General features: G+C 42.8%; 2 protein-coding genes across 3 annotated transcripts; both read left to right on the top strand.

Annotated features, from left to right (window-relative positions):
* Positions 1–11,333: 11,333 nt before the first annotated feature.
* On the top strand, positions 11,334–24,527 carry POPDC3 (popeye domain containing 3). The gene is made up of 4 exons (XM_035564812.2): positions 11,334–11,450; positions 20,094–20,838; positions 22,648–22,756; positions 23,551–24,527. The coding sequence occupies exons 2-4, from the start codon at positions 20,348–20,350 to the stop codon at positions 23,866–23,868; spliced, it is 918 nt and encodes a 305-aa protein (XP_035420705.1). The 5' UTR covers positions 11,334–11,450; positions 20,094–20,347; the 3' UTR covers positions 23,869–24,527.
* An 11,604-nt stretch (positions 24,528–36,131) lies between these two features.
* BVES (blood vessel epicardial substance) lies at positions 36,132–66,050 on the top strand. 2 transcript variants are annotated; one of them, XM_035564811.2, is made up of 9 exons: positions 36,132–36,269; positions 41,356–41,589; positions 43,666–43,790; positions 50,654–50,841; positions 51,777–51,885; positions 53,849–54,016; positions 57,993–58,134; positions 63,233–63,336; positions 65,825–66,050. In XM_035564811.2, the coding sequence occupies exons 2-8, from the start codon at positions 41,367–41,369 to the stop codon at positions 63,298–63,300; spliced, it is 1,023 nt and encodes a 340-aa protein (XP_035420704.1). In that variant the 5' UTR covers positions 36,132–36,269; positions 41,356–41,366; the 3' UTR covers positions 63,301–63,336; positions 65,825–66,050. The 2 variants fall into 2 exon arrangements, with proteins under 2 accessions (XP_035420704.1, XP_035420703.1); XM_035564810.2 differs by lacking the exon at positions 63,233–63,336.
* The last annotated feature ends 231 nt before the right edge of the window (positions 66,051–66,281 follow it).

Below are 66,281 nucleotides of genomic sequence, written 5' to 3'. Positions count from 1 at the left end.
GACAGGGCACTTCTAAGCTATAGAAGTGATGAATATTCAGAATGGATTTTTTTACAAAAAGCACTGGAGAAATAGCTGGACTTGTAAAGATCAGCATTTCACTTGCTTTGACTGCAAATGAGAATAAAGATTAAGACTAAGTTATCAGTGAAGCTTTTCAGCAATTTATTGATCTTCATTTTAAATGCTGACAGGTACATTATAATATAAACGGAGACCTCAAAAATCTTAATTTAAATGACAAAATATCCTATTTATAAGCCTCATTAAACCTGTAGCACTCTAAGCCCTGTCTAATGTTTATGTCTGGTACATTTCTCATATTGGTTTGTTCCCCTTTCCTTCTCTTCTTTTCCCAGCTATTTGCAGTAGGATGAGATTCTCACACTATTCAAGTTGGATCTTGTGATATTTAATATATTGCAGACTCTCTACTGCACTTCTTAATGATAAACATAAAAGCTGACTGGCAGATTGGGAAATATTTTGGTGCTCTGCAGACATAACACTCTTCTGTTGTTTTCTGTCGCTCTTTTATTATTTATTTATTTTTGGTTCCTTTACTCCTCAGACTATGTGGTAAAAGGTAGTATGTTAAATGATGTTTTCACTTTTTTTTTTTTCTGTGTAATATTTTGTATCCAGTGCAAGTAATAACAAAAGGTAAAATATTAACTCTATATTTTCCATCTTGCTTCTCTAAGGTATCCAGTTATGATTTCCAGTACATCCACATGCCTCTAGGACTGAGCTAGTGCAGACGGTACTGAGTTAGCTTCACACTGACTAGAGCTATGTCCCTGAGGGAACGGCACGGAGCTGGGACAGGGGAGGGTCAGGCTGGGTGTTAGGGAAAGGTTCTGCACCCAGAGGGTGGTCGGGCACTGGGACAGGCTCCCCAGGGCAGTGGTCATAGCACCGAGCCTGCCGGAGTTCAAGAAGCATTTGGACAACGCTCTCAGACACATGGTCTGGTTTTTGCATGGTCCTGTGTGGATTCGATGTTTTTTGTGTGTCCCTTCCAACTCGGGATATTCTATGATTGCGTGAACTCCTGTTATACATCTGTCCACATGTATTTACTTCAGAAAGGTATCTTTCTGAAACAAAACCAAACAAACAAACAAAAGCAAAAGTTATTATTTATTTACTCCACTTTGATTTCTATATGCGGCCCATCACTGTGGTACCTGATTATGTTATCCATGTTCTGACACTCTTGACATAATTTTCTGTGTATATAATTAATGCAAAAGCATTAAATTTCTAGTAGCATCTATTCTTTATTTGTGTGCAGTGCTACATATATGTAATAGCCTATTGGTGTTATGGCAGGTGATTTACCGTAACAGGTAGAATGACCTTCCCAAATTTCTGGTCTTCTAGAGCACAGCTCAGTTATCATTTTCTTAAATACCTCTGTGCAGCTTAATTTCTGAGAGTAATACTAATGTGGGATTTTAGCCTGTCTGCAATTAGATTTCTCTGTGTTATTCTTTTGGCTGAATGTGTTTAGCCAAAACATACACTGCAAATTGTAAAGATCATGCCAGAAAAGACTAAAGAAAAAAATATTCTCAGATGCTATGAATAAGTGCAGGCAAATTTGCCTGAAAACAGATTATGAAAGGAGTAATTGAGATACCTTTCCAAAGTCATTAAGCAAGTAGGAAAGTTAACTCAATTGAAAGACAATATCCTTATTAAGGGACAACAAGATAAAAGAATATGTTATAGTGGATGACACTTTCCAGAATAAGCCATTTCTGAAGTCTCCGAAATGAATTTCGATTGTTACTCATTTACTTTTCTATGCTTGGACACGTGTGCCCTATATGAGCACATGTATTTTGAATGCCACCCCCATTTTATTGATTTTCTCTCCCCCAGTGCTTGTTTGGTAATATATTTTTACAGTAACATGTAGAAAAGGTGCCTCATGTGTATGCAGATCAGTGAGAACAGCATCACATATCCTGTTTGGGGAAAAGAGCCCTGCACGTCCCGAAGTACTAATACTTGCAAGTCTTTCATATTCTGTTGCATTTGCACGCTCCTGCTGACTTCAATGGCATAGAAATATGGTTTCGTACTCACAACGGAGCTCATTAACCCAGTAATTACTTCTTTGCTGGCTGTTGCACTTGGCCGGTCTGGTCCTGAGCCTGGGCAAACATCTGGAGGTGGGGAGGAGGGAGCGACCTGCGCAGAGGGTCCAGAAGCCAGAAGCTCCCTGGTGCTCAGGAAGCCCAGCTCGGAAACTTTGGAGGAAAAGACGGCTGTCCCACTGCCGCACCACACAGCCAGTGCACTTGCTCTTCTTTGCTTAGATCTTTTTCCATCTGCACCTGAATGAATAAGCAAGGCACGAGCGAATTCATGTTTCAATAAGCTGGTCAGAGCTACTACCTCAGGCTTGCGAGCCTGGCTAGCCAGAGGCTTCTTAGCCAGAACAGGGAGAAGTGAATTCTGCAGAAACCGTGTGAGCAGCTCGCACAAGAACTGCTCCTCGCAGGGAGCTGGTACAGGATCAGGGCATCACCTGCAGCTGCCCACCCCTGCCCTGCCTTGCAGTAAAGTGTTCTCTTTGCTGGTCTGTTTTGTTTTTAAAGTGTTTATTTTTGCACATATCATGTTGCACTTTGAAGAAAAAGAGCACTGTCAAATTCAGTCAGCTTTGCTTTGGGCACTCCTTGCCTTTTCTTTGTCATCCAGAACATTTACAAAATATTCAAATTTAAAAACCCTTACTGTCCTCTTCTGTAGGTTACCAAATGTTTTTCTACAGCCTACGTGCAAGGTATCTCTGAGTGTTTCTTTTTACTAAACTTTCCCTTGAATCAAATATTTTTAATACAGAGAGTATATAAAGGATGGATCCTTCATGTCTGGATGATCTTCACAGTCGATGAATCACTTTTTGGTCTTTCTTTTAACTTGCATTGATTTTAGCTAAACCACTCGTTCTGAAGGCATTGCATGTGACAGCCAGGTGTGGTAGTTTCCTACTTACTTTTACTCCTCCTCATTTCCCATCACTGTAAATAGGCTGCTTCCCATTATGCAAGACAAATCATACTAAACTAATTTTCCAGTACCTCTTTCTTTCCATGTAAATGCACTCTGAGTTAGTAGATTAAAGTAATCTGCTTACTGACACCTGAATAGTTGGGTACATGAGCCGACACCATTAACTGTCTTCTCTAACGTGAAGCCCCTTGGTGCCAAGGACAGGTGGCAGTCAAAATTTTCTGTGTGTCTTGTGCTAGGAAACCAAGAAGGAATACCTAAACTCAGGATTTGCTTATTTAAATTCAGTGCAAAAACATTTTTCTCTGCTCATTGCCACTTTCATTAAATCGATCCTAAGCTTTCAACAACGATGTGAATGCCATTATGCAAATAAGCAATGGCTTTTCAGACTTGCAGAAACGATGACACCTAAACAAAGATTTCTGAGGCTATTTAATAGTGACAGTTGCTGAACTTCGTAAATACCGATTTGTAAGTATTGCGTTTAGTGATAATGTTTTGTTGTTTTATTTTTTTTTTTTCCTGTGAAGCTGGCCACTTTTAAAGCCATATCTCAAAGCTGAAAACTAATGAAATGTTTAATATTCTGGAATAATTCACCTCCATGCATCAGAATGTTGTAAAAAGGCTCCCATCTGATGACGCCTGTAGCTGGCACGGTTCGCTCTGCATTTATCACAGTGCTCCAGATAATATTAGTATTTAATGACTGTGCACTGATAAGCTAAAACTGGATGAATAGAACGTCTTCTATCTCATTCTGCTTAAGGTGACATGAACTTTCATTTATGTCATCACCACTTGCAGCTGTTCAGATACACTCTAAAAACGCTGAAAGGAATACTCCATCAATCCACAAATGAATGAATGACCATAAGAATGAGTCTGTTGTCTTACTGTCTTTGGATTGCTTTAATAAAAGCATTTGTATTCCAGGAAGGAGGCAAGAATATAATTAATCATTGACACAACTGAATAGGCACATTGTCTAAGTGATTCATTAGGAAGCAATTTCAAGAATATTTATTTTGATGATATACATTTTATAATTCATTAGCAACATAATAAAGTGAACACTCAAAAGAATCCATTTCCTATTTTTATACCTTTGAATTAAATATAACTACATCCTTGCTATCTGCAGCTCTCTGCAAAGCTTTGTGCCTGAAGCAAAGCACAAGAAGAGCGATTGTGGTGGATATAGATAGTGATACTGGGAACCTGCATTTACAAGACTGAAGTCCTTTTTGCATTGCTAACCCCAACTCAAACCAGAAATATGATATGGATGGTGAAATTCAGCCCCACACCGTAGTATTGCTGATAACAATCTTGGCAGATAAATCTAGAGCTAAAAAAATACAGCTGCATGCAAGGACAGGTATTCGCAGTTATATTTATTTATTTGTTTATTCTGCCCTAGTCCAGGTAAGCTTTAATGGCTGCAGAATGTGGACAGAAGTTGGGAAATGGCAATGCAGTATTCCCCACACCGCTGTGCCACCTTCCCGTGTCTACAGGGAGCTAGAACTATTCTGCAGGATTTTCATATGCTTTGTGATTTTTCCCCCTTTGAAGTTTGGTTTGAAAAATAGGCTTTTTTTATAAAATATTTGAGCAGTATTTTTTAAACTCCATAAAGCTTTATGGTAAGTCTGTCCGCTAGGGCTTACCTTGGTTCTGTACACTGCTAGTGCCTGATGTCATACATTATCCATAGTTTCCAACTGCAATTGATGTAATAAGATGTGGAGGACTTGTTAGTGTTAGGTCAGAGGTTGGACTAGATGATCTGGGAGGTCTCTTCCAACCTAGATGATTCTGTGATACATCTTCTGAACACTGAGAATGAGAGCTACAGTAGGTGAAATGAGTTAAATGATAGCGAGTGTGTGTCAGCTGGAATTGGTGTAGCTTTGATTCAGTCCAGACTTCTTGTAACAACAATATGGACTTCCCCAGCAGGGCAGAATTCTTGCACTGGTGGGTACACTGGTCATCTGGATCTCTCTGAGCAATGATAATAATCTGTTTAAAAGGTCTTTATCTATTCTTAATAACAGTGCTTGTGAAAATAGCTTGATTGGTATGGACTGAGAGAGCAGGATTCTGGGAGGAGATTAAGAGAGCTGGAAGAAGGTGAAAAAGCAAAATGAACAGTGAAAATATATAGGGTTAAAAGTAAGAAGCGTAAGTCTAAGAACTATTAAAAACATTACATAACTACTGAGATATTTGACATGAAAACTTATGCTGGAAATTATGGGTTTCCTTCCTTTTTCTGACAGCATCTAGTAGGAGGCTGATGACAACTCAGAACTGCTGCAAGAGAGAGGATCAGATACTGATAACAGAAACTATCTCCTTGCCTGAAGTCTTTAAACATTTGTGATGGAAAGCATCTGCTTTCTTTGCCTAACTATAATACACCCTTTAAATTTTTCACAGCTGATGTCTATCATGGTTATATAATGTTTTGAAGAGCTTTTGGATTTACACTCCTTCTTTTTAACTTTATATTCTCACTTAAGCAGATGCCTTACTGCAGGGACGGAGCGCCCTACAGCTCTGCAGTGACACAGCCACCAGCCCAGTGAGGCACCCTGTCTGACAGAGCCGTGGGTCAGCCACATCCCTCCCCTCGTACCAGCCTCATGGTGAAAGCACCCATCCAAGAAGCTGGAGGTCACAAACAACTGAAATCAAAATCTCCTTTTGCAATGCAAGCATTTGCCTTGCTGCACTTCCCAGCTTCTGAATACCTGGAGATGCTCAGCACCCACAGGGTGTATCTGAGCAAGGCAGAAACTCTCTGGTGGAGTGGTTATAGCACACGGTCCAGCTTTAGTGCTAACTTCCAGAATCGTTTCTGTGCTTGGCATTAAACTGTATTTAGAGTCAGTGTGGAAACAGTCTTGAGAACAAGATTGAAAATGTAGCTCTTTCATCTCCCATGTGAGTGCCCTAAGCGCTGGGCTTTCAACCTGCATGGTTTTGGCACTCCTCTTCTTGGTCCAAAGACATCTTGTTTCTTGTAGAAACATCTGGTTTCTACATTTACAACAGCTGATATATTTGCAGTGCTCAGACCTCTGACGATGAGTAAGTCAGGCTCTGACCCTGTCCTTGTCTCTGCCACAATCCATAGAGGGGGGTCCCTCTACAAACCTGAAGCCAAGAAAGAACTCACCGAGTGAATTTAAGCACTCACAGCAGTCACAAACTGGGATTTGCATGTCAGTACAGCTAAATACTGTGTTAGATGCTTCTTCCACCTCTTCTGGGTGCTGGTGTCTGAAAAGAGCTCAGGTTGGGAAGAACCAGTTTCCAGAAGGAGAAGTCCCCTTTCTTCTCCATGGTCATCTGTCTTAAGGGTGTGAACTCACTAAATCAGGGAATTATATTCCTCACACTCTCGTTTATGAAAACCTGGATGGGTAAGAAGCTTGCCAACTTAACTGCAGCTGGGGACACTCAATTCTAATTCTATTATCTGAAAGTCTTTAAAAGAGAAAAAGATAAAAACTGAAATGTTCTATTTAGCATGTTATTTGGCTGATGCATTAAAAATAAATAAATAAATAAATAAAAGCCCTTTGCTTAAATTAAAACTATTTTATCTGTACCTGACGGGCAATGCTGTTAATTGAATGACATTTTGAAAAATGTTTCCAATTTGAATTTTGCTCAGTTCTTGCAGGCTGCATAAGATACGAACTACAGGATTATATTGTATTATGACATGACTTGGCTGATGTCTTGCTTGTAAAAGGCGGTAATAAAAACTAGTTTACTACCCAAATGAAATGCTGTTTCACAGAATCACAGAATCACAGAATCGTCTAGGTTGGAAGAGACCTCCAAGATCATCTAGTCCAACCTCTGTCCTAACACTAACAAGACCTCCACTAAACCATATCACTAAGCTCTACATCTAAACGTCTTTTAAAGACCTCCAGGGATGGTGACTCAACCACTTCCCTGGGCAGCCCATTCCAATGCCTAACAACCCTTTCAGTAAAGAAGTTCTTCCTAATATCCAACCTAAACCTCCCCTGGCACAACTTTCGCCCATTCCCCCTCGTCCTGTCACCAGGCACGTGGGAGAATAGACCAACCCCCACCTCGCTACAGCCTCCTTTAAGGTACCTATAGAGAGCGATGAGGTCTCCCCTGAGCCTCCTCTTCTCCAGGCTAAACAACCCCAGCTCCCTCAGCCGCTCCTCGTAAGACTTGTTCTCCAGACCCCTCACCAGCTTGGTCGCCCTTCTCTGGACTCTCTCGAGCACCTCCATGTCCTTCTTGTAGCGAGGGGCCCAAAACTGAACACAGTACTCGAGGTGCGGCCTCACCAGAGCCGAGTACAGGGGGACAATCACTTCCCTAGACCTGCTGGCCGTGCTGCTTCTTATACAAGCCAGGATGCTGTTGGCCTTCTTGGCCACCTGAGCACACTGCTGGCTCATATTCAGCCGACTATCAACCAGTACTCCCAGGTCCTTCTCGGCCAGGCAGCTTTCCAACCACTCATCTCCCAGCCTGTAGCGCTGCTTGGGGTTGTTGCACCCCAGAGGCAGGACCCGGCACTTGGCCTTGTTGAACTTCATACAGTTGACCTCAGCCCATCGGTCCAGCCTATCCAGATCCTCCTGCAGAGCCTTCCTTCCCTCGGGCAGATCGACACACGCACCTAACTTGGTGTCATCTGCAAACTTACTGAGGGTGCACTCAATCCCCTCGTGCAGGTCATTGATAAAGATATTAAAGAGGACCGGCCCCAGCACTGAGCCCTGGGGGACTCCACTAGTAACCGGCCTCCAACTGGATTTGACTCCATTCACCACATCACTGTTTCTTCTTGCTTCAGCTGTACCCACAAAAAAAAAGGGAGCACAGGGGGTCTGTAGAAGAATTCAGCTATATAAAAGTCTGCTAAAACCTTTTCAAAGTACATAACGATTTTAATTCTCATTCCAAAATGGCTAAGAGCTCCTACATATTGCCCTCTTGTGACTACCTGGAAAGTACAATATCACATCCATAGAGAAAAGGTACATCACTTCCTAAAGAGATAATTCATCATGTCACCTGCTACCATATCCCCCTGCTCCATAAGTTATTTTTATTGACCAAGGACAATGCAGGGAAAGAAAAAAAATGCAGTAGAGATTTATTAAGCATTTTAAAAGTCTAAGAAAGTATAAAAAATCTCCCCTTTAAGCATAGTTATTGATAACTTCTCCTTCTAGAGTACAGCATGATGGTAAGAAACGCCGTCACTTTACTTCAGAGATGATGGAGAAGGCAATCGTCTGATGCTGCAAGCAAGTCCCTCCTCAAGCAGTTGCTGAGGAAATAGAAGGGGCTGTTTCCTAGACATTGTGACAATACAGGAGCTTTCTCCTTCCTCTGCCTGGGGGGCAATCACCTGCACACCCAGGGAAGGTCAGCTGCCCGCACTCCTGAGGCACTCCTGGGTCACCCTGCCAGGACGGCAGGGGTAGCTGCGAGCGGCGTTCGGAGAGCGGGCTGTTGAGAAGCAGGCAGCAAAGCAATCTGCAGGTTTTATGGAGCTGTCAGACTTCTTGTGGGATGGATCATGCCCCCAGATAGGTGCATATAAGGTGTCCCCATAAATCTAGCAGTGTGCATAAGAAGGTTATTTACACCCTGCCAGAAGCTCGTGCTGCCCGGTTTTGCGGCTGAGCATTGTGTCAAACCCAGAGATGTTCGGCCAAGACGTGCAGCTTCCTGCCCTGCTCGGCCGGAGCAAACCCTGCACTTGTGCTGCTCATTCACAGCTGGCCATTGCCGGCTGCATGGCCAGGTGCTGTGGCAGAGCACTGGCCCCTTCCCAGGCCCAGGGCCATGAATCCTCCTGCAGCTCTTCAGGTCTGATGCTGATTTCTGAGCCTCTTCGCTGGCTCTTTCATGAGCCCACCTTTAAGTATGGCCTTTATATCTTGTCATGCTGACACAAAGAACAGTGTTGATTAAATTTTTTTCTTGCATCTGTTATGTCATTTGACCTCTTACAAATAGCTGTTTTATATAAATACCACGGATTACTTTAAATATATTGAAGAGTGGTCTGATTGCTCGAGTGGCTGATTCAAAGCCTGCAAGCCAGCACTCGCCTCCCCTCGACATGCAGTGGTTTAGCCATTTTAGTGTTGTCTCACTTCAATCTCTCATCCAGGTCTGATTTTCAAAGAGGAATGCCAATCATTTTTAGAAATGAGACTACACTCTGTGTAGTTGCCATGTGGCAGGCTAAAAATTAAGGCTAATAAAATTGCCTTCAACTTAAGAATCTTTACCTAAGTCATTCCCTACGCTAAGGCTTTTCTAAGGCTTATTAAAAAGGATTTCAAAGGCAGGCTGCTTCACTGGATCTAGGTCTCAGTTTTGACCATTTTGCCTTTTTATGCTATGCTTCAAATATATACTTCTGTAAAGTGCAGCACTAAATACATTCATAATGCAGATTTAGAAGGTCATTTGGAGTCTCAGTCTTACAATGCTAGAGAATATCTGATGTAGAGTTTATTGAATTAAAATTAAAAATATGCTATCAGAACTGTTCCTTGGTGACCCGTATGTCGTGGAGAATTATGATGACTTGACTGTAGCTTGCAACTAATTACAACTCATAAAGTATCTTAGAGATATGCCATCAAAATGTACTCACTTTCTTCCTTCTTTTACGATGAAGATTACGAGGAACCTATTTTAAATGATCTAATATTGATTTATTAGAATCATGCAATCTTGACAGATAAATAGATCAAATACAAAACTTCAGCAATTCTTCTTTTATGTTATTTATATTTCTCTGTCCCAATGCAGAGTAAACATAGTGGGCAAATTTATGCCTAAGGAAACCAGGGATTAATCTGAATAAGAAGCGGTTGGGCACTTTCAGCTCCACCTAAGTACAAAGAGCAAAAAGAGAAAAAATGAGAATCAGCATTGCCTCAGTTTTGCCAGTAAAGACATCTCTCAAAAGATACAGCTAAAATTAGACAAGTTGTAGAATACCATATGCAGAGCACGTCTGAAAGGTAATTATTTGGAGTGTCACTGCAAAAACCTTTACATGTTTAATTAACTACAAGAACCTTCATATATATTTGATCAGATTTATAAAAAGATTTTTCTCTCTAAAGTAATAGATACAAAAATAAGTGCTGCAACCAGACAATGAAGTTTTGAATATATGTAACTCAGGATAGCATTGGGTTAAACTGTTCTGGCTGTTCGTTTTCTCAGGTTTTAGGAGAATTAATTGTCCCAAAAGCTCATGCATCTTCTTCCATGGAAAACACGGATCCAGAAACCTTAAATAAAGAGCTTTCCTGGGAAAGCAAGTACACCAAGGCCTTAACGAGGGCCCCAAGCCTTCTGTCTGGCGCACAACAGGTTGCTCCATCCCTTTAGTCCTGGGGAGGTTCATGTGGGAGCACTGCTCTGCTGCATGATGAGCTACCGGGGACCTCAGAGCTGGCCACCAGCAAGCGCACCGGGTCCTCCAGGCTTCTCAGTTAAAAGATACGCGTTGCTCCAGCTGCAGTTATTGATAAACAGCTTCTGCAACACCAGGAGCCACACAGGTGATAGATACGCTGTGATGTTTTATATATATTAATAACTGGTAAGTCTGTCTCATTCAGCCAATAAACTCTAGCTCCCCTAGACACAAGGTGATCGCCAGAACAAATTTACGGCCAGAGCACTGAGGGGGTTACGTACTGACACCGCACCAACGCGTTTAACCATATTCTCGGCGAGGCATAGGCTTGTTTTTAAGGGAAATAACTGAAGATTGCATACAAATAGATGCACAAGTCAGGTAATGAAGCCAACCCTGGGTGCGCAGATCTCCACGACGCATTCCAGAGAAAAGAGCAGGTGACAGCGAGGCAAACTGCATTTTTATTTGCAAACCGATGGCCCCAGACGCTTTACCCCGAGGCAGCGGTACAGAAGAAGTTGGGGAGATGCCGCCCAGCCGCCGGCTCTGCCCTCCCCGCGGGGACACCGCCACAGCGGCTCCCGCCCGCCCCCCGGAGCCCCTCGGCGGGGACCCCGGGGCCGGAGCCGGGAGCCCCTCAGCGGGGGGACCCCGCAGCCCCCCGGGGCCGCCGGGAGGCGCCTGCGCGCTGCGGCCGCTCGGTGCCGGCCCCGCGCCTGGCGCCGCCCGCAGCCCGCCGGCGGCCGCTGCCTATTTTAGTCACAGCGCCGGGACGGGGCCGCCGCGGGGCCGGGGGACGGGACGGGGCCGGCCGGGACGGCGCCTGCCGCCGGGGGCTGCGGGGAGCGACCCCCCTCTGTCCGTCCCGTCTGGCCCGTCCCGAACCGTCCCGAACCGGCGGGGAGACTTTGCCGAGGGCGCCCGGCAGGGGGCCCGGGGACAGGTAAGGAGCCGGGCACCGGGCACCGGGCGCAGCGGGCGCTGCCCTCGGGCGAGCCGTCGGGGCGGGCGGCAGCCGCGGCGCTGCCGGGGGTCGCGTCCCCGGTCCCTGTCCCCGTCCCCGGTTTCGGAGGAGCGCGGCTCGCCCCAAAACCACCTCCTGCCGGGAGGGCGGTGTGCGAGCGCAGCCGGCCCCCAAGCGCCTGGGTTCGGCCTGGGTAATGAGTCGAAGAGCTTTGCGTCGCCTCCAAAATGCTGCCTTCGGTGGCACGTTGCCTCGCTCGTCCTCTCCCGAGAGGTCTGCCCGAAATAAGGCTCCTCGTCATATGTATATATCGGGTTTGGGGGGTATTTCTTATAAAGCGTGGCTTCTGGTTTCTCTGGGGGTGCGGACGCAGCCTGTTTAGCCAGTGTCCAACTCGGGAACTGTCCGGGCTTCCACAAAATCAGCTCGGGGGCCAGAGACTTCTTCAGCTTACCCTCGGTTTGCCTCATTGACTGCAGTTGCTTGATTCTGCTCGCTCCCCGTCACCAAATGGCAAGAAGAGATGAACCCTGAAATTAAGATCTGTTTTGTATGTGCAGTTGTTTCTTCACAATGAAACATCTACAGAAGATACAAAACACTTTTTTTTTTCCCCCAAGCTATAATATTTTTTTCCAAACATATTTTTCCAAACCGTCATGTTTTACCACAGTTTCTTCAGCTGTTCCGTAAAGCTTTGTGTGCATTTAGGCTGTCAGTCACTTTATGGGCAAACATTTGATGTAGCTGATCTCGTGTAATATTGCATCATGGACCAGCTGGTAGTGTTATAAAGATGTCATTGATGAAATCTGGCTTCCAGAAATCGGGCTGCGTGCCACTCTGTTGATTAATAGCAATATGATTGTGTATGCACAAGTAAAAATGTCTTCACTGACCACAGTGAAGTAAGAAATGGTCTCCATGTCCGCAGAACTGTTGCTGTTCGGGCTTTGCACAAAGTTCTGCACAGTGCCAGTTAATAAACTAGATGAATTCCAAGTGGGTGTTTTTAAGAAAATGTCTTGTTTGCAAAATAGCAAGTATGCTGTAATAAGGAGAATAGATGTTAAAACAGAATGAAGTACGATACTGGTTAATTTTAAAGGCAAATTTTGTTGCAGGAAAACCTTTTGTGATGAAAGTTGAGAACAAAGTTTATTAAGGATTCAAGAAAAGGCTTGTTAGCTGAAACTGCATTTAATCATTGCATTAAGTGTGCAGGCTCTTCAGAGATGAGATTTCATTTTACCACAAAAGCGTGTTACACAGCCCCGCAAAAGCGAACTCGGATCGGTGCCGCTGGGTGATCACGTAGTGCGTGTCATTGGGTACGCCTCTGCTGCTCAAACAAAGCCTGCTATTGTGTGGCGAGCACAGCCTCAGTTTGTGATGAGGTTGCTCTATGAGACTGAGAGTATTCGGACTCGCCTAGGTGGAAGAGTGGTGAAAGTGGAGCTAAGCCAGTGCTCTGGGCACGCTGCTGTTTTGCGGCGCAGTTTTGCATGTAAAGCCATGTGACGCTTGCCCCAGTAAAGCACAAACTGGACTGGTCAGTCATAACCCTGAGCCCTCCTGTAGAGATAAATAATTTCAGCAGCTCTGCTACCTTGGACCATTTCGCTCTGTTTTATATACAGTGTTTCATGACTCAGCGTGCTGTGTATCTGTTCGAATGCGTGGTTGATGGCACTGCTCCGTAATCTGGTTTTACGTCCAGGTGTAGTGTGATGAAGTGAGCCCCTGTGTTTATTTCTTTTCTGGGAAACGAGGTTCGTGTCACGTGGCTGGTTACAGGGGAATGCATTCCCGGCCAAAGGCACTGCTGCACCGCACAAACTCACTCACGCTGAAGTCTGCAGGGTTCAACCGTAGTTCATTAGCACAGTTTTAAAGCGCTTGTGAAATACGTGCTGTGGTTGTTTCCTCTGTTATTAATTTAAAAGTTGAACTGTAGAAAATCTTAAACTCGTGCTTCACTTGGGTGTATTTATTATAAAACGCAATAAAACAGAACCACTGAATTATTACTTGTCCAGTGCTGTTCAGCAGCATACAAGTCTTGCACAAATCTATGCAAGTGCCAGCAATCTATAGTTAAAATGTAAAATTTTTCCAACTGCCCTTCCATATTCATGTTTCCTAGGAGCTGAAGAGCTTAGGAAAAAAAAAAAAGAGAGAGAGAAAGGAGGGGAAATTATTTGTCATGAATACCACATGTACTTACTTTTCATCAGTTCTGATTCAGATTGGAAGAAAATCTGTCATTTCTTCCACGTCAGATACCGTCGAGAGCAAAAAATAGATAGCATCCTCAGTACTGGCTTTGCAGCCACAGAGGATTGCATTGTATATTTTACAGTGATAAACGAGCAATCGTTCAAGTACTGTAATCTGTGTATAGTAGGCTGGTCTTTAAATATTTAAAGACTAAATAATAGCGGCTTCGCTGTATGCAGTGCTCCTAATGAACCTTAAACTACTCTGTGTTGCTGTGGGTTTTCTTTCTCTCCCCCACAGCCCTCCCCCCTCGCCCCCCCAGCTTTTTTCCACTTCTAGAAAGGACTAGTGAGGATTTGTCTGAGCCAAGTGTAAGCAGAAGCAGGCCTTTCCAGCCGCGCAGAACCAGCTGAATGAACCCCGAGCCCCACCGAAGGGCCCCTGTGGGAGCGCTCCGCCTTGCAAATGGCGGCCCTGCGGCCCCGCTCAGCCCCACAGCGGCCAGGCCCAGGTGCCGGGGGCCTGTAGCCACCAGCCTCGAGTGTCCACCTGAGCCCCTGGGTGCCATAGCGAGGTGGCAGCCGACTGATGGTCACTTCTGGTTGACAGCTGTGACCGCGGGAGCCTAAATTCTGCCAGGCTGGAGCAGGGTTTGGGCCCAGAAAAGCCCCACTTGGCGGCACTGAAATGCTTGGAAGTGCCCCAGCTGCTTGTTTGGGTCCAGCAGGCCAGACAGGGATGAGACACAGGATGCCTTCCTCAGCCCAAGGGAGTGCAAATCCATCATCCCTGCTCCCACGGGGAGCCCTGAGGGACGCAGAGCGGCTCACGCGGGTGGGTCGCTCCCTGCCCGTCCTGCTGGAGCTGTGGTGGTGTGCAGAAAAGGGACCGAGACAGGGAGAACCGTGCTGCAGGCGCTCTTCATGCTGTGATGAGGGTGCTCACCTGGAAAGTGGGATCCTGAGGCTTGGATGCCAGGTGCATGTATCATGTTAAAGCGTTTAGTGGTAAAAGGTCCCGTTCTTCGGGAAACATCGCCACAGGGAGGGATTCTGGCTCCACATGGATGAAAGTTTCTGCTAGAAGGTCTGCATGAGGAATAATTTCAGAGACCTACCTGTGTTCGGTGCTTTCTGTTGTGTAAAGTAGTTATGTAGTTGGTATCTAAGGTAGGCTTCTAGATTTCACTAGCAAGACCAGCTACACAGCTTTGCAATCATCATTTGCACATCATTGCAATCATCTAGTCTGACTTTCAGTAGAACAAAAAATGGAATTAGAGTAAATCAGTTCATTTTTTTTTTACTAATAGCATATCCAGATTTATTTTAGGTGTCAGTCAGAATCCTGATTTCTTTAATTTCATAAATTCTTTTCATAAGCAAAGGGAATTTTCAAAGTCATTCCAATGATTAAGTTTTCTACCTATACTTGCATATCCTTGCGATCTGAGTATATCTAGTTTTATAGTGACTGGTTATCTTGGTAGTTTTGTCTTTCGGATCGGGTAGTCCTTTTCTTCCTCATCCTTCTTCCTCCTCATTCTACCTCCTAAATAGATGTTATCAGTTGTGATGAAGTTACTGTAGCCTTCTCTGCATTGCGGAGGCTGCATTTTCTTGGGAAAACAGTGTTTTCCGGTGTTATAGTTACTGCTTTCTCTAGGATAGAGACGCTCGCAAAGTGTAAGGTAAGCTGGGATGTGAGCTTGTGGTGTTAGTAGCTGTCCTGATTGCTGTATGCATGTTTCAGGGGCTGTTTATCACTGAAAGCAGCGTGTTTCTCTGCCCATACTTGCCTGTAGGTGCACAGCCATGCCTGTCTGTAGGTGCCTGGCTCCTCGGCACACTGTTACGAGTTAGAGACTGCATTGCAACCCAGAGTTTGGTCATCTCAGTCCCTTTGGGCATCTAACCCTACGTGAGCAACTGCTGAAGGAAAATAGCTGGGGGAAAGCGTGCTGCTTAAACAACCATCAAGAGAAATGCGTGGCAGTAGCAGAGCAGAGAGTGGTTTCCAGAAACCTAATGGAACTGGAAGAAAGCGATACGTTAATAGACCTGCTGAACAAAGCGCCACTGCATTACGTTGGAGGCAGTACTTGCTAAAATTAAAGAGCAGCTTCTCTTCATATGCCTAAAAGAGGGCCAGACGGGATGAAATGTCCCAGCCTGGGTGGGGTGCTCAGGGCTCAGCCCTCTGGAAGCCGGGGCCATGGGGTGCTCCTCTCCTGGCTCAGGGAGGCCCCAGCTCCTGTCCGTATGGCTGGGGCAGGTGCTGTGACTGCAGATCCAGTCTGCGCCATAGATGGCTAAAATGGTCACGACAAAGCCTGCTAAATGCAGCACAATCTCCCTTTGAACATAGAAATGTATATGCTGGAACATCTTCCCTTCTGGTGGCGAGGCTGTAGCCAGCAATGCGGATCAGCCGGGCTGGTTGCAGGGTCAGCATGTGCGGCTCCACCTCTGGCCAGCTTGTACAGTGCGCATCCTGAGGGCTTCCTGCCCCAGTACGGAGGGTGAGACAGCAAACGAGCAGGGCGTTCCAGCTCTGGACAGCTTCACTTTTGACTAAATTAAAAAGACGAAAGAGAAGACTTGCTTGTGGCCTCAGGTGATTTGGGTCTGCTTGGTTTTTGTTTCAGAAATGATCGTGACCCAAACACAGTAACTAACACTCAGTGCTTCTCAGAATTGACTTTTGAGTCGTCGATGGCAAATACGGGGTGAAGTACGTGGTTCTCAAGTAAATTGCAATTTACGTAATCGGTATTTCTCTGTGGGAATGCTGCAGTGAATAGGGGAAATGCCCATTTCAGGAGATCATACAATGTGCCTGTAAATTCCAACATAAATTCATTCTGCTTTGGCTATTTTAATATTCTGTTCATACGAAAATTTCAGTTGCTGGCTAGCACTTATCTTAGAGAATATACTCGAGCTGCTCCATTTACTGCCTTGAAGCTGCAGCAAACCCCTTAATTTTATCTCTGTCTGAGGACAGCTTAGTCCTTTCAGAAAAGCTGTTGGTTGTTGCAAGTCCTTGCCGCTGAATGTTGCTCCCATCTCCAGTCAGGGCTGATTTTTCTCCACGTTTGAGAAGGAAAGACTTGTGGTGGGGTAAAACACCCAGAAACCTTTCAGCAATCCCACCTGTGCTCACGGGGTATGGCTTCTTTCTGGGCTGGGAGATCTCGTCCGGGCATCTCTGGCTCCAGCAGCCCGCAGCCACCATGTCTGTGTTATTTTCGAGTGTGGTAGCCACATAGCTGGGGCAGCAGCAAGGCTTGGGGACACACGTGTGTGTCAGGTTTTTTTTTTCCCTCTGCAAGGGAAAGAGTAAAAAGTACCAGACGTTTATGTGGGGAAGATGCAGTTCTCCATGTTCTCCCTGCCATGCCCTGCAGTATGTGAACGGATTAATTACAGTGACTGGCCTGAAGCCCTGCAGAGTGTAAATCCTGGACTTACAGGAACTCTAAAAAAGAAAAAAGCAAATGTGAAAGGCCTTATCTAGCATTAAATATCAGTCAGAATTTAAAAATAATTCTTCGCTTAGGTCCATCCATACTATTCTTTCTGCTCAGTTAATACTTCCTAAGAAAAACTGTCAACAATTTTTGGCTTGACAATCTTAAAGTACTTTCTTGATTCAAATAAGTGAATCCTCTCTTTCTGCCTGTAGTTTACCTGCAGTAAGCATGGCTGCTCTTCGCCATAGCCCTGAGAAAGCAGCTGCATCGAGCAGTCGTCTTCTCCGGTGTTTCCAAAGGGTTTGGTTTTTGCCTGCCTGACTCCAGTAGCTCGGGAGAGTGCTGTGTTGGTGAGGCTGTGCTCTGTGCTAATGTTTGCCCTCCTCATGTCTGGATGGAGAGAGGTCCTCTACAGCCTGGGTGATGCTGTAGCACAGTACTTTACCATGAATGTTCCCGTTGTGCACAGCTTCTGAAAGAAAGGGGAATTTTGCATGCAGCGGTTTAGATGGGTATGTCCCGTTCCAAAAATAAACAGTTATAAATACAGGACGTTTTTTCAGGGGCTTTGTTTCTGTGTATGGTGACCCTCTATCTGTGTCCCAGTGGTACGCTGTTCTCTCGGGTGTCTTTTTGACCCATCTTGTCACAAGCAGATGTTTTACAGCAATGCTCTGAGCTGTAGTGCCGGTGGGCTGCGAATGCTGTAAGTGGATTGGAAACTGGACATAAATTTTGTGAAATTATTGCAATGTCATGCAACTTTTCATGAAAAAAGATGTTGGAAATGGAAGGTAGATTGCAGTACATATCCACGTTTATCTTTGTGTCATGCACGCCGTTCCCATGTAACATCTCAGTCGTGATCCCATTCGAAACACTGAATTTTGTGCAGAAAGTAGGATCTTGATGACAACTGGTTGGAGCAAAATGTTGGCAATAGGAAAGTATTAACAGTAACCTGAAATCACTGTTACCAGTGATGGTATTTCAAAAGAACAAAAACTTGTGCAGCTGACTTTGCCAGTGCAGCGGAAAAGCTGAGTGGATTCAGAACTGGAGGCCTGCAAACTGCTTGTCCTGCACTTACTTTACTTTCTTCCCATTCAGAAATCTTACCCCTTGGTCACAGAAGTGCTACCTAAAATTCCCAGCACTCTTACCATGCCTAGGTACCTGCGTTGAGGCCAGTTGCTTCTGAACTCCCATCCTCCAAGGGCTAAATCCTGTACCCAGGGGGAATCCTGTGTCGATTCTGTTGGCAGAGAAGGGTGTTTGGGTAAAGAGACGAGCACCAAAGCTTATAGCTACAAAGTACCTCGTTCCTGGGACGCTGCTTCTTCCACCAAAGTAGGATATAGAGCACCTCAAATTTGGAAAGGTTCCTTTCTCTTTAGCTGTGACATTTTGATGGGTCAGTGAGTTCCCTGGCCTACTCCCAAGGCGGGAGAGGTCTCCTCCTAGCCTTTTCTTCTAAACTGCCTCCTGGTTGTTCAGGATGTTGTGTCTTTACCCAGCATTAATGTTTTTGAATTATGGAGTTAATGTTGAATTTTGAACAAGCTTAAAGGAAGTAAAGCTGTAGCAGCTAGGAAACGGAATATCATAGAATCATAGAATAACCAAGTTGGAAAAGGACCCGCAAGGATCATCGAGTCCGACTCCTGGTACGCCTTTGCTCTATGAATTTCTTAGATCTGTTCACTGTAAAAGAAAAAAGAAAAGCACTGAAAGCCTTGGTGAACAATACTGGGTGCTCCACTGCAGCAGCAGTACTTGTTTTAACTGTTGATGTCTGTGGCTCTTGAAAAAAAAAGAAGTAGCTGCCTTTGATATTCTAGAGAATCCAATAATTTAGATAGCAAGATTATGTTAGCTTCCCTGCGGTTCTTCCAGGAAAAGATACAGACATTGAAGACCTTGGTGGGTTTCAGTTCTGATTACATTACTGAAAGGTTTAGGTTCTGGCTTTGTACTTTCTACTGCTTCTAATCTCACAGTGAAATATTTGTTTTTGCTTTAAAAGAGAGACAAAGAAAGCTGGGCTTGATTTTATTTGTTTGTTTTGCTTTTGTGCTCTTTTTTCATGTTTTTCAGTTGTGTCTTAGGTTTTATTAAACTCTTAAGAATACATTGCAATATGGTAAAAAGTAGACTTTAACATTTTACAGTGTTGAACAATAAAATTGTAGCCCTTAGCATGAAATTATATAAAGTAGAACTTTGGACTGTTGTAAAACAGCTCTATAAATGCCTTTTGAGAAGTATTTTGCAGGATGACTTGCTTCACGTCCTAATAGCACAATCTGTGTAAAGCTGCCTTTAAATTTCATAGTCTTCCTTATACATGACAGCTTTTTGCTGTCCATCCTTGGAGTAGAAAAGAGCATCCCCCATGACGCTCGGGTTTCCCTTATTGGGATGTTTGGGGACGTAGCTTGCCACCTCCAGGGACGGCTTTGCCGAGCTCGTGAACGATAACAGAAGGGCAAAGAGGGGAAGGGAATGGTTTGACAGAAATCCAGAATGACATGGAGGAAGTGAGCAAGGGACAAAAGTTCATCGTCTCTTCTTCCCAGAGGAGGTAGGGCATTAGATGGGGCTCGCAGGCAGCAGGTTCAGGACCAGAAAATGCAACCACTTTCTCAGCAGTTAGGCTGTGGACAGACTTGTCACGGGATGCCCTGGATGCTATGTACAGGTTTACGTGGATTCAGTGGCAATTTGACAGCTCCTGCAGGCTTTGTGTGTACGAAAACATGATCTTCACTAGAGTGATTATTAAGGTTTGATCCTGGAATCGTAGGGTTACAGGGGGAATTGAATGATTGTAATGCAGTCTGCGGTTTTAGACAATAAAAGCTTTGATCAAGTTTAATTGATGAAAATCATTTTATAAGTAATTCGTCTTTTCTTCACTTGTCCAGATCAGATAAAACTACAGATGACACGGCCAAAGTCAAGACAACGCACGAACTGATGAGAAACAACATTGCCTTCTGAGAACATTAGCTTCCTAGTTGCTGGAAATCCTAAGTGCAACTTTACTACCAAAAGAGACCCTGACATTATGTGATCATTGAGCAGAGTTTGCAAGAATGGAAAAGCAAAGGACCCCACTGGCTGTATCACATAAATAACAATTTCAGAGATTCAGCTGAATCGAAAAATTAGTCCAGCCATGGGAGAAAATGCAAGTTTTTGGGAGAGCTTGATATATGCACATCCTACGTGCGCCACCTGGAAGCAAGAGGCAGAGGGATCTATCTACCACCTAGCTAGTATTCTCTTTGTTGTTGGCTTCATGGGTGGAAGTGGATTCTTTGGGCTTCTCTATGTCTTCAGTTTGCTTGGATTGGGCTTTCTCTGCTCTTCTGTTTGGGCTTGGCTGGATGTCTGTGCTGCTGATATATTCTCCTGGAATTTTATACTGTTTGCTATATGCTTCGTACAGTTCATTTATGTTACCTATCAAGTTCGGAGTGTTTCCTTTGACAAAGAATTCCAGGAACTCTACAGTGCTCTCTTCCAGCCTCTAGGAATTTCCTTAACTGTTTATAGGAAGATTGTCTTGTGCTGTGATGCAGAAGTGGTTACCCTGGAGAAGGAGCACTGTTACGCTATGCAAGGCAAAACACCTATTGATAAACTCTCCTTGCTTGTATCAGGCAGGTTGGTATCAGTTTGTTTGGACTTACTTACTGCAAATATCTTCCCACCCCTTCTTGAAAATGAAAGCAAAAATGCCTCATTTGTGTATTGTTTGTTCATTTTCCAGTACAGTAGATTAAATATTAATGCAAGTAATATAAATATTAATGGGCTAAATACACTTGCCTAGGACAGCACTAACATAGAAACGCTAAGCATAAAATCTGTAATAGCTTAAAGAAAGCATCTTAAGTCGTCCTTATTCACAGCCCTGTATCGTAGCACTTAACATGTTAGGCAGATAAAGGGACCAAACGTAGTCTTCAGGCTACATTTTGCTGTCTATCACCTAGCCGATGAACAAAGCATCTTTCTTTGTGTTTTTTTTTTTTCTCTGCTAATATCATCTGAAGCAGGACTAAAATGTAGTTACGAAACTGAATATACTGAGGTAAACACAGTTTAATAGAGTGTATTGACTTTGTTATTAGATTGTACTTGGCTGCTTTCCGGGGGCTGGGAGAAGGGAGGGAATTAAGGAGGGGAGGTCTGATAGCACCCTTCCAGGGCAGTGGGACGTAGCTGGGTCCTATCCAGACTTGCATAGCTGACTCTACAGTTACTGTATGCTGTGACCCTTCATTAGACCCCGAGGCAGTAAATCCGTCTGCTTGTGTCCCTGCTTACCAGAGACCCGCCTAGCAACCTTGCTGATGCTTTCCTGAGGGGAAATACTCGCTGACATACTGCATGCAGAGTGGTTCTGGGCCACCACGAGGGTAGATGGGATACCCAGCACTGATGGCTGTGGTCGGGGCTTGATGGGACACTTTGTAGGTGCGTTTTGGCAGCCTGCTTGCATGGACAGAAGGAACCTGTAAGCAGCTTGAAATTCAGCTGGTTTAGTACTCCTGGCAGTGAACAATGTGGATCGTAAGCAGTTAACGTTGCTGAAACCCGAGTTTGGAGCATTCTTGGGAGCTGTCTAGAAGGCACCATGTGGAGGTTGCTTTTGGTCATGGTCATAGTGAAGGGGAGGTGTCCAGCCTTCTGCATGCCCAGCTGCTCAGTCACCATGCAGGGAATTCCTGTTAGGCTCCTTCATGCAGCGTAGGGCTGCTGCTTGTGCTTTTGCAAGAAATGCTGATCTTGGTGTAGAGCAGATGTAAAAAGGGGACACCTACAGCTTGCTTCGAGGTTCAAACAAACATTTCCTGCTCGTGGCCTTCAAACTTAAATATGGCTTTAGAAAAAAGTTCAAAGTAAATTTTTCTTTGCCATCTGCAGAAGGCCACACAGAGATGCCATATGTCCATCCTGGCTCCAGAGACAGTTGTTATGTGGCAATTTAATTCCTCTTCAACACAGAGCCCTGCAAAACACATGGCATGGGGAACTCCCACACCGCACTCCCTGCCTTTGCCACTTTTTTCCCTCCAAAATGCGTGTTTGCCATACCTGGAAGTACATCCTGTGGCTTTCAAGTGGAGGAGGCAACCGGTGCTATGAGCATTGATCTTTCACCTCGCAAGCGCACGCTAGCCTTTTCATGACCAAGCTTGCTTGTTGCTACGCAGACCTGCCCAGAGAGGATAACATGACCTGAAAAAGTTTGAATTTCAGCTGCACAATTGCCTTGTATTCTCACTCCACGAGTCTGATCCAGCTGGGTTCAAAAAATATAATGAGGGTAGTGTTGGCCAGTGGTTGTTTGTTCATGCTATCAAACCTACGTTTGAACTCCTCACCTAGTAGAAATAACACATTGTTGTTGCAGTCGTTGCTGCTGTACACATAGTACTAACAAATTAACACATCTTATCTCGGTAGGATCAGAGTGACAGTTGATGGGGAGTTTCTGCATTATATTTTTCCTCTTCAATTTCTGGATTCTCCTGAATGGGATTCACTGAGGCCCACAGAAGAGGGAATTTTCCAGGTAAAAGTGGAGGTTTTTTTGGAGTACTAGAAAAAATGCTCAAGTACTAATTGGTTTGTATAACTTCCTTTACTTGCGGGTGTTGTTTGTGAAATCAAACATCTGGCACTCCACTGTTTTGGGGAGGGATGTCCTCTACCCATTGGACTGGTCATGCTGTTTGTATGCTCTTTCTGTTTGCAGCTCGTTGTTATGACAAACGAGCTTTTCCTAAAAGCTAATCCGAGAGGTAGACTCTTGTTGTCTGTGCTAAAATAGGTAAAATACCTGAGCAACCACGCACGTCCACAGGAGATGCTTTACCCACACCCACAGGAGGTGAAATTCAGAGCATGCCGGCAGGGAGCCTAGTGCCTGCAGTACAGTGAGGGGCACGGCGTCCATCCAGGCTGCCACCCCGTAACCCGTGAGCCACTGCACTGCTGTCCCTTGGCAGGCTTCGGGGTGACAAGCTGGCCCCTTCTGGTGCCGGGCCACACCTCACAAAGGCCAGTGGCATTTGTAGAGAGCTTTCTTTAGACCTGCCTCGCCAGCGTCAGCTGCTGAGAGCAGAGTAGGGGCGTGCGGAGCCAAAGCAGGGCATGCCAGCGTCCCGTTCCCCGCTTTGGCTGCTGTGCCTGATCGTCCTCCTCACCACAGCCAGCGAGGCGTGGTCGGGGGCATCCCCTCCCAGTCACCCCTCTCGCTTGCCTTTTGCAACCTCGCACAGCTCTCTAGCTGGATTAAGCCGGCTTTAGCTGCAGGAGATGCAACGAAACATCAGAATTAGCTAATTTTAATTTTCTGTTCTATAGGTAACGCTTACAGCAGAGACAGATTGTCGATATGTGGCCTGGAGGAGAAAGAAGCTGTACTTGCTCTTTGCTAAGCACCGTTTCATCTCACGCCTCTTCTCAATTTTAATCGGGAGCGACATTGCCGAAAAACTGTATGCTCTGAACGACAGGGTGCACGTGGGGAAGGGGTTTAGGTACGACATTCGCTTGCCAAACTTCTACCACGTTTCGCTCCCTGAGACGCCCCCGGTGCCACCTCCGCGCCGCTTGCAGAGGAGGTCCCCCGGGCGGCTGCGGCCGGGGGTCCCAAACTGCAACTCCTCCAGGAAGCAATAGCGGGGAGGAACCTGCTCCCCTGATCATTCCCAAAGCCCCCCAGAGCACAAAGAGGGGACGTGGCGGAGCGGGAGGATGAAGCAGAATGAGACGTAGTGACGCCAAAAGTGACTGAGAAGTGCCATTTACTTTAGCCGAAGTAGCTTGAATTCTCCCTGTAGAGCCAGCTGGTTGGCTTGTGCATTCTGACTACTTGTGCAATATGTTTAGTTTCTGTTGGTTCTTCTGTTAGCCTTCTCACTTTGGGAGGAAAACAAATCACGATAGGCTGAAGTTTTATTGTAATCGTGGTGGCCTCTGTGTTGTGTTAAAAACAAAGCAAAACAAAAAACCCAACACAGTATCTGTGTTTATACTTTCTCAAAATTACTTGCCAGTAATGAAATGCACAGTTCTACCTTAATGCAAACAAGTAAGCTGTCTTCAAAGCACAGCAACCTGCTTGTAACATTCGACTTACGCCATGTGAACCTTGTCTCAATTAACATGAAGAATATTACAGGAAGAGACTAATTGTATTGTTCTTCTTTTTGAAGAAGTGATTTTGAAATGCACAGCAAGATTCTTAAAGCAAACAAACAAGAGAAAACAACAAATCCCGTCCCACGAGTGATTGTTTTCACACAAAAGCAAACGTCAGTGTAATTGCTGGCACTGGAGAAGTAACGCAGTTACTATTGCTGCAAATACATGCTAGGGAAATGATTGTGCAGTGTTTCTAACAGAACGTAATGCTACATAACCTGGACTTCCAAGGTGTAAGTGCCATTCATAACATATACAATAAATATTGTTAATCAATCAACTGCCAAACCATTGGAGTTTGTTTTACAATATCCTTTTTAGCCAGGTTTGTCAGGTAGAAATTAATTAAGAAACAGCTGCAGCTCCAAATACCATCTTTAGCTGAAGCATTCTTGTTTAGCTTCCAGAGTCACTTCTCTGTGCCTATGAAATTATTGATTTAAAATGTATTCTCTCTGAAAATTGGTTTTAATAACGTAAGGGAGCACCAGCTCAAGCTTCAGTGGGAGAAAGCTGATTTTGAACCTTGAGGTCACTGTGCCTTTGGGGGGAAGTGTTTGAATGTCTTTTCTAACTCACCTTCCAGATGCATGCCAGTAATCAGAAAAGAAGAAGCATTACTATTTTATGAGACCATATTGCTGCTTGATAGATCTTGAGATAGGTCACATTTTTAATATTTAAAATCCAAAATTGCTGGACTGTTTGGTAGGACAACTGCTGCATGCTTGTGTATGTGCAGGTGCATATATGAGTTCAGATCTTGAGTGCTGGTGCTGGAGGGCTTAAAACAATGCTAAAACCTCATTCTCGAAAGGTAATCAGGCAGTGGACTTTTAACAATGCTATTACAAGTGATCTGAAACAGCCCTGTTTGAATGGCCTTCGGTGTAGAACAGTGTTGTCTAAGCTTTGCTTTTATCTTCATATCCCTTTCTCAGAGACATTAGTAATCTGCCAGACATTAGTATAGCATGTAAAGCGGTAATCCCTAAATCCTGCTAATAACCCTTCCACATTATGTATTCCGTGTTTGTTACCGACTGTGTGAAGTCCCTGACTTTGTCTTGGTCAAGAGAGAATTGGTAAAATGTGAAAGGAGAAGTCACTGACAGTTATTGAAGACTGGCTCAGGAGATACCTAAGGCACAAAGTACCAGAACCTGGGAGAGGGTGTTAGGGAGCTGTGCACCCCGGTCTGACACTTCTCCTCAGGTGGCACAGAAGAGACAGGCCAGCAGGCTGTGTGACCCTTTGGTGTGGCTCAGGAGCAGTGTTCTCACATCACTTCAGCACTGCAGTTAGTATCGTGGCCTACCTGTCAGCGAAGCTCACCACCTGCAGTGGGTGAGGAGCGCATCCCTGCCCACAGATGTGGCCACCCAAGCTCTGCGCTGCACATCCAACCTCTGCTTCACCCAGCTGAGCTCTTGCTGGTGACCATGCCGCACGCTGAGGAGCTTTTGCGGTCCTTTTAAATAGGTGATTCAAAGATAGACCACCCCCCCCCAGTCTCTCCTTCTGATAAAATGGCAAGAATTTATAAATTTATTTTGCTATAAAACGTGTTGGACCAAGATGAAGTTTATACTTGCCATTTTATGTGTTACCAGTCTACCAGCATAAAAAGGTTATAGTCTAGCAACGTAAAAACTGGTATTCTGGACTAAGGCATAGTATAAAGCACTAACTAATGCTCTTGTCGGTATTCTTGAATATATGGACCTGTCCAGTATGTGTCCATTGGAAAACTTGCCTTAACTTAAATGGGGCCAGTATTTAATAAACTACTATGATCACTGTCACCTTCAAAACAAGACCAAGGAATGATGCCCACCCAATTTCTGTATCAAGTGTATGTATTCCATTTAAGCTATAGCATACTGCATAGAGAGAGACCTGTTCTGCAGTGATGGGCGCTCCATTACATCCTTAGGTAATTTTTTCCTTCCTCATGACTAGCGTGTGCCTTAGTTTCAGCCTTCTTTCCAGCCACAGTTTGCTCTTTGTGATGCTTTTCTCTGGTTGAATCAGTTAGTGTCAGAAATCTCTACAGAAATCTAGGACATGACTGAGTCAGTATCTGAACATACTCTTAAGTAATCTTGTTTAGCTTTTGATACTATGCTTTTTGGGTTTTGAGTCACTTTTTAAAAATCATTTCCAGTTTTTCAGCATCTGTTTGAGTCACGACTGGCAGAACATTTCAGCTGTAGAATTCAGGGCACATATCTACAATAAAATATGTGCACACAAAGGATGGGAAGTGAGATACCAAGCCCTCTCCACCCCTGTTTTTTTTTTTTATTTTGACAGTGCTCCTAAAATGTACTATAGAGAATACACGCTGGTATGTGATTCATAAAACAGTATTTTAGGAGATCTATATAATTTACCTCAGTAAAGAAGTACTCAGAATGATGTCTGTGAAATAATGCAATCTTTTATGATGTCATATAAACCCACTTGTAGGTTTGTAAACATTTGGAGCAAGATGAAGCTTCGACTCGAACATCATCCCAGTTATGTCCATGTTATTACTCAGGAATAGCTGTCAGTGAGGTGATCAGGCTCCCTAATAATCGGTTTAAGTGAAAGGATAATTGCATCAGTGTGGCCTTGCGAACTGAGGACAGTATCATGAATCCTTTTCTGATCAGCAGATCTCCCGGTACTCATATTTTATGTTTTGAACAGTTCCATGTTCTTCTATGGGGTTATGTCTAGATTTGAATGTTTTTATAGGTAAGAGTGTCAGAATCTGCTGCACGTGGTTGTTTACTCATTTGTCTGCATCAGTTCATCCTCCAGAGTTTTTAGGATTGTGAACGTTGTGCTTGAATTGCCCTTCCAGCCTGCAGAAGGGTTCAAATTTCATATTACTGCACAAGCCAAAAAATACATGGCCCAGGACAGTCCGGAGAGCCAAAAAAAGTTATCCAGGAGAGGCTTTTATAAAATTAGGATCATGGCAAATCAATTTATTGGATGCAGCAATATATTGTGAGATCTTCAAAGCGAGTCCTCCCTATCTGGGGGCGCCCCGGTGGCTGGTTGCCTGCAGTCCTTTGGCAGAGCAATGCACGTCTGATAAATGCCTTAAATAAGCATAGGACTGGCCCTGCAGTTCTTTTGTTAGATACTACTTGCTTAACAAGCAGTAGTGTAAGTACAGGTAACAGAATGTACAGGTAACTTAGTGTTTTTACATGCAACTCCGCTCAGAACTACAGAATACCAGAGAGGATGTATCCTTACGTACTGTTATAACTAATAATGCTAGGCAAGGCAAATTGTAAATGCTTAATGAAAAAGGTTATTTGATGTGGTTGCCTGTTCTAATAGAGACTGGACGTGGTGGCTGAGGTGGTCCATCCCAGTCCTACATTTTTAAGAATGAATTGCCCCACAACAAACCAGCAAATGTGGCAGAGGGATCAGAGGGAACTCTGTAACGGAATGGAAATAATTGTGTCAAACTATACGCATACATATGACCTCCTCTAGGATAACACTGGGAAAGCTGGATACATGCTTGGATGATGTATAGTTTCACCACACCTCAAAAAAAGGCAGATGCTTGCAGTAATTAAGTAATATGCTGATGCTAACTTCCAGCAAAAAAAGCACTCTATGGTATTTAAATATTGTAAATGATAAATATAATACGCATTTGGGCTCAATATACATGAAAAATTAAAATACAGTGTTGTACTGCTCACATAAACAGGTCTTGCAAACCATCTGTTAAAAATTAAATGAATCCATAAGCTAGTTAGATAAAACTATTTAAACAGAAGAAATGGAAATAAATATATATTTGCTGAATTTACATTAACAGATTAAATATTTTTCTTCCTCTCTATTCCTCTTAATATTTGAGTGCATATTCTTCTGCCCCGAAGTATTACGGCATTACAGATTTTTTTACAGTAGAACAAAGTAAATACTTTATTAAGCTGATTTGTTAATCTCTCTTGAAAATACTTGTTGTGCTTACATTAATATGCATAAAAATATAATAGGTTCGGGTTTTCCAAGGGAAAGCAGCCATTTCATTTTTTTCACTGTTTGTCCAAATCATATTAACTTTTCTGTCTGGTAGATTTTTGTGGCTCTGCAGTTTCTGCTTAATCTCCTGGGGCAGAGGGCAGAGGCAGTACGAGCTGCAGCGTGCCTTCTGGTGAAGTTGTCGGAATTGGTTAAAAAAGAGAAAGACGGCCGAGTAGCGCTTGAACGCTCTGGTATTAATAATCTGGATTACGGGTTTGAACACATCATGTGTTAAAAGAGTAGAGTGAGCAAATAGTTTGTAATAATCCAGATTATTAATGCCAGAAATTCATACATATAGATGTGCTGAAGGACTGTTTGCTCTCTCACTGCACTATTCCAACGTTTGCAGTCTGCATCGCGTGCTCTGTGTGAGTCAAGGGAGTTAATTGAACTTAGCCTGGAAATGATGCCACCTCCTCGTGGTGAATCAAGCCGTGTAGGTGGAGCTCCGTAAGCACCAGTGTGTAGGAGCAGCATCAGGAGCACATCATGTGAGGCACCTGGCCGCTGCTGGAGGCTCCGCGAGCAGCTGGAACTGCAGGGAACGCTGGCACTGGGACGGATTTGCAGGATTTGGAGCCAGCTCCAAGGCCAGGGCTGGCGAAGCCCTTCTGCTGAGCAGCATTGCAGGTGGTTCTGCCAGCAGAGGGTGTTGACCCAAATCGTCGTTCGGCAAGCCACAAACATTGTTAAACATTGTCATGGACTGGGGAGAAGGTGGGATGTTCCCAAAAGCCTGTCGGAGCAGGATCTTACAGCAGTTGTTCTGCTGCGGATTCCCAGACAGTTTTATTCAGTTGTCTCTTCCACCACACTGTTGGTATATTGTGGGGATAGCACTATTTCCCCACATCAGTGGGGTCTTTGCAGAAAAGAAGACTAAGAATTCACTGGTGTCATATGAATAAACAACTGCAATAAAATAATGGTGGTAAATAACTATTTGTACTGGGTCTGGCTGGGATGGAGTTACCTTTCCCTGCAGGTGCCCATATAGCGCTGTGCACTTGTAGCTGGAGCAGTGTTGTTATCACACCAGTGTTGTGTCTGCTGCTGAGCAGTGCTGGCACAGCATCAGGACTGCCTCCAAACCCCCAGAGCCAGCAGGCTGGGGGTGGGCAAGAGGTGGGGAGGGGACATCACCAGGGCAGCTGGCCTAAAGGGACCAAAGGGATGTCCCATGCCATGTGGTGTCACACTCAGCAATAAAGGTTGGGCAAGGGGCAGGAGGGAGGGGGCTCTCGTCATGAAGATGTCTGTCCTCCCAGACAACCACTATGTGTATCGAGGCCCTGCTTCCCAGGATGTGGCTGAATGTCTCTCGTTGAGCCTTTTTCTTTCCTGTCATACCTTCTCCCTGCACTCTCCCTTTGAGGTGGGTTTGAACTTGTCTAAAGCCAGGGGGATGTGGCAGTTTTCCAGGAGTAAGGTGTAAAGGCCCCTTAGGCTGAGAAGGCCAGAAGTCCCGTTTCATGGCTCAGTGCTCTGACCGCACTCGGCTGTGGAGGAGCAGGCAGCACCACCATCTTCTCCAGCAACCGCGTTTTATACAGGGGCGTTGGAGCAGGCCGCTCTGTGAAGGGGTGTGTGCGGGCACCTACCTTTGGGAAGGGATTTGGGCTTTGTGACCCCAAGTGGACGGAGACCTGCCTGGTGCCTGGGCTCTCAGGGCTGAGATGGACATCACACATGCTGAGCATTTCCCACCTGAGGGTTTTAGTGAACCACAGGATGCACACGGGAACGTCTAGATAACCTGACTGTGGGTTTGGGCTGGTGGGGCCCAGCTGTAGGACATGGCCGTGTGGTGGGGTACTGGCAGGTACATTATGGGGTGGGATGAAAACCCATCAGGTACTCCCCGTATCTGCTCGTGCACGTTCTCGTGCACTGTGGTAAACGGGAAATAACATCCCCTAAAAAAAGTGAGGTGGTCCAGTTCACATCTGCTAGGGTACACGAGTATGGGTATCAGCAGTTAGTGCGACGTAGCTGTTGTGCTGGAAATCTGTACCGTGCTTGGTTTGTTACCTTCATGTTAAAATCTCTACAATTTTTAGTGAATCCAGTTGTAGCAGATGCTCTATTTTACTACAAGATTTAGCTTAGAAAAAAAATATATTTTGAATACTTATTTTGAATATGAAGCAAAACTGTCCTGTTTTCCTTGATAGAAAGGTAGGGCTCTCTCGGATGACTTTTTAAGCAGCTCTCCCAAGTGAAGTGAATGGGGACTCCTTAAACACCAGTCATTCAGCCCCATGCTCTGAATTTTACCAGGTCTACATTTTCTTGTTTGGTTATGGCTTTTCAAAACATGCGGTGTCCTTTAAATATATATGTTCCTGTGTTAAAGAATTAATGAGTAATTATTAGTAGGAAAAAAACACCACAATATATATGGATATTTTAAAGAAATATGGAATATAAAACATTTTTTATATTTTTTGTGTTAAAAATTATTACTACTTTTACCATAGACATTGCAATTTTAGTTCTGAAACTGCTTTATATGGTGATATGCGTATTTAAGCTAATGTTACATGCAAAAGCAATAATCATATATATATATATTATGTTTGTTTATTGCAGTATGTATCCCTGTTTTTAACCCTATATAATAGGGTTTTGTTTGTTGCTTTTTTCTTTACAGAACAAAAAATATAATAAACATTAATCAGAAGACTGGTCTTATTTATTCATTGAAATTAGAGTGCTTTTCTTTTTTAATTCTGTGTTTGCCTTTACTCTCAAGGCTCATTCAAACAGTAGCAAGAAGCAGTTGCAGTGTGATACACCGTGGCACACTTTTTGGTAGTCATTTACAAGATGCAGAACTGAGGTCCAGCATCTGGACCTACAAAGCAGCAGAGCCGAAGAGTTCAGTAAATGCAGACCAGACCCTCCTCAGCAGCTGCTCAATGCTGACTGAAATGGCAGAGGAAGCAGCTAACTCAGTCAAGAAATTGGGTGTTTATTATCTTTTTGAGGTTTATGCTCGAAACAGGATGCATTTCGAAGACTCTTGTTTAGGACTGCTAGTCTGAACAAGTGCATCAAATGCTCCTGCCTGATATTTGAGCTACAGCAACCTGTTTCTGTGCAGTTGGACCAAACCTGTGCATTCCAGGTTTGCTTTGTGCTTTTGATCTTTTGTTCCTAGTATTTATTTTAGCTTACTTTCTTCCCAAGTATCAGTGATTATGCATTTTGTCCCCACTCTTGCTCTCATCTCATCATGTCTTTTCGTAAAGATAAATTTAACCTGAAAAAAACTATCTCATGCCCATTCTCAGTTCTTCTGAGCTAATCTATTTACTTTTTCTTCCCCCTCAGAGCATGGAGTATTTTCACTCTCAAATCCTACATGCTTTCTCTGTCATTTGTTTAAATAAAGCAGTAGACTCATCTTCTGTCTCCCCTCATTTCCTCTTTTTCCTTCTTCCTTGAGTACTTGTTAACTTCTTTAATATTTCTCTTTCCTTTTCCTTTTTACTTTCTTGAGTTCTGTCTATCCTTCTGAACATGTTAAGCACTTCTCATCTAATTTTTTTGTCTCGAAATAAATTTGTAAATACTTACCAATAATGATGATTAAAAAGATCCTAGAAAACTAGTTTTTAATGATGCATAGATATGAAGTCCTGGAAATTCAAGCCTAGCCTTCATTTCTCAAAACCAGCCACTGGCACAGCTAAAAAGGACTAATATTGCAACAAAACATTAATTGCAATTGTGCCAACACCAAAAAGCATGCGCACAGTTATGCCCCACCAACGTTTGCAATTCCTTTGGTTTATCCGGGCAGCCAGGCAGGATAACACATTCCCACACACCTCCGCTGTGATCTGTGGCAAAGACGGATGTACTTGAGGATTTGCACAGACACCTCTGCATTGTCACGTCCCTGAGGACTGGGTGCCCGGCTCAGGCACTGCTGCATTGCTTCATGGATGTCTCATGGTCAATAGCAGCAGCAGCTTGCCTCCCGGACACGCGACGTGCTTGGACCCAGTACTCCCAGTATTCCCAGTATCCCTCTATTTCCAGAACCAGGCAGACCCCTTCGAGACGGACCCCCCGCCCTTCCCCGCTGCCCTTAGCAGTGACAGGTGCACCATGATACATGATAGGTTTTTATAGCGGGTCTCCTTTTATTTTTTTGGTCGTCGTGTGATTCAGGCAGCCAAAGCGTAGCATAGGAGGCTCTGCAATCATCAGGCTGAGAAAATGCACTTCTGAGCAGACCATAGGCTTGTCTATATTCACAGAAATTTTTCCCTGAGCAACTTAAATACAAATTAAACTGTCAGCATCACACATAATTGAGGAACAGGGATAACTGCTAAACGTGACTAAATAAATTGTTTACAGTGCATAGTTTGGATAACCTCAAGAGCAAACAGCTTCACTCTGCCCTTGTACCTCATGACCGTGTACCCTTTGGATAAACATCGACGACAACCTGTGCATCTGCTAAAACTTGGATACTTTGGCAGATTGTTTTAGAAGACACTTGGCTCCCGGCTGATAAGTTTGCAACAACCAATTAACGTACTGTCAGTCAGACACTTGGAAGCCCAAGGCTCACAGAAAGAAAGCCCTTGTTGTGGAAAGAGGAGACACCCTCCCTGCAAACGTGCCATGGGAAACACGGCCAGACTACGCTGGGATGCATCAGAAAGTGACTGGCAGAGGGGATGGGGTAAAGATGCGCCAGAATGCGTATGCTCCTCCTATATATTATATAAGAAGCCCTCCAGAATATTGAAGAGTTGAGAGAGTATTTATCATTCAAAACCCCTTCAATATAAACTTCCCTGTAATAAAATGTAATTCTCAAGGATGCTTTCAGAGAAAACCCAAATCAATAATTTTTCTGTGAAAATGTGTGCAATATTTCAGTCACATGGCACATAATTTCAGCATGTGTAATGGGATTTGTCTCACTGAAATGCGGTAGTTCTGAACTACACATCTAGGCTTCCTCCAGCCACCACACACGGCCAGTGTATTTCAGCCCCCTTCAGACGGTTGTCAAACATACACGTACAAGATTAATTATTTCCTGAGTGAGCCCCCCTGCATGGTCTGTAGAGGGAATTTTTTCCGTGTAAACACCAGGCAGCCCTTCTGTGCTGTGCGGTGATGGAGCACAGGCACAGGTTGCCCACAGAGGCTGGGGGGTTTCCCCCTTGGAGATCCGCAACAGCCACCACATGGTCCTGGGCAAGCAGCTCTGGGTGTCCCTGCTTGAGCAGGGTGGGCTGGACCAGATGGCCTCCAGAGGTCCCTGCCCACCTCAGCCCTTCCGTGACTCTGTGATTTAAAGACTAGTTTAGAGCAGACATCTTTGAGTTTGCAGATGCTGGGGACGCTTCCTGAAACTATAAATGGAAACGTTTCATAGATCTTGCCATTGTCTCAAAATAGCTGTGTCAGCTTGGCACATCTGGGATCCAGAGCTACAGCAGCTAGGTATACAAAGCATTTGTTCTCTTTAGTGAAAAAAACTTTGCCTAAAAAAGGCTGTGGAATCGGAGGCGCTCATTCAGAAGAGGCAGAGCGCTTGCGATCTTAGAAGAAGCTACTCAATCGTCTGCGTAGTAAAAAACCTTGCTGCACTGAGCCGAGGCACAGGAGTGGGAATTTCGTCTCCCACCTCTGCTCCTGGCCTCACGCAGGACCTCTGCTGAGCTGCGCTGCCCTGTGTATAAGTACATTTTGGTCTCCTTACAATGCATAAGAAACAGCCAAGCCCCAAGGTTCACTTACACTGTCGCAGATCACAAAGCAGAGCAATGGAGATAAGGCACAAAAGAGGGTAACTTGCAACCCCCGTGTGACATTGTCTGCTGTGGGCCATTACTGTGGAAGATAACTAAACTGGAGCAAGTACATAAGCTATCAAGACTTTAACAGCAAAAGAGAGAAACACAACAGGAGGAAAGTCTGCATCACTGAACTGCTGTAATGCCAATGTTTAGACCTGTCTCTACTAACACAATGCATCAATCCAACACACATCTAAAAATTGATCTGGCTGTGTGAAGTCAACCCCTCATACATGCGGAGCACATAGTTTTTATGTCTGGCCTCTGTCAGGTTAATTTATATTTGCAGACTTTGATGAAGATGTGATTTATTGACATAGACAGGAGGTTAAAACAACTCTTTATGCCTTCACAGTGGTTTAACAGTTGAACGCTGAAGAGATTTAAACCACATTCTCCTATGGCACGTGAGACCTTGGCTTGAGAATAAACTTGGAAGAACTCATTCTACTCAAAGAATGTTATCTACATTATCTCTATAACCGTACAGACACTTGTATAGAGATCCGCATGTAACTATATAGATACCCATATAGAGATCCACTATATAGATATCCCTGAACAGACACTGTTCATCACTGTTACCCCCCAAAACCCTGTTGGGAAGTGAGAGAAGCCTGAAGACTCTATAAAAGGTATAACCAGCACAGCAAGCTGTGCTTCTCCAACGCGTATCACCCAGTAACGTGACAGAAAATGCTTACACGTCGGTCTAGATTTGTAGGGCAGCTCTCTGACAGGCTGCTCGGGGCTGTTTTGGGAGCTGCTCGGCCACATTCCAGCCAGCGTAGCTGAGTATCATCGGTCTCCAACACGTGCTCGATGCTATCTCTTGTGACCGTTCCTGTGGCCACGCTCTCCCAAGCTGCTCTTCCTGTCCTTTTTCCAGCTCACTTTCTCTGCATATCTCAGGAAACAGCGAATACATCGCTAAGAATGGCCAGTCCCAAGGAAGCACGGTCCCAAAGGAAGTCCTTTGTAACAAACTCGTATTTTGGAAAACCAGGTCTTACACCGGGCAGCAGGCTTCATAAAAACCCTGTTAACATGGCACACCTCAGTGGAAAGATCCAGGTGTGTTGTCCCAGATGGAATAGTTACAAGCACAGCACAGGCAGAGTGTACCGGGCCTCGTGTTGGTGTGTATGTGTGTAGACAGTAACTTTGCCGCTTGCTCATCGGAAGACAGTGAAGACCCTCATTTTGGTCACTTCTTCAGGTCCCCATGGGGACGGGCTGGGATGCCCATGGCCAGCACCCTGAAAACGAAGACCTCGCCCTGCCACAGCGGCGGTGCAGGAGGACAGACACACCGTCTGTCTGTCTGCCTGTCCGTCGACAGAGCGTGCCGTGCCCTGCCTTAGTGCCTGCGACACGCCTCGGTGCCTGGGACACCCGCCGGCGACAAGGCGGCCGCGGCAGGTGCCAAGCTCGCCCCGGGCTCGCCATGTAGGGGAATCGCCGCCGGCCGCGCGTGTCGGGGGGAACCGGGCGCTGCTAATTTTAACCGCCCCACAGCCAGGCGCGCTGCCGGAGCCGCGGGCCGGCCCCACAGCCAGCGGCGGCACCTCGCCGCCTTCCTCCCTGCCACTGCGGGCGGCGGAGCCGGGCGCCGCTCGGTGTCGCCCAGTCCCTCAGCGCCCCCCGCGGGGAGACCCCGGGGCCGGAGCCGGGAGCCCCTCAGCGGGGGGACCCCGCAGCCCCCCGGGGCCGCCGGGAGGCGCCTGCGCGCTGCGGCCGCTCGGTGCCGGCCCCGCGCCTGGCGCCGCCCGCAGCCCGCCGGCGGCCGCTGCCTATTTTAGTCACAGCGCCGGGACGGGGCCGCCGCGGGGCCGGGGGACGGGACGGGGCCGGCCGGGACGGCGCCTGCCGCCGGGGGCTGCGGGGAGCGACCCCCCTCTGTCCGTCCCGTCTGGCCCGTCCCGAACCGTCCCGAACCGGCGGGGAGACTTTGCCGAGGGCGCCCGGCAGGGGGCCCGGGGACAGGTAAGGGGCCGGGCACCGGGATCGGGTCCGGGGTCGGGTTCGGGAGAGGCTCCGCGCCCGCCTGCCCTGGGTACAGCGTGTCCCCCCTCGGGTCGGGTCGCTCGGTGGCTTGTTAGTACTGAAATTGACTTAACACCCCCCCCCCCCCCCCCCCGTAGTGCTTATAAATGAAAAACAAAACAAATATATTTTATATATATATTTTTATATATATTATTCTTCTTCCATCACAGTCCGGTCAGTCCGTGCAGCCCCATTTGGGGCTCACTGAGCGCTGCCGAGCTTCGCTGGTGTGGTGGCATGTTCGCTGGGGCCACCGTCCTGGAGATGTCTCTTTTTGGGGTGAAAGGGACAGGTTGCTTGATTTATTATTATTATTATTATTAATGCTGGTTTGGATGCTGTGGGTTAAAGCAAAGCTTCGTAGGCATGGGTATAGAAAGCAGGGCTGCAGGGCGACAGCTGCGGTTGCACCCCTCGGCGGGGTCTTTGTGCGCGTCCGTGTGCGGTGCAGTCAAAACAGGGTGAGAGCAAACGCAGCCAACACGTTTCCAGCTCCATCGTACGTCCCTGATGTTACTGCCTTGAGCCTACGTAAGAGTGGTTGTCACTGGATGGATATTTTTGTTGACTAAGCAGGACGAAAACACCGCTAAATTTTGTGTAGAGTGAGGCTAACAAATTTTTGTCGTCGCTGACACGTTTAATAGAAATGAACTCGCCCCAAAGAGCGTATTGAAATACATCTTTTCCTATACCATTTTCCCATTCACTCCTACTTCATTATAAAAAGGAAAGTGGTAACTTAAACTGTAATTAAGTTAATTGTGCTAGCAGTAATAGTCTTCAGCTCACAAAGGCAAAGAAATCGTTATTGATTGTTGAGACTCTATGCAGTTTTGTGCTATGAGACCACAGAAAAGTAGTTAAAGAGCTGCAGGTATAAAAAAATTGTTGAGCTTGGCTATTTCTTTAAACTCACGAAGCCCATCTCTGTAAATGAGCTTGCAATGACTGTAAACATGTCCAAACATACTTGCAGAAAGCTCTAAGAAGCTGTCTTGAATAATGCTGAACAGTAAAGCTGTGGGATACAAATATTCTCAAGAAAGTGAGTGACGATGAGAGCTGGATGCTCTATGCTGTCCCACGTCAGCTTGGCAAGCCTGCTCTCATAGTGCAACACAATGCTTAAAACTTTTCTGTTAGGTTTACAATTTGTGAATGTTGTGCACATATCCATAAATCCCCTTTTTCTGAAGGCATCTGTGTCTGATGGTCTAGGGACTAAATACTTTTGAGAATGGCTTTCAAAAGTTTGGTCTCATATAAAGATGTCCTGAGTACAGGAAAATCCTAGAGTAAACTCAATTCAGGTGTTCATTTATGTTCTGAGAATTTGGATTTTTAGACCTAAAAGCGCAATGTCTTACACACCTTACCTGTCTATTGAGTACATACACACAAGAAGTTAATCGGCTTTCTTGCTAACTGTACTAGCTTCTGTGGATTTAATACTACGCTGTCACTGCATGTTTTCAATATTCCTTTTTTTTTTTTTTCTGGACGACCAGATTGCTTGAGTCTTCAGTCAGCTGAATTTTCAAACTCTTACTTTAGTAAATCAAAATCCATATGAAGGAAAATTTACAAGGTATTTAAAATATTCTTGTAATTATTTGTCATATGGTACATAAAGCTTACATTTCACTTGATGCTATTTCCGCTATTCTTCCAAATGATTTGACCGTGTTTGTATTCTTAACTTCAGTATTAATACATTGCCACTTTAAAATCTTACACTGTATTCTTAGCAGAAATAATGCTACATGAAAGTTTTAAAGGTGTGATTCTGTATTTCCAATGTGAGGTTTTGGTACTCTGAGGTTCATCTGTTGAACAGCAGATTTTTTGCTAATACTTCAATATTACTTGACAGCAGTAGAAGTTAAGGCTAAAGAATTGGATCTAAAAGCTACAGAGTTCTTCTGGATATTTGATTTCCTGGTGTTATCTGTGGATAGCATTTTAGGGTAGAGCTTGTAGCTGTGCGTTCCTGATTTTTGTTGATTCTCAAACAAGCTCACTAATTGAAATTCCTCCGTAAGAGCCAGTGTCGCAGTCTGTCCTCGTGTCGTCCTGCAGATAGAATAAGTCTATTTCTTCCAGCTTTAAAATACCATCTCGAAGTTCTGCAGCTTTCCGACATTCTCCAGTGTGGCAGGGGTGCTGCGATGTTGCTGAGTAGTAAGTTAACATCAAATGTAATCATATGAAGACTTCAAGGTGTTAAAGCTTATAAAAATGGATTTGTGCAGATTTAGTGTCCAAGGTTATAATTTATGCATCTAAGCAGGTGGCACAGATTTTGGAAAGTACCAACCATCCTGTTGTTGCAACTATGGATGCTACATTGTCAAAGCTGTTAAATGATAGGTCAATATGTGTTCGAGAAACACCTTTCCTTATGCCAATTCTTGGCCACCAGGATCAGCACCCATGGTTTATGGGGAGTATCGGGTTGGCTGGACTGGGAGAAGAATGATTGCCACGTGCCGTACAGTTGGCAGGCCTGGCTGGGTTTCCAGTCTTCGAATGTGTGACGCTTTACGGCCAAGTCTTAGAAGAGTGAGGTATCCTCTGTTCTCGTGCACGCACTACAAAATTTGGCTGGGAAAAAAGCAAGCAGCTGGAAAGCTTTGTGGATTCGTAATCAGATGCAGCTGAAATTCCTCGCTGCAGCCCATCTTGAGCCAAGTCGATGGAGTTATGGCTAGTTCTGCGTATATGTATGTGAATTTGGTTGTCTTTACTCATTCTGTTACCAAACGAGGGCATATTAGGGGGCACGTTCACTGACAGATTACTGGGCAGCTGAAAGACTGAGTATACGTGGAAGCTCAACTGCTAGCTTTTTGCAGAAGAAGTGGCGATCCTGCTGTAGGGAGGTTATGTTGTTTGAAAATGGGGGCAACGGGAGCACAGCCATGAGATGGGTATAGGATGAGCACAAACGTCGTAGCCCAGAGGCAGCAGTTACCTTCTGCTTATCAGCACGTGAAAATTGCAGTGGTGCGCGCTCCTCCTGGTGCACACTCGCGCTGGTTGAGTGAACGGTTTGAGTACGACAGCGGAGCAGCTCTCGTTGCTAAACTTCATGTGCAGGAGCTGAAGAGGAGTAGGAGCAGGTGTGGATGGTGCGTGTTTAATAACCGGACTGTGAATTTGCTTGGGCATCCAGGGTATGGGTAGCAACTTGGTGTAAAATTTGTTTATGCCTTTGCGAATGACTAATGTAGGAATCAAAGGAGGAAAACGAGCTCTTAAGAAAAGAAATAAGAGAATTAAGTTTTTTTGGTTAAAAAATAGATTATTTTTCTTTGAAAACTTGTTCCAGGGACTGTGTACACTATGTCCTTGCTGGTGTTTGATCCTGCAAAATGTCTCTGCGTACTCTGTAGCGTGCCTTATCTGTGACAGGCTCTGGGCTTCTGAGAGGAGTTGCAAGAGGGTTGAGTTTTTCTCCCTGATTTCTTTCTTCCCACTGCTTTCAAAAGGACTGTTTAATTTCAGAAATTGTCCAGCTTGCATAAGCCCTGTACACAAGTCGGTTGGGGGGAAATAATAAAACGAGTGGATGGAGCTAAGGCAACACAACCACTCTCAAGTGTCAGAAAGATGCTGAGTGTGTTCCAGTCGGCAGGAAGCGTGGGGTGCATTAACCGTGTCCTGGAAGTCTGCTCAACAGCTGAGTTACGTGGCAGTTAGCAAGCACATGAGGTGGGGACAGGCACCGTCTCTCAGAATTTACTTGAATGCAAATCCCACCGCGTTAGATATTACGGAGTCTGTTTGCTCAGTGATACGGGCATGTATTTCGTTAGTGAGAATCAAGCACAGCTCTGTATCATCTCTCCTGCTGCAGCAGCAGGGGATCACACGTACTTTGCTGGAAGCAGGGTTTCCTCTTGCTTCCAGCAGCCTACCTAGAGGTGGTAGTATTATTCCAGCTGGAAACTGGTCTGTGTCCAGAAGACCCCCTGGACTACTTGTAACACCGAGTTCCGTATGGGGACTGGCTTCTAAGATATTAAAGGTAGTGTCTTGAATCCTTCCACTTTCTCTTTGCAGTTTAATAGCGCGTTTTTTGCTTTGTTTGGGGAAGGTGTTTGCCCGCAGAAATCTTATTTTAATTGGTGCAAAAAGAAAATACGCTGTATTTATCCTTGCTATTAAAACAAAGCCTATGTGTTTTCAGATTGGGAATCAGAGTTTTTTAACTGTCTCATTTTCTCCAGGATTTCCACAAACAATCAGAGGTCTTGCAAGCTTGCTTATGCTAGGTAGACCAAGTGCTTTCCCTGAAAGACTCGCAACTTTGTCGAAACTTAGCACTCTGGCTGTCTCCGCTTCTGATTTGGTAGCATCTGATCAACTGGGAGGAGAAACAATAATATTTATTTACCATTTTCAAAAGAGATTTGCTGGGTGGTGGTGGTTTTTTGTTTGTTTCCTTTTTGCTTTTGTGGCTGTTTTTTTTAATCAACCAGACAGCATTGTTCCTCCTTGAGGACCTTCCACTCCTTATTTAGAAGAACAGCTTTGTGTGTCCTAAAGGAGGCTTACGCTACAAAAGCCTTTTTTTTTTTTTTACTTTCAGTTCTTACATAGATTGTTAAATTCTCTTAATTATTTACTTTGCCTAAGACCACGGGCTCATTCAATAAGTGGGAAACCAAAATATGGTTGTTATTTGCGTAGAACTAGGAGGAATACTCTGGATGTTTTACTGAGCAATCAAAGTTGTAGTAGGTAGCATTCAAACGTTGTTGTTTGCTGTTTACATACAGTCCAAATTTTGAAATATAGAATGCTTCAAGCCTAACATTTAGGCGAAAAAGAGATGGTAAAGTATTACTGAACTAGGTCTAGCTTGTCCTCTTAAAGCATTTGAAATTTTTTGCCTGAATGATAATGAAAAATATGTCCTAGAAAGAAAGAAAAAAAACCTTAAAATCCATGCCTGTGTCTAATGCATTTTGGTTTAACTCGTGGTCTTTTTTTTCTTCTCTCTGTCTCTTTGCAGGGGTCTTCAAGATGAACACTACAGCAATTAGCCCACTCACTGTTACTCCACTAGGTTTTATTCCAGACCTAAAAAACGCCACCCTTGTGCCTTTCAATGAGACTGCATGTGAAAACTGGAAAGAGATTCATCATCTTGTTTTCCATGTGGCAAATATTTGTTTTGCGGTTGGACTAGTTATTCCAACTACTCTGAATCTTCATATGATTTTTCTGCGAGGCCTGCTCACCATAGGTAGGTGACTTGTTCGGGAGATTTGCAACCTGCCTGTGGCAGAAACAATGAACATGACAGGGGGATCTCTGGGTCTCTTCAGATCACAGGGAAATTCCAGCATGTATTCACGGTCACTGTGCTTTGCTGAAGGCATTTTTGGTGTAAGTGGGGGTCCATTCTGACCCAGGCAGACGTTTTCTAATAAGGTTATGTGTTAGGCTCTTAAAATCTCCGAGAGATGCAACTTAAAACTTCAAAACTATGTAGATGTTGATTTAAAAACAAGTGGACCCCATTCACGTTAAACCTCACTGGCTGCTTAAAATTCATTGAATTCCAAATCACAGTTAAGTCCTTGGATCCTTAAAAACTTAATTTTAGGTTTCGGGTAAATACTGGGGCCATGCATTGGCTGGTACACTGGGTTAGTACCTCTGTAATAGGTAAGGTTTTCCTTGAAAAGCATGATTTGGGCACACGTGTTCTTTAAATGGGGGTTCTTATACGTGGCATTTGCTGTTGTTGGACTACTGTTATTTTCATTACCAATTTAGAAATGCGAGCTGTAAATATAGGATGAAGTCAGTTCTCTTGAAGTCAGTCTTCTTTCCTCCACCACTGTAGGCATCTTACAGTACCAAAATTTGGCTTCGAAGGAAAAACTGAGTTTGGCATGCTTGAGACTAAACAATTACACTGTAAGAAAGATAAACCCAGGTGTTTCACAACACAGGGCATGCTTAAGTATTTTCTAAATGAGAATGTTTCTGTGTATAATAGCAGGGATCAATTTTATGATAAAACTTTGATGGTTGAGTTTACCCTTTCATTTTGCCTCTTTTATAGCTATTATAGGATAATTTATCAAAACAGACTGCAGTAATGACCAAGGGTCTCAGTATTGTAAAACCTTTTGTCTGTGTAGCTCTCATTTTAAAAGCAATGGGACTATTGCACAATCTGAGCATGCCACTTTGGACTGTAGGTCTTCTTGCGTTTTGAGCAAATAGGGAATCAGAATTCGTCAAACTGAGGTGGAAGCTGGAAGCAAATTTACTCTGTGGGCAGCAGAAGGTCTGGTTCTTACAAATCTCTGTCTTTTGCTTTGATGACCACACAATGTTTACTCCTCTTCAATACCTCCACGTCTAGTGTCCTCCTATTCATCTTAGTCTAATTTAGCAGCAGATCAAGAGTGATCATATGTTGATTTTTCTGATCCATATGTAAGTGCTGCCTCGCCTGTCAGACACAGACAGAATATTGAGTTCATATTCACCATTGTCTTCAGGGAGAAAAGAGGAAAGGGAAACGTATCTGTGACATCTACAGCCACCTTTATCAGACGTGGCTGAATTTGGCCAGTTGGTTCACATTTATCTGAGAGGGACTCACTGATGCATAACCTATCATCTGATAAGTACTGTCTTTGTAGGCTAAAAATAGTATCCCTAATCATACGGCATAATTTATCTTGTAAAGCAGTTGTCACTATTCAAAGTAAAGTAACTAAAAAGAGGAAGCATTTGAAATTTTCTCTTTGAAGAGAATTCTGGTTCCTGCTGTGACGTTGTCAAAATGCAGTCGTGACACGCTTCCTTTAAATTTTCCAAAATATCCATGTATAACTTCAGGAGGTTTTTGTGCAACTACTGCTCACTAGTTAGATATAATTGTCACTGATATGGACAATGAGTATTTGTTTCTATGCTGCTGTTTGTCTAATTAATGCAATACAAGTAATCAAGTTTTGTGAGCTACCATTTCTACAGCATTTTAGTAACAGACCATCATGGGCTGCGCGCCTTCCTGCTTTCCCCAGTCCTGACCTGAATTCTTGTTGCTCCAGTATTGTAGTCCTGTGCAACAGGACTGCAGTCGGCTGTCAGCCTGTTCCCAGTGCCTGTTGGTAGCATCGCAGTGATTAGCTTCTGCTACCTTTGCATGCACTGATCCACAGAGTCTAAGTGTAATAAAGCTTGAAGAATATATTTCTTCTGAGTGTAATTGCACACAGTGGACAAAATCTTGATGGCTTTGTAAGAATGTGTTTATCGGTCAGTGAAAGTTAACTTTCTTTTTTAATTTTTGCAGGATGTGCATTGTTCATCATTTGGGCTACACTCTACCGTTGTGCCTTGGACATAATGATCTGGAATTCTGTGTTTTTGGTTGTCAACCTTTTACATTTCATATACCTAGTGTATAAGAGAAGACCGGTATGTATAACAGCTAAATTGCACGAGCACTCTAGTAAGATGCAAGAAAAAGGACGTTCCAACCATGCTTGCTGGACAAACCTATCAATACATTCCACAGGGGTTATTTGGAACTAAGCCACTACTAAGAACTACTTCAGTAAGGATGCAGACCATGAATATGCTCTTAGTTCAGTTTGATTCAGTACATAAATATTTTCCTGAAATCCATATTCTTGAAAAGTGATTTGACTTTAGAAGTTACTGGTTTTGTCTCTTGTTTTGGTAGTAAGGAAGGGGTTATGTAATTTCTTTGAAGAGAGACCGGATTGGGTTCTGTATGTGTTTCTGTCTTTTTCTCATTTTCCCCACCCTCCCACTCATAAATGCATGTGCATAGTCATTTAAATTTTTCTATCTCAGAGAATAATCTTCACAGTTAAAGAGTAAGTTCCTCTTTTGTTTGTATTTAGAAAACTTTTCATTCCATTAATATGTCATCATCAAGATAGATGATGAAACTGCACTATATTTCTGCTACTTAGCCATCACCGTGCTGTCCAATGCACCACACAAAGTAACACTAACTAAGAGAGAAAGGACTGTAGGTCGTGCCTGTAACTTTGCTCTCCATTTCTGTACACCTTTCCCACTGGCTGTGGAACTAAAACAGAATCAAGGTGCTCAAGACTCAAATAGGCTGTACACCATACAAATGTGGTGCAAGACCACATCTGTTCTTACACAGAATAAACCAGAATTCTTGGCAGAGAACATTGGAGGAAACATAGACAGATAGACTTTTGTGTACATCTTCAAAAATGCTGTGCAAGTTAAGGATTTCAATAAATAGAGCAAGTTGGCAGTGGAAGAAGAATTAAAGAAAATGACAAAAAATGAGAGATGGTAGAAAGGCTGAAATCTTTACCAGTACAGCTAAAAACAACTGCAGAACAAACTCTGACAGTCCACAGGTACTTGCAGACTAAGTCAACCACAGCATTTAAAAAGAAGCTAAAGGTTAAATTATGTTTTGGACAGTGAGAGTTCTTACAGTTGTGTTAACAAGTGACAGATAATAAGTAGTTGAAATCAGCTGTATTTAAAATGGTTTCCTGCATGTATATGCTAACTACACATCGCACCATGATCCAAATGTGGTTTTCCACCAATTCCATGACCAAGGAAAGTGACGTGGTGGAATTTTAAGTTTGCTCTTTCCTGTTTGGACATGTAAAACCTCTCTGGCATGTATATGTATGTATGTCATAGGAAATCATCTAACCCTGACTTCTGTAGATGTGCACACTTGTCTTTCAAAATACTTCTTGTAGTGGTGAAGCTTGCAGCACTTAGTTGAGATAGATGCCTGTACAGTTGCATACTTCATATCTCAACCAGATCTAGGGAACAGAACTGGGGAGCTTGCAGGAACAGTCTTCCCTCTGAAGACTTTCTAGCTGCTCCTTCTGCTGGGACTGGAATTACTATGGGAAGAGCATTCTTAAAACAAATGTCAGTTGTGTTGACTTTAAGAATGAATGATCACATCTTGACATTCTCTATAATCTTGGATAGAGAACAAATTAAAATCTTGAAGCCACCACCACTGATGCCTTTACTAAATCTTTCTTTCCCTCAATCTTATTCAATATTAAACTGCTTTCTAAAGACAGAAAAGTTCAGGCAACAAAAATGTTAAAATGTAGTAGGAATATCAAATACTTTTAACTGGGAAGTGCTCTACGCAGGCATCAGCTGTGTTCTTATGTAGTCTCTGTCACATGCTGATACTGAAATATTACATAGTTCAGGACATAAGCACTTCCAGAAATGAAAGGCCTCTGAGAGGAAGCGTATTACACATGAGTCTAACAGTTAAGAGCACTTTCAAAGAGTACAAATAATTTGTTGTTGTTTCTACTTCTGAGACAATAGGTTTACCTTATGAAAGAGGAATGAAGAACTGGAGTCATCTTGTCTCACTTTGATAGAGTCATAGAATGGCTCAGGTTGGAAGGGGCCTTAAAGATCATCTAATTCCAACCCCCCTGCCATAGGCAGGGATGCCACCCACTAGATCAGGTTGCTCAGGGCCTCATCCAACCTGGCCTTGAACACCTCCAGGGACAGGGCATCCAGAACCTCTCTGGGCAACTTGTTCCAGTGCCTCACCACCCTGTGAGTGAAGAATTTCCTCATAACCTCTAATGTAAATCTCCCCTCTTTTAGTTTAAAACTATTCCCCTTTGTCCTGTCATTGACTGAACAAAAAATTGCTCTCCATCTTTTTTATAAGCCCCCTTCAAGTATTGAAAAGCTGCAATAAGGTCACCCAAGAGTCTTCTCCAGGCTGAACATCCCCAGCTCTCTCAGCCTTTCTTCATAGGAGAGGTGCTCCAGCCCTCTGATCGTCTTTGTTGCCCTCCTCTGGACCCGCTCTAACAGCTCCACATCCTTCTTGTGCTGGGGGCCCCAGACCTGGATGCAGGACTCCAAGTGGGGCCTCAGAAGGGCTGAGCAGAGGGGGACAATCCCCTCCCTCGGCTTGCTGGCCACTCCGTTGATGCAGCCCAGGATGCAGTTGGCCTTCTGGGCTGCAAGCATGCACTGCTGGCTCATGTCAAGCTTTTTGTTCACCACAACCCCCAAGTCTTTCTCTGCAAGACTGCTCTCAGTGAGTTCTTCTCCCATTCTGTGCTCATGTCTGGGATTGCCCCAACCCAGGTGCAGCACCTTGCACTTGGACTTGTTGAACCTCATTAGGTTCACATGGGCCCACTTCTCCAGCTTGGCCAGGTCCCTCTGGATGGCATCCCTTCCTTCTATCGCATCAACCACACCACTCGGCTTGGTGTCATCTGCAAACTTGCTGAGGGTGCACTTGATCCCACTGTCTATGTTGTTGAAAAAGATATTAAACAGTCCCAGTCCCAGGGTTATACATCTAGTTTAAGCTAGTTTGTCCAGTGTAATTCAACCCACCTGCCTAATACCTGTTGAAGATGTGATATTGCCATCCCTCTCCAGTGACTAGAGAACAAGCATGCACAACCATTACTAACTACTAACCTACCTTTATATACTCACAGTTAGGTGAGATGCATTTCATTGCTGCTTTCTAGCAGTATGAGGAAAAAAATCACTTCATGCTAATCTAAATTGTACCACAATGGAGAACTGGAGTCTGTAGTCTGGTTTTCAGAAGATTTGTATTCCTGCCGTTGCAGGTGTGGTCTGGGTCCTCAGCACCTCTGAAAACTGGGCTCTAAATTCTCAGTAAATTGTGCGAATTTGAACAATATTGGAAAGTATATGGAAGCATGGTAGAATCCCAAGCAATATATAAATTGCCTTTTTACAGGCTATGAACAGCAAGATTACTTGAAGAAATGATGCCTGGTAGTCACATATGTCTTTTTAGCTCTCGTACAGATTCTGTTTACTATGAACTTTCAGGCTGTTTTTTTAGTGTTTTTCTATAAAAAGCTAGAGGATGAAAAAAAAAAGTTAGAAACTGATTTTGAATTAGATTTTCTGTCTGCATGTATTATATTGCCCATCTCAAAATCAATTTTATTTAGTCATCCTCGCAAATTACATTTTTAAGGAAATAAAAGAATGGAAGATAATTACAAGTTAGCCATATTACAAAATGAATAATTGATATTTTCGGTTGTTAAATATTTATTTTATTAAACGTGGCATGCAAAATAACAGTGAATTTTTTTTCTGACCAAAAGATTATTTCTGTAGTTTTGACTCCTTAGAGCTTTACAGATTTGGCTTTTCCAGTCTGAGTGGAAGCTGAAAGAGTCTAATCAGTGTCTCTACAGAGCTCTGACTCTGAGCTTTGGCAGGATCCCAAAATATTTCAACCATTGCTGAACAAAACATTACACCTACCCATATGGCTCATTTGGAATATGACCCACAAGCATGACTGGAGAAAGAGTCAACTGTGCTTGCAGAGGGTGAAACAAGGAAGGCTATCCGAAGTGTATCTACAGTGTCCAACCTGATCGGTCTCTAGGAAAGTAGTTACAGCTGTTTTCTTTCCTAAGTATTAAACACACAAGGGAGATCATGAAATCTGAATTGTGTGCTAGTTAAGGGAGTGCATTAGCACTCTAGGGCCAAATTAGCTCCTCATGTCGTTATTGTTTTGAATTCAGGAGTCTTGGGAGCTACCTGTATGTTTATCTGAGAAAGGAATTTCTCTCTCTTTGACTTGCAGTGCTCATGGATAGAAAGAGATACAAATTAAATTGGCGTGGGTCCTAAAAATGAGTGAGTTCCTGGAGAAGCTGTGGGCCAAACAAATTGCCCAACTTCACATGTATATGGAACATATTTTGAAATCAAACAGTTCAGGGCAATCCCCAACACAAGAGACACAGACACACTGGAGGGAGCCCAACAAAGGGCCACGACGATGAAGGTCCTAGAGCATCTCTTCTAGGAGGAGAGGCTGAGAGAACTGGGACTGTTCAGCCTGGAGAAGAGGAAGTTCAAGTGGGATCGTGTCAATGTGTATGAATACCTGAAGGGAGGTTGCAAACACGCAAAGAAGAGCCAAGGGAGGTAGCAAACATGCAAAAAAGATCCAAGCTCTTTTCAGTGGTGCCCAGTGATGGAACAACAAGCAACAGGCACATATTGAAACAGAGGGAGCACTATCTGAACATCAGGAAACGCTTTTTGCTGTGCAGATGATGGAGCACTGGCACAGGTTGCCCAGAGAGGTGGTGGAATCTCCATCCTTGGCAATACTCACAAGCTGTCTGCACAAGGTACTGGGCAACTTTACCTTACGTGGCCCTGCTTGAGCAGAGGCTTGGACAAGATGACCTCCAAAGGCCCCTTCCAAGCTCAACTATTCTGTGATTCCGTGACTTTATTGATCATCTTGTCTGAACATTTGTATTCCAGCCCTTGTCTTCTCAGTCCTGTGGCAGAGATGATATTGTAGGAGAAGGGAGACATGTAACAAAATCTTGCCAAAGTGATGTAATAGAAAGATCCATTTAAATGTTTTGAGGAGACAGTAAGTTACATTTGATTGAAGTATATGTATGGACAGGTCAAAAAAGTAAACAAACAAAACCTAAGAATTTTAATATAGTTGTGGGTGGCAAATGTACACAAAGTTAACGATAAGTTCAGCTGTGTATAAGCAAAAGAAAGTTCTCAGGAGCTCTCAGAAGAATTTTTCGTATTAAGCCCTTGGAAATAGGTATTAGTATCTGTTTTGCAAGGCTACGTAGAAGTCTCAGTAGTTTATAAGCTTGCTTTTGCTTTCCATGTTTTGAGGCTGTTTAGGTGAAAAGTGAAGACTGCAGGTTTGGGATGTTCTTTTGTTGAGCTTTTATGGAAAAATAAAGGCTGCAAAGACCATCCTGAGAAGTCATGAAATGATAACGTCAAGGTCACATAAGCGGCCTTATCTTTTCCTGTGCAGAAATTTAATAAGTAGCTGTATCCTGTTTCTGTGGGATTAACCCACCATCTCTACTTGTCAGTTCCAAAGTGATTCCCCTGGAGTTCAGTGGCCCATATGTGGGATGGATGGCATTCAGTGATTGAGCTTGTGGGTGATATAATTCAAATATGGTTCCATAAATCTGGAAAGTTTCTGCTTAAGCTTAGTTTGTTCTAGATTTAAATAAAAAACATATAAACCTTAATGAATTTCCCAAAAACTTCTGTTATGCTTGGTTCACTATTCAGCACTCATATGTAATTCTATGAAGAACAGCTCAGGGAGGATTATTGGTACGGAATACATATATTTTGTAGGGGTAAAAGACTATTATTTTTGCCCTAAAATAGTCTGCTGGGGAGGAAATAGTATATACTTGACAGTTGGAAGCCCTCATGGGCCTCAGTCAGCCCAGGGCCTCCCATGATCATTTTGGACCCCTTCCACCTCCAACCACAGGGTGCTCAGAAGCTTCTCAGTTGGCGCTGTTGGCTACCATCAGCTGAAAAGTGACTCCTGGACTCCTGTGCTGCTTTACTCTATCTTTCCCTTTTTCTAATATTAAAAAAAAAAAATCTAGAAAAATACATAAACTTGGAATATTCTCATTTGTTGAAGTGGTGACTCATTTTCTTCTTTATCTACCTTTTTTCTTTGTTGCTTTTCCTTTTTTTCTTTTCTATGTATATGGTATCTTTTCGTGATCTGATGCTCATTCTTCTAATTTGTTTGTTCAAGCTGCCTCTGCTTTAGGGGAGGCCAGGACACTGTCTCATTCCCTGCTGCCTTCATTCAGGAAAGATCTCCAGGCTTGGGATTTCAGCCAGCTTCCTTTCCCTCATTGCTGCTGCCTGAGTTTGGGTGGGCTCCTAGATGTGGGATGTTCAGCTGGCATTGCTTTTTTCCTCCCTCATCACATGTGGTTTCAATATGATGGGTTTGTTTTTCAGGACTCATAGTCCTGCTTTTCTACTGCAAGTCAGCCAAGAAGCTAAGGGATGAGAGGTTCCCAGGAGAGTCTGAGAGATGGCCAAAATGTGTTGTGGATATGGTGTGAAAAATGCAGGCAACCTCATTTTTTTTCTGTGTAATTCTCATCCAAGTTCTATTCCCTGTTAGATGAAAAGAAGTCTCAAAAGACTCCTTGTGTCTGATTTACCATGCCACTTGTATAGAACAGCATACTAAATCACCACGCTGCCAGCCTGGCTGGTTTTAGCTAAGGTTTTGGTCACCCTGCCATAGGCAGCATTGTGGATAGATGTCACACATTTACTACTTCTTTTCTTGACTAAACACATGAAAGACAAAGATATTACTCAGATTTAATAGCTAAAGCATGCATGCAGTCTTTTTTAACCAGTCTGTCTCTGTATTGATGTTTTTTGTGTTTGCATTCTAGATCAAGATAGAGAAGGAGCTCAGTAGCCTCTACAAGAGAATGTTTGAACCACTCCATGTGCCTCCAGAGCTGTTCCAGAGATTAACTGGGCAATTTTGCAACATTCAAACTTTAAAGACAGGTCAAGCTTATGCTGCAGAGGATAAAACATCAGTTGATGATAGGCTGAGCATCCTGCTGAAGGGGAAGTAGGTGCTATAAAGCTTGGGAACAGTCTTATGTATTGTGTGGTGGTTGAATTCATTAAAAAGTTGTTTGGTTGCTTGCTAGTTTTGTAAATGTTACTGTTTCTTGCATGCTATGGTCTATAGCCACATAGCCTCTAGCCATAGGCTATTTTCTGACACTATTTTCAAATGACAGCGATGTGTCCTACTGCAAATATATTGTGCCTCCATGTGTGTGTACAGCCATATTGATTTTAATGGAGATTATATTCATAAAATACCAGAGAAAGTGTCTTCCAGAACAAGCAAGAAGTTTGTTCCGGTTTTGGATATCTAAGTCTTATCCTCAGTGCATTCCCTGGGTTTAACATTAAAAAATATTGTTCGTGAGGGAGGGGAAGAGTAACCCTCCAGTTGACTGTAAACCAAGAGGCCTATTGAAATTGGGTCATTGCACATGTACAGAAAGGGGCAAGTGCACTGACCAGACCTGGCTGACAGACCCAGATGAGAAAGGGTAAAATAAATCCCCATGGCCAGGCTGTAATCTTGAAGTTCTTGCTAAGTTCTGGCCAATATTTTAACCAGTCTTTGTAGGTGGCAACAGTGACATCAGGTTTCATGGTTTTCTTTGACGTCATTGGCTGCTCATCACTGTGAAGCTAGTTATCTAAAGGAAGCCTGATTCTGCTGTGGCTGTAGGGTCATTACCCTTCAGACCTTTTCCTTTTGAATAGCAGAGTTTTGAGGCTACACACCACATCAGGCAACCAGAATTGGAATCAGTGGAGGTTCAGGCAGAAAACAGGTTGGTTCTTTGGCTGAAACTCCAGAAGAAATAGATATTTTAGCCTGTTACTTTATGCATTACCATTGTCAATAATCATATTCAAATTATATCAAATAAATCAACCTCCATGATTTTAAAGTGATGTTTCATACATTTTTATTTCCAGAATGAAGGTCTCTTATCGGGGGCATTTTCTGCATAATATTTACCCCTGTGCCTTTATAGATTCACCTGAATTTCGATCAACTCAGATGAACCGGGGTGAGAAATTCCAGGTACACTTTGGTTTAAGTCATACGCTGCCTTTCTAGTACTGGTGTTTAGTGGTGGCCCATATCAAGAAAAACTCTTTAAAATGAAATGCTGCAAAACAGTATTATGATGGTGTTTACTGAATAGTCTGTCCTTTGATTTTCTGTTCTCTCTTTTTACTGTTCGCAAGTTTATTTTGTATTAAAACACTATTCAGGAGAAATTATTTAAGAGAGAGCTTTAGTGGAGAAAAAGATGATGCAAGCAGTCTCTTCACTAGTTCAAAAGAACAGAAAAGGAAAATTAATTACGGTAAAGTTTGGTGTTACAAAATGAAAGATTTTTAAAATGCAGGAACTAATAGTTTAAAATTGGTATTTATCTAAAGGTTTTAAATGCTTCTATAATCTTGAAAGTTGTTAAAGCAGCATTAACTGAAGGTGATCACACTGCTTAGAATTAAAATATACATATGGGAGCAATAAGGATATATATCTTTAGTGGTTTAATTATGCTAGTACGTTAATGAATATATTATAGCTTGTAGTAAAAAATACTATCACTAGAGAAGGGGTTTTTTTCACATAGTATTGAAATCACTGTTCTGCTGCCTCTTACTTGATATTCTTTAACAGTGTCTATGTAGTAATTACTGGACTATGGCTGGACTGGATACATCCCTGCTGGTATCATGGCAGAAAGGGAGGGAGGAAGAGTAATGCGGAATGTAAAGTCAGTGATTGATGTAACATGTTCCAGTCAAATACTAGGCTTAATGCCAAAGAGAGATACTTGTCAAGATGTATTCATTTCACGGCAGCAAGGCATCCTGCAGGGCTGTGGACCTCTTCATACAATCTATTTCTCTCAAATGGCTAGATATGAATCAGTTCTGCCAAAGGGAAAAAGCTCACGCCTCAAGTTGTGCCTGCCTGAAAAATTATTGCAGTCTAGTGCAGTACACATCCTTCACTCGTGAGATTTGCTTGCTGTTTGCCATTTCGGCGTGCTGCAATATAAATGTTCTCGGGAGTGCCATCGAAGCAGGATGTGAATTTCGTCTTAGGGACTCCATCTGCTGGCAACGCTGACGAGTTCTTTACAAGCTTGTATTTCTCTGCCTGTTTACTTTACTGTTAACAGACAGTAAAGTTAAAACCTGAGTATATCTGACAGTTTTCCTTAGACTTCATATTTTCTCTTAGGCTTTATATATTTTTATTTGTTTTTAGGAGGCAAAGTTAGTCTGTGATAGTACAGGGCACCTCTTTTCTTCCTAGATGATTGACTTCATCTTGTAAAACATGCTGCAGCATCACAGGGCTGATTTCTGTGTGCCACTGCCCTCCACTGGCACAGCTGGACAAATCTGTTGAGTTGTTTATAAATGCTACTGCCTGCCTAGAGAGGATGTAGACTAGGCTGCAGCTGTCAACAGCAGAATTGTCAATAACTAAGCAAAGAGGTCCCTGGTTCACATGCTAGAAGGTAGTGCTTGTGAGATCAAGAGGTCTGACAAGGAAGAGAGAGAGATTAAACGTTTTTTTTTTTTTTTAATCTCCTTTTAAAAACTCTTTCAAGGAAACTTTTGGATTACACCAATTCTTCCTGCTTGATCACGGTGACATCAACTAAAACCAAGCAATATGTAGGTCTGTTGGGATGTGAGTAGTGTCACCAGCACAGGACTGCGTTTGTATGTAAATCTCCTGTAACATAAACACTTAAAGTTTTGGAACTTAGCAGAGATTTCCCCTCCATATTATTTCCTACCAGACTTTCAGCAAATCAAACTGGCCATGCGTATATGTTAAAAATATGATGATAATAAATATATGAGCTGTTTTAAATTTGTAAATATCATGTTCTAAGGGACCACAAAAAGTTTTATGGATTTAAGAGTTATTTTAAACAGAGGCACAAATAAAATGGTAGCACTTACCTTCAGGCAAAAGAGAAGGGCTAATTCTGAGTATGTTTTCTCAGGTCACCATTATCGCAGATGATAATTGCAAGTTCCTGTGCTGGTCCAGAGAAAGGCTGACTTATTTTCTGGAATCTGAACCATTTCTTTATGAGATCTTTAAGTATCTTATTGGCAAAGATATTACAAATAAACTGTATTCATTGAATGACCCAACCTTAAATGACAAGGTAAGCAAATGAAGTTTCATTTGGGAATTTTCCTGCCTCACACAAATGTATTGTTACTTCAACTTTAAATCATCTTAAAGCACCTTTTTCTATCTGTTGCTATCTGTTGCTGCTGAATTCATACTCATATTGCCTTTTAGTGCCAAAGTATGAGTCAGTGCAACATTTTTGTCAGCATCAATACTGGTTGATGTTAGCACAGTAATGTGCAAGAAAGATGAATAACTGAGATTCCAAACTGATTGGCTACTGCCAACTAGCAGACATGGTGAGCAGTAGCTAAAAAGGTGCTTCTTCTCGGATATCATTTCTAACTAATAAATGTGTACCTTTGTACAAAGAAGCTTCAGGGTATTTTAGAAGAATTCACTTGTGATCAGATTGCTGGATAACACTGATTGCCAGAAAGAATAATTTCAACATGTGTTTGAGTGTTGCAAATATGAGAAAAAAAGGCAATGTTGAATTGATACAGTAGTATTAGTGGAAGAAGGCATGAAATCCATATAAATACCTTTGCTAAGAGGTCTGAAAATAATTCATTCTGTTTGACATTTTCAGCTGTAATTACATTCTTTGCGTGTAGAGGGAGCATGTTTTAGGTGTCATGGTAAGTGGTCTGGATGTAGTCATGGATATATTGATTATCTTGTTTTACTTTCATTTTGTTTCCTTCCTTAGTTACAGGGCTTTTCAAGATTTGGAAGGTATGCCACTCAGCTGCTAGTAGTGATTTTTTTTATTATTTATGTAGTGGCTCTAGGGTTCTCATGTAATTTATTTGAAGAACTTTCACCATAATTTATGAAAAGCTTAGGATATTTATAATACAGTATTTTCATATTCTGTCTTTGTTGACTTAACTCACACTAACTCAGAGGAAAAATCATTTTTGTCAGATTGCCCATAAATACATACAGGTTAAATAGTTAATTCTACCATACAAATTACATAGCATGCTTCACTTGTAAGGTATTTATGGTTAATTAGACATTGCAAGTTTTCTCAGTTTTCTACTGGTTATAAGGAGAGGAAAAAAAAAGAATTGTCATAGAAACGATTTTATAGCAGTAAAACACTGCTTATTCTGCCCTCTGGTCAATGACATAGGGGATTACAGTGGTCAGTGACACTGAGGATTACCCTGTCTTGAAATCAGATCCTCAAAACTATTTCAGATCACTGTTTTCATTGATCATCTGAGGTTGTGAGTCTTACTAGTGCAATAAACTAAAAGTGATCTAGCAGGAATGTACCATCTATGAAGTATATCTTACAAAATATGTGGTTAAAGCTTTTCTCTTTTTTTTTTTTTAAAAAAAAAAGAGGGCAAGAATTACAGAGGACAGAGATGTACTGTATTAAAAAACAAACAAACAAACAAACAAAAACTGCCTGTATAGACAGTAAGTCATTTCTGGAGTATGGCATCAGGAAGGAACATGTAGCAGCATGCCTTCTTTGTGTGCTAAGAATTGCATTCAGCAGGCATCTCGGGGGGACAGTTGCTTTCTACATTCCTTTTAATTTTTTTCTTTTTTTTTCCCTCTTTTTTCCTCTTCTTTTAGTTTTTTTCTTGACTTTTTCCTCTTTTATGCTTTCTTCCTATTTTATTTTCTTATTTTCTCTCTTCTTATCTTCCTTCTTTCTTTCATTCCCTTCTTTTCTTTACATGTGGGTGACTCTAGGCACATTAGGGTATTTTTATTGTGCATAGTGTACAAACTCATCTGCAACACACTTGTGCTGCTGACTTCTGGCATGGTAGAACTTCAGCACTAGTATCAGTATTTCCTGATAACACCACATGGAATACTCATTGTAAGGTCTTAATTGGTTATTTTTAAGTAAAAAGTCCTTATCATACCTTCAAAATGTTAAAAACAACAACAGGAAGGTGGTTAGACTTTAACAGAGTCCAGCTACCAAAATCTGGCAGAAAAGAATTGCTGAATTAAATATGTTAGAAAATTGATTTGCTGGGACATTGCAACTTCACCTCACAAGGAGTTCATGCTATCCTCCAAAAAGTCTGAAACAGATGCAGTCTGAATATCTGAATATATTCATTGCCAGAAGAAATCCCTTCTCTTTCTCTCTCTTATTTTACTTTTTCCTCTTTATCCTTTTTTTTTTCTTCATACTGTCTTAGCTTAGGTCATTTTTATCCCATTCTCTGTGTCCTTCCTATCCATTTGATTTCCTTCACCCTTTGACTAATACAACATTTGCACATTTTATGAAAACAGTAGTGCAAGGATTTGTCATCAGCATATTCCTTTCAGGTTTCCTTGTGGGAACAGCTCCTGCCTCCTCCCTATTAATCCTTCTGCTGTGTTGCAGGCACGGGTATTGCTGTCATCAAATGGCAGTCCTTGCTGTTTGAAATGTTTATTATGGTATGCAGAGCTTGGAAAATCCAATGGATACCCAACCTGTTGAGCCTGTTGAGCTAGATGAGATCAAGCCTGAAAGGACTTTCTAGCTCTGTATTTACCCTGTCTGTATTTACTACTGTATGCTAAATAGAGGTATTTGGTAAATATAGTAGAGCTACTAGTAAACTATAAAGGTATAGCTTTATAATATACAGACGTGTCAGTATGAACAGAAAAGGTCAATTTAACTTTGTTACAGCTAATAACACTTTTGAGTTATGTATACACCGAGTATATATTTCACTCAAAAGTCATTTAAAATGTTAACATCATATACAGATATTTGGCTTCACAATTTTATGTATATTTCTTAATTAAATGATATTTTCATTTTCACTTGTGTTTGTACCAAGTCTTTATTTTTAGTGAAAGTAGTCATTTGAATTCAAAATCATTGTAACTTTTGCATCTCAACGGCTTTGGAAAATATATGTTATAAACAGCAAGAGTGAGTATTTGGAAAATTTGTAGTACCTTTTTATTCTTCCTCAAATGAATTTCCTGTTGCACAAGCCCTTCCTACATAATGCGGGACAGGAACGCTCTGTCAAGTAAAACAACCTTCATTTCCTCATTGCCAGAACCCTATGCATGTGTCACTTCTCACAGGCTTAATTGCCAAATGTACATATTCCTGGTGTCCTTAGTACTTTTCAGCTGGTAACAATCTCAACAGAAAATTTTGTAGTAGACTTCTGTACACAGGGGACATACAGGAGAGCAGCCAAAACAAATCCAGTGTAGATTATTCATTATCAAAATGACAGTAGCTAAGAAGAGTGTCTATTTGTTGTATGTTGGAAAACAGGAAAAATACTTTTTTAATTGTAAGGAACTTTATGACTTATACATAAGGAGATTTTCACTACTGTTGGGAAAATAGTTGTTCCTCTCTACATGAAATAGAGTGGTAATTCCTGACTGTTAAAGTTCAGTAAAATGGAGTTATTCATTATGCATATGCCATTGATTACCACCTTTCACATACACCTGCAATATCTTTGTGATTTTCATAATTCTGATTTAATAAGATAAAATGTATTGTTTCAAGTAAATATGATAGTACAAAGACATCTCAGAAAAAGTCCTCCAAGCAAATAGAAGACCTTAAAATCATTGGACGGAGAATATTGTACATATGATGCATTTAATTTGTCTTCAGTATAATCAAGAACCAGTTCTTAGCAAGGAGGACCACGCTGTCATGAAGCCTGTATGTGATTACAAAGCATCATACCTGAGTAATGGATTACCATATAATAAAAATAAATCTGTCTGTAGGAAAATACCTGCAAATTCCAGTACAACACAGAAGTAAAATTTAATAATTCATGCTTGTTGATGTTCTAATTCCAATATATTACTGGCATCTTATATTTGCATTTAAATCAATTTACACTGCATAGAATCTTCTGCTCTTTCTTGATTCATAAATAGTCACAGCTGAGACCAGAGTGTCAACTACAGAGCAAATAGTCTCCATTTTTATTTTGAATTTACTTGATTCCTCTTTTTAAATAACATATTTTTTTTTTTAGGCCTCAAAAAAGATTGATCGTCAGCCTAGTCTTTGCTCACAGCTATCTGTGATGCAGATGAGAAACAGTATGGCCAGTACCAGCGACAGTGAGGATGGCTTGCAGATGTTTCTTCGTGGGACTTCCTCTGCATCCTCTCTACGTGAGTGCTCAGAATAGTTCATGCCGGTTTTGGACACAATTTGGTTGATCACTAAAGATGATTGTTGAACTCCTATTGTCATCAATAGGAGCAACGTGTAGCTTTTGGGTTGCTGCTGTAAATTAACCAAGTGTAAGGACCTAACAGTAGAATCTTAAAGATTCACTTTAAGGATTTCTATGCTAAGTGAAGCTACTTTAAGTAGGCACTAGAAAAAGCAGCATATGTTGTAATAATTTGTGATATAATGTGAATATGTAGACATAATATGGAATGTTTATAGCAAAGGAGCAAAACGGTGTGAAAGCACAGTGCCTGCCACAGTAGTATCTCCTTTGGTCTGTGACCGGTGCTTGTAGAAATTAAAAAAACAAAGCAAAACATTTCCCCTCATCAGCTGGGTGCTCTGCATTTCCTCCTAAGGTAGTTTGCATTGGGAGGGTGTGGAGAGATACAGTGCATAACTAATCTTTTGATGCCACCTGAAAAATCTCCAAATATCCTGTCAGAATTTCCTTCCATGTGCTTTGTATGACAGGAGTAGTACAGAACAGATTAAGTAAGTGAAGCCATGTCTGACCTTTTGCTTCCACTCTTGGAATTTATTTCTTTATAGAAGCCTTTTAAACCATACTTTATAGGCTTTCTGTTGTTTGCTTTAAATTTCCCTGAGTCTATACTTCAACAGTAGTCTGAACTCTGAAACCCACTTTTGAACAACAGCAACAGAAAATAGAAGATGCTGAATTGTCTCCTTTGGCATAAGCTGTTAGTTTAACAATTTAAAAGGGTCACATAGAATTATTTATTTTGATTTGGGAAATACTGTTCTTTGGTAGTTAGAATTTAAATCTATGAGGAAAAAAATCACAGCCAGTTATTTATTGTGGTTAAACATACTGCTAAGGTGAAGAAGTGATTTAAAGGATTTGCACTCTATTTAATTATCTGTGTTCCATTGTGTTCCTCACAGTTCTCATCCACGGACTCCTTCAGGCTGGGAGGGCCTGTCTGTTTTCAATCCTTAATGTTCCATCTCCTGAGAGATGGAAGCAAAAGCCCTGATAATATTTCACTCTGCTAGAATTCTAGGGTGACAGCTGGGACATAGTTGTTAAAGGCTGGTGGAATTATCAGTGCTATTTTCTTAATTTCTCCTCTGTTTCCTGAAAGGACATTTATAATCACAGTACAGTTGAGGTTGCAGGGGACCTCTGGAGATCATCTAGTCCAACCCCATGCTCAAAGTGAGATCAGTTACAGCAGGTTACTCAGGGCCATGTCCAGTCAAGCTTTGAATATTTCCAAGGTTGAAGATTCCACACCTTCTCTGTGCAAACCCCTCCAGTGCCTTACCACTCTCACAGTGAAAAAATTCTCCCTTACTGCAACTCATGAGTGTTGTCCCTTGTTCTTTAATGCATGCCTCTGAGCAGAGTCTGGCTCTGTCTTCTTTGTAGCCTTCTATTAGGTAGCTGAAAACAACAGTAAGATCTTCTGTGAGTCTTCTGTTCATAAGGCTGAACACACCCAGTTCTCACAGCCTCTCCATGTTCACGATATGCTCCAGCTCCTGACCACCTTGGTTGTTCTCCACCTCACTCACTCCAATATGTCCATGTCTTTCTTGTACTGGGGAGCCCAAACCAGATCCTGCCTCACAATTACCAGATAGAGGAGAATAGCCACTGTCTTTGATCTGCTGGCTATGCTTTTGCTACTATGGTCCAATATATGGATGGCCTTCTTCATTGCAGGGGCACACTGCTGACTCATACTCAATTTGGTGTCCACCAGGGCTCCCAGGTCTGTTTCTGAAAAGTTGTTTTCCAACCAGTCATTGCCTAGCCTGTACTGCTGTATAGGCTTATTGTGTCCCAGGTGCAGGAATTTGACTCTGTGGAACTTCATGTCATTTCTGTCAGTTTTTTTCTCCAACCTCTGAAGGCCCATTCTGACTGGCAGCTCTACCCTGTGGCCTATCAGCAGTTTCCTTCATTACTTGACTGTTGTCTATGAATTTGGCAAGAGTGCACTTTGTCCTATCTTCCAGGTCATGAATAAAGATGTACTGAACATTATAGGCCTCAAGGGACCCTGCTAGTAACCAGCTGCCAGCTGTATTTTGTACTGCTGTTCACCACCCTGTGAACTCAGCAATCCAGCCAGTTTACAGCTACACTGTAGTCCACATATCCAGTCCATTTCCCACCAGTTTGGCTGGAGGGATTTAATGGCAAGCTGTTCAGGGCCTTGCTACAGTCCAGGTAAACAATATTTACTCCACTCCCTTTGTTCACAGGGCCAGTCATCTCTCCACAGAACATGGTCAGGCTGATTAGGCACAGTCTGACCGTGGTAAATCCATGCTGGCTATTCCCAGTAATCTTCCTGGCCTTCATGTGCTTGCACACAGCTTCCAGGAAGGTAGGCTCCATAACCTTTCTGGGGACTGAGGTGAGGCTGATGGAACAGTAGTTCCCCCAGATCCTCCTCCTTGCCCTTCTTGAAAACAAGCATGGCATTTGCCTCTCCCCTGACTGCCATCGCCTTGCAAAGACAACAGAGAAGGGTCTTGCAACTGCTTCAGCCAACCCTCAGCACCCTTGGATGCAGCCCAGGTGGTTCCACAGTATGCCCTGTTGGCTTTGGTGGTCCCTAACTCAGTCCACCTTTCCTGTAAGTAAAGGATCACTCTCCCAGTCTCTGCCACTAGAGTTACTAATCTGGGAGGCCTGGGGACAAACTTTACGTGTAAAAACTGAGGCAAAAAAGGTATGGAGTATCTCAGCCTTTTCCACCTGCATTCTGCCTAGGTCCTGTGCCTCACTGAGCCATGGCCTCACAGTTTCCCTGGTCTTCCTTTTGTTGCCTGTGTATTTGTAGTAGCCCTTCTTGTTGCCCTTTACCAGATCCAAGTCCAGCTGAGCTTTGGCTTTCCCAATTCCATCCCTGCATGCGTGGGCCATGTTTCTGTATTCCTCCCAAGCAGCTCATCCCTGCTTTCACTATGTGTATGTGTTTGAGTTCTGTCAGGACTTCTCTGTTCATCTATGCCAGCCTTCTGCCACGCTTGCTCGACTTTCTGCACATTGGATTGGACTGTTCTTGCGCTTAGAGGAAGGTGTCCTTGAAGATCAACCAGCTGTCCTAGGGTCCCTCTGCCCTTGTGGGCCATGACCCTGGGGTTCCTGCCAAGTAGATCCCTGAGCAAGCCGCAGTCCACGGTCCTCAAGCCCAGGGTTGTAACTCTTCTATTTGTCTTGCACTCTTCTCTCAGTTTCTTAAACTCCACCAGCCCTTGGACATTACAGCCAAGGTTACCATCAGCCTTCACCTCCCTGATGAGTTCTTCCTTGTTCATCAGTGACAGGTCCAGCAGAGCACCTCCCCTAGCTGGCTCATCGACTGCTCGTGTGAAGAAATTGTCCTCTACAGTCTCCAGAAACCTCCTGGACTGCTTGAACCTGTTACCACCAGCTACGGGGGTGGTTAGAGCTCCCCACGAGCACCCAGGCCTGCCATCATGAGGCTTCATCCAGCTGTCTAAAGAAGGCTTCCAGCTACTTGCTCTTCTTGATCAGGCAGCCTGTAGCAGATACTGCTGTGAAGTCTCCCATGTTGGTCTGTTCTCTGATCTTTACCCATAAGCTCTCAACTGGCTTTTCACCTGTTCCAAGGCAAAGCTCCATGCATTGAAGCCACTCCTCTGCACAGAGGGCACTTGTACAAATTGGCACACTCAGAAGCCTGAAAGAAATTGTAAAACTGTATCTGTGCAATTAGCTAAAATTAAAATTCTCTCCCAGGCCTAGCATCAGAACACTAACACCAGTATTTCAGCTTTGGGAGAAAGTAATCTAAATGCTTGACATTTCCAGCTGTAATTACATTAATCCCTAAGATGCGTCCATTTTTAGCATATACTTGTTAAAAACACTCTTCTCTGCTGTACGTTTCCTGGTTTATGTACCATGTTTTCTGGTGTATGGTGTGTACTTTCCCCAAGAGAGAGGAGAGGGATGTTTAAATGTCTTTTATGTTCTGACAACAACGGTTGGTGTAGTTGGTAGTGCCACCATGCCATTGGCAACAATAGGTGTGGTGGCAGCCTCTGGAGTCCAGTGTTTCTCTTTCGTAGAGGTGGGGAGGTTGCCCATAGAGCAGTGTGTAAGACACCTCAAGAAATGCTATCATTTATTTCTTCTTTGCATTTTGATTAATATGAAATTTCTGACTTCTGTAGTTGATAAAAGGTGATTTGTCTAACTAAACTATAACACTTCAGTCTGTCTTTTTGCCAAAATAACTTGCCAACTTGTTTTTCCTGTGTAATGCCATTGCCAATGATGGTTTTTCTACCAAGGTGAGCTCTGTCTAAAGATTTGTATTGAATTTGGATTGTGGCCGTGTATGCACTTTTTCTTGGATCACAGGGAAAAAAAAAAGAAAAAAAAAAGCTGCCATTTACCCTCCCACTGTTTCGTTTTCAAGAACCTTCTGGGTGCTGTCAGTGCAGCATAGCCAGTCTTTTGTGCGTGTTTTTAAGTTTCAGTATGAGGTATGTGCTGAGGCATACTGTCCAGAGCTGTGTTCCCCTGGATCCTCTTAGTCATGCATTAGTTTATTATGAACAAACAAAATCAAACAGAAGATGTAGTGTGGAGTATATGGAAATGACACCTGTATTTTTTTTTAGAAGAAGAAATGAGAAACTTACTTGTGCAGGAATTCTAGAGGACTTCTGTCTTGTCATTGTTAGGTGATCAGTTGTGTGGACAAAAGCTTCCCAATACAGATATGATATTTGTCTGCCACAATAAAAACAAATCTTATTCTCCTAATTTCCATGTTCTTGAAATAATGAGCATTTATTATTTTTTTAATGCAAACTTTTACATTAAGCATTTAGCTGTTCTACACCTTATCAGCTTTAACTCATTTTCCAAAGAAACTGATAAAAGGCTATTTTCAAAGTGTTTTGCTGTGAAAGTGTGAAAAATTTGAATTAGTAGGCCCCAACTACAATTGCTAACAAAACTGTGTTTTGAATTGAATTAACTAAGAAACACAACTAACTGTTTGCTTTTATATTAAGGAAATAACCAACAAGAGTTCTGTAATGCTTACGGAGTGGGTCGTTTGCAGCATGATGCTTTGTGTTGATAACATCACATTAACTCAGCAAGCATCCTCAAAAAGGTATAAAGTGGAATTTGTATGTTGTGGTACGTGTGCTTGATGTACATTATCCATTCATATGTAGTTTATTAGTAGATGAAATTTTTGTATCTCTTTTTCCAAAATATGAGATAAGCAGAAATAGTTCAACGCAATCGGAACTTTAAGTCCTTTAAAAAACATTTCAATATTAATTTCTATTCAATAATTCTATTGCTTGATAGTCATACTTACTAATGATACAGGTCTTTTCCATGGTGCTTGGTTTAGATCACTCAGATTTTCTATGAATCTGAATTTGTGAACTTCTGAGCTAAGCAGGAATGTAGAAAGGCTTTGTTTTGGTAATGCTTTTATCAGCATTATCTCACTGTGTGTGCTGGCTATGTTACACCCAGCTTGTGGGTAACAGCAAGATAGGGTTTCATAGGAAATACCATTTTAATAGGCATTTTAGTTTAGGACCTAAAGAAAGTACAAGAGCAGTGTATGGAAGGCCTGCGTTCAAGATCTGGTTCAGTCTCAAACATCTGTCCAATGCTGGGTGGAGGCATGAATAGAAAAGTTTTTTGTATTTGGAGGAAACAAGGGCATGGCTTTGAACTGAACAACTTAACAGTATTAAACCTAATATTGGATCCTGTTCAGCAGAGTTACGGATTCTTATTTCAGATTTCTGCAGAGAAGAGTAAGCACTTTTAAACAAAAGAAAACCATTCTGAAAACAAAGTATTCTAATATAGAAATCAAAAAAAATATGTGAAAAAGCTGAAACTGTAATCCAACATTTTCAGATGTCCTTTCACCTTTCAGTGTAATTTGTTGATGTCTCCCAACAAAGTCAGTTTTATATCTAAACCTTGGATTTTGATGATTAAAAGTAGTCATCACTCATAGAGGTTGTACAAGCCCATGTGTGGGAAGAAGTGCTTAACATTTCCAGTGTTTAAAAACGCGTCTGAGTATCCCTTTATCACAACAGTTAAATTTTTTTTGAATGGTAGAATAAAATACTAATACATCTTTAACACAAAAAATTCTAAACAGCTAATTCCAAACCAGGTTTGTGTGAATGTGACTTAAAAGTGCAGTAATGTAACACCTGCTGGTCTTGCCTGTAGCAAGCGTTTTGTTCTCTGTGTGTAAAATACGCAGCAGAATCACAGAATCATACAGTCATAGAATGGCCTGGGTTGGAAGGGACCTTAAAGATCATCTAGTTCCAACCCCCCTGCCATAGGCAGGGATGCCACCCACTAGATCAGGTTTGCCAGGGGCCCGTCCAGCCTGGTCTTGAACACCTCCAGGGATGGGGCATCCACAGCTTCTCCGGGCAACCTGTTCCAGTGCCTCACCACCCTCTGAGCAAAGAATTTCCTCCTAATATCCAATCTCCTCAGAAAGGAGTCCTTCTTCATAAGAAGGCTTCCTTAGCAGAGCACTTACTGTGTGTCTGATAAACTTTATTTAAAGAAGTAGTAAGAATAGTCCTGAAACAGTGTGTGATGGCTACCAGTATTTTTTTTCAAGAAAACGTGAATTTTTAGATTGTATACAGATGACCTGTCAGACAGAACCACTACCTCTTGCTCTTTTCTTCTGAAGTGGTGTTTCAGAGATTTCCCTACTCTTTTTGGTCATCATATGCTAGCTGTTTACAACCTTGTACCTTTGTGGTTAACTCTTCAGAGAGGAAGCACTGTGCAGCTCCAGATATCATTTCTGAGTGAACGATGGGAAATAAACCTGTTAGACTAATGTTAAAGGAGTTCTACGGTGAAACATTCAAGCTGAAAGGTTAACTAAAACAGATGTAGTTTGCAGTGGCGACTTGCACAAAAGCTCCATTTAATGTCTTGCCAGCAATGGCTTTTGTGCATGCTCTGCTCTGGCAAGCTTTACGAGTTGCTGCTTTCCTAGCAGATCTTCTTAGAGCAATGAAATCTCTGTCAGTCAAACACCTTCATCTGCTAATCTATCTTGTTCTCTTTATGATTGTTTATAGGGATATTGCATTTTCTGTAAGTTTTATGTTATAATATTTTTAAGACTGTTGGGACTATGATCATGTACACATCTCAGGTTTTCCCAGTCAATTTAAGAGTTGTTTCCCAGTGATGGCAAGTATGCAGATGTACATATCTTCTGTTCATAAGGTAACCAGTCATAGTGTCGTTTTGGAGAATAATTCATGGGTAAGTCTAACAAAACAGAAAACAGTTGTCAAGGCCACAGTAGTGTGCTTCTCATGCCGTCTCTGGATTTGCACTGAAGTTGGGGAGAAACGTGTGTCTGAGGTGGTTGTAGAATTTGAACCCTGAAGGTATTACTGGTGCATGTCAGGATTTCCTGATGCCTGTAGCCAAATAATAAAGAAACTTTCAGAAATAAAATCCTCTTATGAGGGAATTAGTAATGGATCATCTGATTCTGTACTGTGTCACAAATGGGTATAAATAGCAGGTACGTATTGTGAAATTAATCAAAAATTTCTTTGGAACTATCGCAGGCCCAGGCCGGACATCTCCCTACCTGAGAACTTCGGCAAAGATGAAGCCAATAGAAGAAAGTGTTGAAGATGACGTCTTTGAAGCACCATCGGCTGATAAGCTTGAAGTCCAGCGGCTGCCTTAAACAGATCTGTCTTCGGATGTGCAAGAGCTTGTACAAAGCTCCAGAGCAAGAGGAAGAAGCTTAAATGGGAAGGAGTCTGGAAGCTAAAAACATCTTCCCACAATTGAATTTACCACAGCATATGTCAGTGGCTTCTAGACAGAAGTGCCACACTTTTATTTTACTTCTAAATAAAAATAAAAACAAACTCATATGGGTTTTATTTTTGTTTTCTGGACATGGGTATTTGCTTTGTTTTTACTTTGGCTCTTGCTGTTACTAATTTAGAATACAGTGGCTGACTAGCCTGAAATTCCTAGAGACTAACTTGGTGCAGAATATCTGAAGATTTA

Source organism: Cygnus atratus, chromosome 3 (assembly GCF_013377495.2).
Source record: "Cygnus atratus isolate AKBS03 ecotype Queensland, Australia chromosome 3, CAtr_DNAZoo_HiC_assembly, whole genome shotgun sequence".
Lineage (NCBI taxonomy): Eukaryota > Metazoa > Chordata > Aves > Anseriformes > Anatidae > Cygnus > Cygnus atratus.
Note: the sequence above shows the minus strand (reverse complement) of the source record. Positions and strands in the feature narration are given on the sequence as shown.

Bases quoted from the DNA above. Each gene is read 5' to 3' on its own strand.
- POPDC3 (XM_035564812.2), top strand. From the start codon at position 20,348: ATGGGAGAAAATGCAAGTTTTTGGGAGAGCTTGATATATGCACATCCT. The intron at 20,839-22,647 runs GTTGGTATCAGT...TTATCTCGGTAG, and splicing joins TCCTTGCTTGTATCAGGCAG to GATCAGAGTGACAGTTGATG. The intron at 22,757-23,550 runs GTAAAAGTGGAG...TCTGTTCTATAG, and splicing joins CAGAAGAGGGAATTTTCCAG to GTAACGCTTACAGCAGAGAC.
- BVES (XM_035564810.2), top strand. From the start codon at position 41,367: ATGAACACTACAGCAATTAGCCCACTCACTGTTACTCCACTAGGTTTT. The intron at 41,590-43,665 runs GTAGGTGACTTG...TAATTTTTGCAG, and splicing joins GCGAGGCCTGCTCACCATAG to GATGTGCATTGTTCATCATT. The intron at 43,791-50,653 runs GTATGTATAACA...TTTGCATTCTAG, and splicing joins TAGTGTATAAGAGAAGACCG to ATCAAGATAGAGAAGGAGCT.